Consider the following 72,089-nt stretch of genomic DNA (forward strand, 5'->3'; position numbering starts at 1 on the left):
GAAGAAGGAAATGGTTAAAAGAGGAAAGGACAAGATGGGTTGTTGGAACCTTCTTTTAGACTTACCTAGGATAGTTGAGAGAAGATTCCTTCAAATCTCTGTCCCAAGTTGGTCCAAATGTGCAGAATTCTTGGCTTCATTTATAGAAAACGACAGCCTCCTGGACACGACCCCGTGTTCATTGGGCACGGCCCCGTGTGCAGGTGGAATTCTGACACAGTTTGTCCGTATTCTGACGTGCTGATCAGAAGGGAATCTTTTGGTGAACACGGGGGCGTGTTAGCTGGACACGGCCCCGTGTCGAGGGACTGTTTTATGAAGTTGTCTATTTTTTTAAGGAATTCTCTAGTATCAGGTGGCTCCTGATTGGTTGGAACAACCCCAAAGTGCCTAAGATACCTTAATTGTCCTAGACTAAGGCGAGAACGCAAGAGGTTGTCGGTGAGGGTAATTCCTATTTTCATTCTAGGTGGACAAGTCCAACCCTTTCACGGGCTCTCGTTAAAGAAGGTGTATGCCGAATCGCTCAGGTCTATGTATGCACCGAACGAAGTCGATGGAGAGTCCTTCACGGCACAATCGGCACAGGGACGACTATCGCCCAAGTCTTCGCTAGGAGTGAAGGTATTTTTGGGAGCAACGAGGTTGTCGGAATGCGACCCCAACATTTCTTCATGGTCATTGTCTTGGGGCGGATCAATGAAATCCTTCCTAAGCTCTTTTGACCACTTTAGAATTAGCTCTTCTAGTTGAAATAACTCGTCAAGGAGCATTTCTCCTAGAATATCTGGCTGGGCACATTCGAGGGAGAGATAGTGCTTATTTTTACTTTCGCCCCTCTTAAGGTTATAAGGAATCGGTGGGTCTATGTAGTGGGGCCTATAATTTAGAAAGTAACATTCTAACTCTTTATGTTCGCCTCCACATAATTGACACCACGTACCATAAGAGTGCCGAAAGTAAAAAGAATTACTATCACTCATATTTATGTCAGAAATTACCAACCGCCGGGATCTAACGGTTCTGTTTTCAGTAAGTGAATCTTGGGCACGGGGGCGTGTTGAGTGAGCACGGCCCCGTGTTCAGCTTACTGTCTGACTTAAAACAGGATTGCCAGTTCCAAATATTGAGTACGGGGGCGTGTTCAGCGGGCACGGCCCGTGCTGAGCTCTGCAGAAGCTGAAAAACTAAGAAAAATCCTAAAAATTAAAAAGAAAAATAAAAATATGATTACGCCGTTGATTCCTAACTTCCTTAGAATCCTTGTGTCCCCGGCAGCGGCGCCAAAAACTTGATGTGCGTGTAGTGTAATATATTTTTTATGTATATTTTAAGCCCTTTTTACACTTTTAGCCAAGTTTTAAATTTATAAAACACGATATTTACTAACACTAAACACACATATGGGCAAGTGCACCCATCGTGGACGTAGTATAGTGTTGGTAAGATACCGAGGTCGTCCAAGGACACAAGAGCTTTTAGTACCGGTTTATCCTCAACGTCTAATCAAATCAAAATGTTAGAAAAGGTTTTTTAAACTAAGAAAATAAAAACTAACTAAATGCTGAAAATAAAATAAAAATAAAAACAGATAGACAAGATGAATCACTTGGATCCGACTCGTGTATTAGTATAACTTTTGATTATTTTTGCACTTTTGCACTTGTTTAAGAGATTATCTTAGTTATTGTAGTAGGCCCCTCTTTTGAAGGCGACATTACCCTCAACCCAGTAGTTTGAGTCAGCAAGGATACAATCCTAAAGGGTTGGATTATTGGAAGATAATGAATTAAGTTATTAATGCAAGTTATGGTAGGCCTCGCTTTTGGCGGTGACGTTACCCTCGACTAAGTAGTCTGAGTCAGCAGGGATACAGTCCTAAATAGCCGGGTTATAGTATTAATAGTAGTTAACTTATGAGGGGGTCAAAGAGTTTGGATCCCCGCCATCCAATACCTATGGGCATTGAAGGAGATCCTACTAAATTTGACCCAGGTCCCTTGCAGGACCTCTAAACACTGAACAAGGGCAAGACCCTTACCAAACCGTTCCCTTAACCCCCGACCAGGTAGCCAACATACCTCCATATAGACCGTGGAGATATGAATGGTGAAAATCTTTTATTTTATATAGACAGTAAAATAATGCCAAGACACCACGGACAAACGATAAGGAAAGATCACCTTCAACATAAGCAACTAGCTATTAAAGTCATTAATACAAAACCAAATAAAAAGTGCAAAAGATTAAAAATAAAAAGTATTATACTAAACACTTGTCTTCACCAAGTGATGTAAGAGACTTAGGCAAACATGGCCTTGATTGTCAAGAACTCTTACGATCAATCTTGGATCCCGAGACGACTCACACACTCTATGATGGACAATGGATGATGGTGGTGGATGATGGTGTTATGGTGGTGGTGGGTGGTGGATGAAGTGTGAGAGAGGTGGTGTGCCAAGGGATCAGTTGCAATGAAACCAAGCACTCCTATTTATAGGCTGAACAGAAGGCTGGGCACGGCCCCGTGCCCCGTGCCTGTCTGACACTCTCTCTCTTCATTAATTGTAATTCGCAATTACAATTAATGCGCCTGCTGTACTTTCGCCACGCCCCCGTGTCCGCTGGACACGGCCCCATGGTGGGCAATAGAAGCTTCTATAGATTTGTCTTTTCTGCTGCTTCTTGGGCACGGCACCGTGCTGGCTGAGCACGGGGCGTGTTCAGTCTTCTGTCTTCTCTATTTTGCTTGGGAGGATGCCGTTGAGGGGTTGGGCAATCCACTTGTGTTCCTTTTCTTGTATTTATGTTAGATTTAGCTGTCTTTTTGCTTCTTTTGTGAATTTGAGCTCATTTAATCCTGAAAATACAAAAGGAAGACAAAAGCACTCTTTTTCCAACATTAGTACTTAAAAAGGGTTAGTTTTATGCCTTATTTGATGTATTTTATATGTTGCATTTTACACACATCATATGGACTGTTGGTCCGAAAACTTTCCATTTCATTAGAGAATTTAAATCTGCCATACTTTGCGTCTTTCCATTTTGGCCAATCATTATGTATTTTCATTCATAGGCAGATCTTAAATCTTGATCCTCGTAATTTCATCATTTCAAGCGCTATATTATATATAAAAGTATAACGACGTCGATTTTTTTTCGATTCCATACATATCTTAGGCATGATACAGCTTATCGAGATCTCTTTATTTTCAGGTACCTGAGGTTCTTCTTAAACCATCATCTCTATTGTCTCTTCAGGAGACCTTTTTAATATAACCTCGACTTGACCATCTTAATTAGTTGCTCCAACTTTCGAGGAATTTTATTATTGGAATCGACTGGTCTACCACGCTTCAGACGTGCAATAGACTCATTACAAAAATGTGGTGATTGTCCTTCTGGGACACTCATCTTAATTGGAGCATTAGCAGTTGGTATATGTGACATGGTCACCTTTTTAAGGTCAGTGAATGCGTCTGGTAATATATTCGCTAATATTTGTAAATGAGTTGTTCTTTGAACTTCTAGTTCACACTTTTATTTTTTTTTTTTTTTTTTTTTTTTTGAGGATCAATGATAATTCATACCAACTCTTTTCTTTTCCAACTGCTTTTTATCTCCCCCTGATGTTGGGAATGTTAATCCATTGATACGGATATCAAATAATTGAGCCGTAATTAAATATCTCGTCAATCACTCTATTCATTATCATATATTCCCAACCACTTTTTAAGGTCCCATTTTTGTGCATCGTGGTGGATCAATTTCAACATATGTCGCACAACCAAAATCTTAGAAGGGACATATTTGGTTCCTGACTAAAAACCAACTATAATGGGAGAAACTATTACAACAAGTTGGCTTGATGTGAATTAATGTTATTGCATGTAAAATTACATGTACTCATATATAAACATGAACTTGCTCTCATGATTATTGACTTTGTTATCAATCATAGACATTTAATGATCGTCTTAACAAAAGCAATTTATGCATAAACATAATCTACAAGAAATTCAACACTTATTCCGCCGATCATTAATAGCTAGGGAATTGAATTAACTTTTAGTATTACCAAAATAAATATACCAATCTGGATTAATATGCTTGCTATCACATTAGCTAAGCCACAATCACACAAACTTCACGTTGTGGATTTGATAACCATTTAGACGATGCATCGACTTAAAACACTAAATGGTATCATGTTGGGATATGCATATCCTTTAATAACTTCCAGATATTTAGGGATTCTCACCCTACTTTGGTTGGTAAATAATGAATTTCCCTTGAGAGCAAATATTGCATGCTAATTACCAACTTGAAGAATCTTCTAGTTCTTCAATACGTTTCACATCAGCATTGACACGGTGTGGTCTAACCGGTCATGCCAATTAATTAAATAATTATGATCTATAAACTTCTGGTTTATGATCGTATATGTATAACTTGCACTTATGCTAGTACAAGATGTAAGACACGAGATAATTATGTACATCATTTGAAACTATAATGTTATATCACCGTCATTACTTCCACATATCATCCTTATATTATCACTCTCTTATTTTGCCACTTGTGGGGGTCAATCTCCTTATTAACTTGGTTATCGTTATAATTTCTAATGGTTGATCTCATTATTACAATGACCATCATTGCAATTTTCTCAATTATGTCTATGATCAGGATATTTTCAAAGATCGTTATATAATCACATTCGCTTTAGGGAATAGAGTAAAACCAACCAAGTTTCATGGCTTTTCATTAGTTTTCGGACATACGGATATAAAGTCACTATAAAACATTACATGCACTTATTATGATATTGCTACTTCAGGAGCATATCTAAGATGTGACAAATGAAAATTGTTATATCTCATTTTCAATGTAAACGATCTTCTCTTTACATAACACCAATTAAGAAGTAATTAAATGTCCAAGTCATATAAGATTTGTCAGTCCAACATCCTTCGACCTTTTATAATTTGATAATGAGATTTGTGAAGTATGACACTTTAGGCAGGCGTCGTATCTAAGAGTATTTATAATCATTATTAAACCACAATTTTGGTTTAGTTGTTTTATGCAATATTATCTATAATATCATATAAAATACAACGTATACCATAAAGGCAAATTATTCAAACAAAACATTATAAGATGTCACCATGCAAAACTAGTTATAATAAAACTCAATATTGTGTAATAAGAAATCTTTTCATTACTAATAAGCAAACGCATATATATAATATGTGTAATAACATATATAACCAATCACAAAATAACTACTCAAACGGTCTATAACCCTCTTTTTAAATTAAATAATCACCCTTAATTTATTTAATACATGAAAGTCATAGAAAGCAAACGAAATCAGTAAATTTTCATATGTTGAACAAATATAATTTATTTATATATATAAGTATTATCACAATCCTGACCATACATTTAAATGCAAACAAACATATATCATATCAATACAATAGATATCAAAACAACACAAATTGACACCAATTATCAGTTAAACATAATTCTCTTGGTTTAATTTAATCAGTGTAACATTTATTTGATATTATGTGAGAGAATAAAATTTAACTATTAGTGAAAGTTTATCCTTATCTCTCTAAAATAATTCGTTGATATGTCTATTAAATAAATAATATTTGGATTCAAAATAAATCATGAAGGATATTCAAAATAAGTAGCCTTTCCTATATATTAAAACTAGGTTACAACCCCGTGTATTACACGGGTTGAAAAAAATAAACATAGTTAACATATGATGCAAATTATAACATATAATGCAAAATGGTAATAATACTAACAACAACAATAATAAAAGTATTTTATGCAGTTTGGTAGATAATTTCTAAGAACACATTTATCACACTTCATGATAGTGTTAGGTTATAAGCCGATTATCTTTTATGTAGTTTCATTTGTGTAATATCCTGATTCTAGAACTACATATTACTAATAATACATTTACCACGAAGGTAATAATAATGATAATAATAATAATAATAATAATAATAAAATCATGAATGAATTGAATTTTCTTAAGTACGAATATAAAAGAAAAACATAACTTTAAGAATTTTAATAACATTATGAAATTTGTAAAATAATAAAATGAATTTAGTTAGAAAATATATAAACAATATCTATAATTATGGCTTATCACTTATCAGTTAGAAAATATATAAATAATAATTAGACCTAAAGAATAGGTAAAATAAAAAATAAAACTTATCTATAATTATTGTTTATCACTTATCAGTTAGGAAATATATAAATTATATTTAAACCTAAAGGATATCAACTAAATTAGAGAAAAAAAAAGGAGAATTCGACACGTGTCCTCTCATAGGTTTCTTTTATTATATAGTATAGATATATTAGTAATTACTCAATACAAGTTAAATCCTATCCTATAAATAAATTATTTTTATACCCGAACTTACGCCTCAAATATCTAAATATCTCTTATTATTTTAATTAATGTATTGTTTTAACAATGAAATACAAACAATAATTCATCGTAGAAAAAATAAAACCAAAAATTTCTCCTATCATACAATCAGAATCAGATTAATCAATTGGATGGATATATGATATCATGACTCGTACTTTATCATATCACACTAACATTTAACATTAGATGATAATTAAATATCAATCCAAACCAAAAATTCGGTTTCCAATAAAAGCATTATATGAAAAGTTATAGTCAACTATACAAGTTAATGTAGGAATAATAATTGAAATATATCAATAAATTTTGTTTTGCGACCAGATTTAAAGTTGATAATCGGGAATTTTTTTTCTTTTTTAGAATAGATAGGTTTGTAGATTTTTTTCGTTGATAAAATTAGTTAAAATAATAGGTCGTGAATAAAAAAATAATACCACAAAAAATAATCGTCACCGTGTATATAGAAAAGTTTAATTAAAACTTTAAATAAAACAAAGAACAACACTTTGTTCTTCATTGTATCTATACCCTCATAAGAGATGGTCGGTTAACTTCTTTATCTTATTTAACTAACCACCCGATATTAAGGAGTTCTAGTTTACATCTCCCCCACACATTGACCGAAGTATCGAACGTTTCGTTAATTAATGTTTTAATAGATTCATATAAAAGTTACAATTATTTAAATCATCTTCTTCGTTTATAGATTTTGGTTACGAGCTCGGGTCGCTGGAGATGCTATACACAGTTCCACATTATTTCTAAAACATAAACATGCATGTATATGACAGACAAAGATTTATGGTTCCGTATAGTATGGTACCTGATATCGTAAAAAAATCGTGGTCGCGCGTCGAAATATGGTTGTCAGAATATCTTTTTCGATTGAAACAATTGTGTGAGGCCATGGAAGCACTGCTATATTAATGCTGCTAGTTTGTGATGTCGGTGGACAATGACCCCATGTTTTCTACCATCATGAAACAACAAAACGAGAGAACTCGCGCTGATAACGTGTTATGAAACTAGCCTAATAGCAAAAAGAATATAAAGAACAATATGGAGAAAGATATTGATCTTATTGATTGAGGTGTATATTACAAGAGATACATGAGACTAGTGTAGGGATATGGTAAAAAGTGTCTAAAATGTAAGAAGGGTAAGAAATGTTTTAAACCATTGGATATTTGATCTAATGGTTGAGATCAATAGGGTATAAAAATGTAAATTGTGTTTTAATTAGAGGGACCTTATGTAAAATTGAAGGGCAATAGTGTATTTTTCAATGTTTCAAATATGGTAACCGTATCGTACACAACCAAAAACACCTACATTCACTCCTTTTTCCTTAAAAATCGGAATTAATAATCAATATCTAAATCGGAAGCCTCTGTGTTTTATATAAGATTCAAGGCGTGGTGTTTTACGTTTAGAAGAACTGTAATCAGATTCATGGCGTGGTGTTTTAAAACATCTGGATAAATTGACTATGATTCAAGTCATGGTGTTTTATCTGGAATCCAGAAAACACCATGACTTGAATCATGGTGTTTTATCTGGAGACATTGTTCAATACAAAACATGACTATGATTCAATACAAAACATTCCCAGATTTTAAAACACCATGACTATGATTCAAGTCATGGTGTTTTATTTGGACAATCAATACAAAACATTCCCAGATTTTAAAACACCATGACTATGATTCAAGTCATGGTGTTTTATCTGGAGACATTGTTCATGGCGTGGTGTTTTAAACATCTGGAGACATTGACTATGATTCAAGTCATGGTGTTTTATCTGGAATTCAAGTCAGATAAAACACCATGACTTGAATCATAGTCAATGTCTCCAGATGTTTAAAACACCACGCCATAAACAATGTCTCCAGATGTTTAAAACACCACGCCATGAACAATGTCTCCAGATAAAACACCATGACTTGAATCATAGTCAATGTCTCCAAATTTTTAAAACACCACGCCATGAACAATGTATCCAGATGTTTAAAACACCACGCCATGAACAATGTATGATTAAAAGATGTTGCGTTTAATAGATGATGAAGAATATAAAACAATCAGATGTATAATGTTTCCTAAAATTTCTCCTAATTCAAAATTCGATTCAAACCCTAATAAAACTCATCGCCAGTTTTTTTTTTTTTTTTTTTTTTTGGCAGTTATTCTTGGAAATCAATTAAATGATAAGAATGTCAAATTACAAATATACCCTTTTGAATTAATTAGGATAAAGGACACTTGTCATTCCCAAATTATTTCTCACACTTCTCATAAAAGTCCCACTTTTTACAAGATCCTCTACCCATGAGACTATATATAATATAGGAAAACTTGTGGAACAAGCCTAATCTATTTTAGGTGTTGATAACCACATTAATAATAAATATATTCATAACATAAATCTTTTTAATTTAATAGTTATCTATAAATTATTGATGCCCTCATTGAATGACATGTGTCCCAAATCATGTTTCTTTTATTATATAGTATAGATACATAGAGAGCAATTATAGGGGTATTGTATTTCTATTCTGAATTTTTAATGATAATTAACGTCTTATTAATATGTATTTGAGATCTAATCTGGTTTTGTTTTGTTTTGTTTTTTTTTTTTTTTTTTTTTTTTTTTTTGTCATGTGACCCAACCTAACCAAGTCCAAAAATTTCTTAAACTTTTCAATACATAACCTGACTCTTAACAATTTTCGATCCCCAGTGTGACATTCATGTGTCCGCCAATACACGTTACTTACTGACCATGGAAAACAATATATTAATATATTCATTTTCGGAACGGGTAAAAAGGTATTTAATAATGTAATGGGTTATTGGATTTTAATAATCCTAAATTTCACCTCTTGGCCGATAATAATCTTAACTTTAAAACTTTCCTCTAACGATCCCAACTTGTAATAATTTAGCCCCCATCGATCCTTATCTAGCATATAAAAATTTGATCTCCTCAATAGATTCAAGTGCACCTGCAACCTCCTTAATAGATTCAAGTTCACTGCAGTTAGAAAAGGATCGATGGGGGCCAAATTCTTATAAGTTGGGATCGTTAGAGAGAATTTTTAAAGTTAGGATTATTATCGGCAAATAGATGAAACTTAGTATTATTAAAATCCAATAACTCATTTTTAAAAGCTCTAATGTTTTGTGAATAGTGTAGAAATGTAGGACCAAAAGTATTTATACCAGACACATAAGTCCTCCATGTAGATGACTCCTACGTACGGATGAGTCCTCCGTAAGACTTCTGCACATGGGATGTCTCCTACGTTTGGATGATCCATTGTTCCCTTTTCAAACAATCAACTTTCACAGTCGTCCGTTTAACCAAGTCCAAGTTAATGACATTGGTTTAACGTTTCAGTAGGCAACAATCTAATGATCTTATTTATTGTTATACTATGTCCAAGTTAATGACCTTGGTTTAACATTTCAGACCAAGTTCAAGTTAATGACCTTGGTGAACCATTTCGTGATGAAATTCCAATTCTATCATTTTGTCTGATCCAATTACTTTTTGGCTCTACAAAACCCAAACTTTCAGATAAACCCCTAGCTAGTTGTGCAAAAGCCCATCCACTAGTTTTGGTAAAAGATTAGTATTCCAACATCGGTTGTCGAGAAAAAGTTGAAATGTAAAATCTTTTTGACATATACAAACTTTAAACTAAAACACACTTAAAAGTTTTATGGTTTTGAAATGTAAAGCAATAAAATGAAATGTAAACAATTTGCGGACAATCTTTTTGTGAGAATTATGCTAGAGGATCATATTAGTTTCATTGAGACATATAAGCTGCACTGTTAAGCTTTAATACATACACGATATCAAACAATTCACGTCTCTTATCGGTATTGTTTATCCACTTAAACTTAAACATGTTTGTATCTCAGGAATTGCTTATTATGAAACGAATTAGGTAAATTAAAAACATATTAATCAATGGTTCCCACCACATGACATACTCACGTATCAAGATATACTCGAGAATATCATCTTACAGGTGAATATATTCAGTTACATATGTTGAGAAATGCGAAACTTCAGTGACTCAGGTTAGTACCACCATACAAACAAAGAGTTTGAAGTTCAACTTTAAGTGGTGTACCTCATAGGTATCGTTTGAACACAAAATCTTATCTTTCGATAATCATTTAGCTTTTGAGGGTTTACACTTTTTGCGTTGTAATAAAGCTTTATAGAAGTTCTAGGTTAACACCACCGTGTAGACAAAAGAACTTGTATAATACCCCAGATGTTAACTAATATAAAGACCTAGTATCTCAGTATCTCAACAATTTTGTCAAACGAAATTACGGTACTATGACCATATGCCAATGAGATGTGACACACATTTAGCTAACAGTTTCATTATGTTTGTATCACTTATGCAACCCTTTGATTAACACTGAGCATACCAATACATTGATTAGTGAGACTGTTATCAACATTAAAAATCTTTCTAAATCTTTAGCATGTACTCATAGTCCACTTATGTACTATCATTTTCTCTTTTTGCAACAAAAACTAATTTTGTCCTTTCTTGCTATTTTTGAAGTTTTAAAATTTGACAATGTTTATGGATTTTCCCAAACCAATTCTCCCCATAAAATCAAAAATTTAGTAAAATGCAAGAAAAATTTTAAACAAAGAAAAAATTGACTCCCAATGTGGTATACTATGTGTCAGAATCAATCAGAAATCTCTGTTTCACCCTTTTAGGCCCCCAAATTTAAGTTCTTTTAGAGCATTTACATTCACTCTATCAATTTTTCACTTTGAATTACACTAAAAAACACTATATATTCTCTCTCCTTTTCAATTAAATAATATTTTTTATACCTTTATCATTACATTTTCTCTCTCATCCACTCACAATCACTTTCAAAATATATTAAAAAATTATAGGGGATGAACAGTGTCCCCTCAAATATACAGATGAACAGTAACATTTTCTCTCTCCTCCACTCACAACCACTTTTTATACTCTTTACAGAGTGAATTGCAAATTTTGTCCTTTATCTATATACCCAATTTCAATCGGTGTCCTTTACCTTTAAAATTGATGACTTTTGTACTTAATGTTTCAAAATTTTACATGTTCTGTCTTTTAAACCTAACCCAGTTAATTTTTATAGTTAAATCAAATCATGTGCAAAGCACATGAGGGCATGTTGGTAATTTTACTAATTTAATTAAAATATCTTTAATAACTAAAGAAATAGAAATTAAAAAAAAATAATTAATATATTAAAAATATATATATCACATAACCTACCCACCCACCTCCCTCTAACTTCAGCCGTCTTCTTCATCTTTGTCTCCATGGAACCCTAACTCACTTCCTTTCTCTCTCTCCCCCTCTCTTACAAACAAACCCACACACTCACACATTCTAACTTCATGAAGCAGAGAGAATAATGCCTAGAGAGAGAGATCAGAGAGAGTGCGGCCGGAGGAGGAGGACGCCGGCCATGGCCTCATGATGGTGACATTGGGCTTACTTTGGGTGTTTTTCGCTAATTCATGTATTTTTCTTTAAATTGAAAGGTTTGAATAAACAAAGGGCCTGCAATTATTGGTAGAAGTCAATGCTGCTTCTTCTTGTTGACTTTTAAATGGGTAATGGTGGTTTTAACCACTTAATGATTTCATATTATCACCATATCGTATAGCACAAGCTTTGGGAGTTTAACTGATTACTTGTTGGAACTAGTTAAACAGATCAAGGCAGAGATGATGATAAAAGGTATTGGTGGCGGCATACTTGTTTGCAGCAGAATCTGTTTGCGCACTGAATTTGTTTGGGGTTCTTAAAATTGGTGAAAAATTGGGTAACGTTGGCTGAATCGATTTGGTTAGGGTTCTTAAAATTAGAGTTTTGTATTTCAATTTAGGGTTTTATTGTTTTTAGTATGGTTTTGTTAAGAGTTAAAGATGGTGTTTTAGAGAGAGAGAGAATGAGAATGTGGTGGTGGAAGGCGGTAGTAGAAGGAGGTTGTGGTGGTGGAAACAAGTGGTAGTGGTGGTTGCAAAAAGACAATCATACCCTCATGTGCTTTGCACATGATTTGATTTAACCATAAAAATTAACTGGGTTAGGTTCAAAGGACAAAACATGTAAGATTTTGAAACATTAAGGACAGAAGTCATCAATTTTAAAGATAAAGGACGCCGGTTGAAATTGAGTATATAAATAAAGGACAAAATTTGCAATTCACTCACTCTTTACATTATAAAAACTCCACTCATAGATTTTAGTGGGTTGGATGTGAATGCTCTTATAACGTTGATTTTAAGTAGGTAATTAAACCTTGCTTTATTGAAAGATTTGGTAAAAAGATTAGCTTTTTGCTCATCGGTGTGAATTTTGACTATGCTTATCAATGTTCTTAGTACTAGAGTGGTTTACTGGATTGTTAGTTATTGAAATTGTTGCTTCGTTATCTACGTGAATTGGTGTGGTTAGAAACTGCAAACCGCAATCTCTCATTTGTTGTTGGATCCAAAAGACTTGCGAATAGCAACTGGATGCCGCAACGTATTCCTCTTCGCATGTAAAGAGAGAAACAGTCGTTTGTTTCTTACACTGCCACGTGACTAACCTTTTTACTGAAAAATTGACAACCTGCCGACATAGGTTTAACATTTGCTTTGCAGCTTCTAAAATCTGAATCTGTAAACGTTGTTATGTAACACCCCAACCACGTGGAACTTGTAACAGAAATGTCCGGGAGTGACGTTACAAGATTGTTCACAACACATGGCAATATTAAAATTTAAATATTGTACATCTAGTAGTTAGCATTGTAAACTGCTTCTGCCACGTGACAAACTTTATAAAAATTTAGGGTGGTTTATGTACAGTTTAAAAAGAGTATACAAAACTTGGGTATTGTTGCACATCTTCATGTTGATATGGAGGCTAAGGGGAAGCCGAACAAGATTACCTAAGATACAAAGGTCAAGAGTAGTGCAACAGAAAAGTCGTCGATTGTAGAAGCTAAGGCAAAGAGGAACCACGAGAACGTCTAAGATTGTTAAGGATAAACTCAATGGTAGAAACCATGTAACTTCGATTCGTGGCAAGAGATAATCCATCTCGAAGATGAAGCTAGGAAAGATAGACTCAAACAAGAGGTATAAGTCTATAACATCAAGCTCTCTCAAATTAAACAAGTCAAACTCAAGCGCGACATGACACTATTACACTTCAAATAGTGAGTAAATTCGACTAAAACGTCATCATTTCAAAAAAAAAATATATATGTTTCAGAAGTTGCCTACTACAGCATAGAACAATGGCTACATATATGAACTTGATGGTGAATGTATCTAACCTTTTCCCTATGAAATAACTGCTTGAGATTTTGACTTTGTGTACCCAAGAATGATTAGCTTTTGTATCAGCTTCTTTTCAACATGTGCCTAAAATGCTCATTTAAAATAGAGTTTATTATAAAAACTAAAGAGTATATCAAACCATGATAAAAAGATACAGAGTAGTGTCATTCTATGCTTGTGTGTGTGGGGAGAGAGAGAGAGAGAGAGAGAGAGAGAGAGAGGGAAACCTCAAGCATGGGGCTATCTTTTGGAATATTACACGCTAACGTTACTGGAACACCGGTCTTCAGAACTATTAGAATAAGTTGAATCAGCCCGTAGACAAAAAAAGCAAAAAATTCAAATAATTCTAAAAGTATATAAGGGTGTACCTATTCGACGAGCAATACCAGCCCCCGTATTATCAGAAGTTCCACCAAGCAAGGAAGTTACGCTGACTATGTTATTCTGAAAAAGAAAAATATCTGAGTAACTAACCTATTTACAGGGGGTGAGTTCGAAGAAGAATCATTAATAATTAACTAATTAAGAAACAAAAAAAGTATGAGCGGACGAAAAAAAGAGGTCGTTGGGATTCAACACGGAGTGAGATACAAGGGGGATCTCAGCCATCCATTCATATATGATCTAAGGACCAAAATGTTAGTTTGTATTAAAATGATTCATGGACATAATACATATACACAACTGCATATTCCAAAAATACGAAAAAACAATTAACAAAAAGGTTGAAGAACATCTTCAGTTTACAGTTCATACAGCCAGTTATTCCTTCCAAACTGACGGCTAGACCGTAGGACCGCTGTATATATCAGCCGAATTGCTTCGGTTCGGTCGTTAAAACAGTTTATGAACACTACTTTTTATAATAGTTAAGAAGCTACTGACGTGACGTGACATTTTTACAACATTATTGTTCAAGCTATGTATGTGCATCCATCACAACCCACATGAACGGTGTACGATATAAATCCTTATAGAACACTAACTTGAACCGAAAAGAATAAAACATCAAAAGTAAAACTCACCGGTCTTGTGGATGCAGCAGCATACAAGCATCCAAATCTAGCAGTTTGACAACCGATCCATGCATATATCTACGATCAATATCAGCAATTTAGCAATAACTAAACTCCTCAAGGACACCATATTATAAATAGAAACAGACTGACTTAATCAATTTTAATATAAAACTAGTAACGTTAGAGAAACAAACCTGTTTTGGGAAACAAATGATTTGGAAATGGATGGGAATGTCGTTAAAGACGTCAGAGAAACATGTGATGTTAGTACTAGCTTCTTCTTTAATCCCCAAATTCTGAACGTCATGAACAATATCATCAGCGGAACTTGATTCTATGGTTGATGCATGCGGGTCAAAATCCATTGTTGAGTTGTTAAGATAGCTAGAGTTTCTGACATATTTAAAAAAAAGTTATAAACTCATCAGCTGTACATACAGAAACTTTATATTTGTTGATTTCATTACAAAAAATTGCTTTAAAAAGTTCAATACCATAGTTGTTAATTGAGAATAACGACAAATAGCGATAAGCTACCTATACCCTACATAGCGATACACTAGAATTTTTTTTTTTTATTTTATATGTATATTATATCAAAATACCCTGGTATATATACTATTTTACATCTATATTTAACAAAAACCTAAAATCCAGCTATTTTATATCTATATCTAATTGCTATTTGTATTAATGAAAACTTAAAGTGTCGCTATTCTCGCTATCCATCGCTACAACCCTAATAGCAACACTAGACCTATACGCTACGTAGCGCGCTATAGCGATTGCTACGATCGCTATTGGCAACTATATACAATACATGAAAATGTATCCTCCAAAAACAAAGAACGAAAAAGAAAGCTAAACATACATCTAATTAGTTGCAAAAGCAAGAAAGTGGTAATGATGATCTTCTCACAAGAGTGTCTTACAACTACAACCAAAAGAAATGAAAAAAAAAATACATCAGTATCTAGGTAATCCAGCATTGAACATCAGATCTTGTTACAAATAAACTCATGCAAATTAAAAACTAGACAATCATCACGAATGACTAAGTCACTAAGACAATCAAGCATAATACATAAACATTGCATTTGTTGTAACCAAGGTTTAAAAGAACGGAAACGAGTTTCGAGGCGTTTTCCCTTCGCCTCACGGGGCGTAAGCCTCGAGGCGTAAGGCCGAGGCGGTATTAATAAATAAATATAAATATTATATATATTATAGAAATAATAATACTAACTAATTTCATCATCAGATTCATCAAAAACACACTTCAAAACGACATGAAATGCTTGAAATTGGCACAAAAAGACAAAAACAGCTATCAAAATCCCCTGAGGCGCAGCTTTCTTAGCGCATCAGCCCCTCTGAGGCGCATATACATTAAAAACACCATGAGGCGCGCCTCAGACTTGTTTTTTGGCCGTTTCATCTCGAGGCGAGCCTGCCTCAAAACGTTTTTTAAAACCATGGTTGTAACTAGGCAGGTGATTCCATAAAACGCAGGTGATGATACGATGCAGCTTCATGTGGCGATTATTTAAACAAATTATTTTGTCGTTTACATATAGCTTTTACAATTTTACACAATGTAAATTATTTTAATAATTATATATTGTTTAAAGCACATGACGTTTTAATATTTAAGTACTAACAATACAAATACTGCTATGAATAATTATTTTTTTAGTATTTTTTATAACAAGCACCGCGCACAGGGCTCACGCATCAGGCACAGCGCATCAGTTGTTCGACTAAGGAAGAAGAAAAAAATTTATTCAATAACGTATTAGTTATTACACATGCCTTAGGTTATGTACACAGATAGAGGATTTACAGTAACCTAAGTGTGAAAAAAAATAATAAGCAATAATCAATGTTATACACTGTAAAGATAACTACATACAATATTAATCAGTTAAACCGAATACAATTGTTATATACCTAAATTCCTCAATGCAAATAAAATACACTAAATTCAAAACAAAATGTATCCAGTTCACTCAAAATCAGAGATCAATAGACCGATCGTTGAATATAATGAAACATAGATGCAGATTTAGCATAGAAAACAAAATCAAAGATTGAGAACATCACTGATGTTATAAATCGCATGATAAGATCCGTTACCGGTTTATTTCAAGTCAACGGAGTCGTAAGACTTGCTCCGGCGTTGAAGCAGCAGCGATAGTTTTCGTTTAAGCGTCTGAGGTAGAGAGAGAGAGTTTTTGGGCAAAAGGTGTGAACTTTTCGTGCAGGTGAGAAAACCAAGGGTTCGTTCGGGTCGGGTCGACATACCCGGATCTGAAGATCTGCAGCTTGTTTTTACCTTTTTGGACCCTAATTTGTTTTGGTTTTTTTTTTAAGGCAAATTGGAAATAAATAATCCCAACTCACTGTTATTGGCCAATAATAATCACAACTCATTTAATCACCAATAATAATCCGTACTATTCACTTTTGTTTGTAAAATACTCCAATGTTAAAAAACACTAACTAGGTTAAAATATTGCTGATGTGGCTTAACATGTGTGGACTGACGTGGCAGGTTAACATCTTACCTGTGTATAAAATGATTAGAAGTCTCATTTGCACACACAATCGCACTCTCCTTCAAAACCCTAATTCTACAAATTGGGCAAATTCAGTCGATTGTGTGTGCAAATGAGGCTGATAATCATTTTATACATAGGTACGATGTTAACCAGCCACGTCAATCCACACATGTTAAGCCACATCAACAATATTTTAACCTAGTTAGTGTTTTTTTAACGTGGGAGTATTTTACAAACAAAAGTGAATAGTTCGGATTATTATTGGTGATTAAATGAGTTAAGATTATTATTGGCCAATAACAGTGAGTTGGGATTATTTATTTCCAATTTGCCTTTTTTTAAAGGTGTGAGTTGAGGCCTAGGATATATTGTATTAATTGGGCCCATTGCTTTATAGCCTAGTGGCATCTTGGTGGTGGGATAAGGCTTTAGGACCAATAGGTCCTGGGTTCAATTCCCACAAGGGGGTTTTCTCATGTTTATTGGGTTTCCTCCTGAATTGGTGTGGCATTATGCCTAGTGGAGATGAATATGATCGGGTGGTTCCTCTGGTGGCACGATGATACTCCAGTGGTCCGTCAGTGATTCAAATTTGCCGTTCAAAAAAAAAATTGTATTAATTGGGTTCGTGCTATAGAGCCCCCTCGCACAATAGATTCCAAATTTAAACCTCTCAATGAGAAACCTCTATCACCCAGACTCAAACTTGAGACCTGCAGGGGAAAACTAACCCGGGCTCATCATAGGTGGAACTTAAATACCATTGGCCAGTGGCGAACCTTGAAAAAAAAGTTCGGGTGGTCGGAAGGTAACGGACCTAAAAAAAAATTTATCGCGTAGTTTCGAGGTGTATGTTCGGGTAGGATGTCGGTGATTCGATTCGGGTCGGGTCAAACATTAATATCAAATAAAAACGTTCTAAAAACATTAAAACGTAAACAATGTTTAACAACTTGTTCTTCATTCTTTCTTTTGAAAAAAGAAGTTATGATTGTATTCTTCCCCACAGCATAATCTAATAACACAAGTTAACAAAACAAATCACCCTAAATTTCAACAAGTTTAGGGCAAAAAATGGGACCAATTTTTTACAAGTTTAGGGCAAAAAATCGGACCAATTTCACCCCTAGTTTCAACCTAAATCACATAAATTGAATCCCTAAATTAAACCTAAAAATACAAAACACATACCTTGAAGATTGAAGAAGTCGAACAAGACCACAAGCAGCCGGTTCTTCCTCGTCTCGTCTCCTCGAAGTCTCGAACAACACCAGCACCCTTCGCCCCTTCTGTTTCTGTTCTCAGCATTCAGCAGCGTGGTTTGTTTTTTCTTTTTTTTTTATTGTTCTGTTCGAATAACACAAACCAGCGATTGGGTTTGTTTTGTTTGGATAGAATGTTTGTTGGGCTTTTAATTTGGGCTTCATATAATGATTTATGGGCTATAATAAACATAATAATCTGATTTGGACTTAATAGATAGATCTGATTTCGGTTTTTCTTTATTAACTATTTTATTTGGGCTACATAAATATTTTTTTATAAAACCGGGGGTCGAAAACGTATATACCTAAAAAAAATTTAAACCGGGGGTCGAAAACGTATATCCCTAAAAGATTCTATACGAAAAGTACATATGTAACACTATAGCGCGAAAAGTTCGGGAGGTCGGGACTCGGGCGCCCCCCGAGCCCCTTAAATCCTGCGCCCCTGCCATTGGCCACCACTAGAGTACTAGTGATGGTTAGTTTGTTTTGATTGAAACCAGTTGGGTTGGTACCCAGGCCAGGTTAAAGCATGTTTGACTCAAAAGGTTACGAGAGGAGCTACCGCTATACAAGCTGATGGTGTAGGTCGGGTTGAAACCGGTTTAACTCAAACCAGTTTGATGTGGCACATCGGGTGGAGTTACGAGCTGGTTTGAATATCCAAACCGGTTTTTCTTTTATATTTTATAAATTGAATATTATATTAGTTATATTACTACTAGGTTATAACCCCGTGTAATACACGGGTTAAATAAATATAATTTTATATATCAAATAATAAAAAAAAATATTTTTGAAACCTCGTTTATTACACAGGTTGAATAAATGTAATTTTACATACCAAATAATAAAAAAATATATCTTTAAAAATCTTATTTATTACATGGGTTGAATAAATGTAATTTTATATATTAAATACTAAAAAATTATATCTTTAAGAACTCTGTGTATTGTACGGGTTGAGTAAATTTTATTTTATATATTAATAATGAAAAAAGTTACATTTTTTAAGAACCTCATGTATTGTATGGGTTGAGCACATGTAATTTTATATACCAATCAATAAAAAGTTATATCTTTATAAATCCTGTGTATTATAAAACTTTTTGACTAAACTGACAAAATGATCCAAATCACAGGGACTAAAATGACATTTAACTCTTTACATTATATTAATTCATATTTAGTGTATGTCTTTTGTTAATATCAAAGATAAATAATTTTGAAATCTAATAAATATTTCAAAAGATTATATTATCTCTTTAATCACAGGGACTAAAATGACATTTAACTCTTTACATTATATTAATTCATATTTAGTGTATGTCTTTTGTTAATATCAAAGATAAATAATTTTGAAATCTAATAAATATTTCAAAAGATTATATTATCTCCTATATGAATTGTTTAAATTTAATTTTATAATTATCTTTTAATTAATATTAATTATCTATAATTAAATAGGAGATAAAGATGAGAAAACTAAAAAATAGATGGCTCCAATGAATGACATGTGTCCCAAAGTTGGTTTCTTTTATTATATAGTATAGATATAGATTGGATGAGTGGTAAATAGATTAGGGTTTTTACAATCTTGATGTTGTTAGTAAATCGGTAGAGAGGGAAACAGGTGTTCCGTGTAATAAGTCAAAAGGTATTCATCGAAGCAATGCGAAGGCGAGAGAATGCATGCAGGTTTATAAAAACAAAATTATACTTCAAAACCTTAAATTTACTATTTAAAATACATAAATCGTCCATGTCATCATGACATGGACGATTTATGTATTTTAAATAGTAAATTTAAGGTTTTGAAGTATAATTTTGTCATGTGCTACTAATATATCATATTATAAAGTAATGCTTGAATAGAATAATACTAAATTCGTGTGTTAAATAATTTCAATGATGTATAAAATAATACTAAATTAAAATGGAAAGAATTTGAATATCATGCAAAACTGTTTAAAACATCACAATCACTGTTTTAATATGCTTATGTTTTGCTACAATATTATGTGTGAGCCTCTCTTACTAATCACAGCCCTAGTACGGATTCTTAAGTCTTAACCCTGGGGGGCCTGGGATAACCAACATTAATACAAGACAGATAACACGCCAAATTACTCATTACTAATATATTAGATCACGGGCCGAGTCCTTACAGGCATTCGACAACATTTATAATAATAATAACAATATGAATTATGTATCTTTTATTATTTTCAAGTCATTAACACAACCAACCAACAATACACATACTAAGCAGATGGCCCAGCAACCTGCAGACGGGTTGATTTCCACTCTACAGCTTCACCACACTGCTTGGCAATACCTCCCAAACGGGACCTGCCTACACTGGCCGCTGCCGGGTCAACCCCACTAGCTGCCGAGTCAACCTCACTAACAAAAGTTTCTGTCACAACCGGTGGTCTGGTCGCAATAGCTTTGAGGCGGTACCGCTCAGCTCTAGATCCAATAACCTGTCCCAGAACAGAGGCTGCAATTGTGAATGCCATGGCGTGTTTTGGCATCAAAACCGACTTTCTGAGCATCGCTATAAAAGGAACCGCTGCATGAACGGCTACAAACCAAGACGGTGAGAATTTTTTAGTGTGTTCCCGCCATATCCCTAATGGGACATTAGCCGCCATGCCCAGTACCCCGATCGCCAGTATCTTTGCAGGCAGGGGTTGCGGTCTGAGATTCTTTGCAAAGGCGGTTCGTGCTAGAGCCGCCCGGGCCGCCACGATTGCCGGCGGGCACTGGTATTTAAAGTTTGATGGCGGTTTGAATGCCTTGGTCACAAGCGGTAGAACGTTACTCACTGCTCTATATGACTTGGCAATAGGACAGTTCCCACTTTTCAGCCACTCCTCACCCGTTGCCTCGTGATTCGAGTCTCCTTTCTGTAACATCATTTAAAAATTAAACAAAGTGATCACATGATATAAAATTATAAATTATAAATAATCAGCAACTTTATCATATACCTGAGAAGAGTTTTTCTTGTTCTTCTTTTGATGATTCTTAAACATCTCATTGAACGCGTCGAAACCGAAGGACCCTCCTAAACTCGAAAGACTAATAGTTGCAGCCTTTGCTGCTAACGGGTTAAACTGTTGTGACACTTGTTCGGGCTTCACTTTTTGGGGAAATTGCAATGTTCCCTCGGAAAGCGGGACAACACCATTTTGTCCATGGAAAAGCCTAAATGCCATATCAAAATTGGGACCGTCCTCGAATATAGGACCTTTGGTTCCACGGGCCTAATAAGAAAACAATGACGAAGTTTAGTCCATACGCACTCCAACCCAACCCACACGTTTGGACCCGTTTTTGCCCCTCTGAGTGAAATCAATAAGGAATATAAGAAACTTACGGGCAATGGGAAAGCCATGGATGAAGAAAATGAGAAGTTAGTCGGTTCATTAATATTGCGCAAAAATGGGCATCGAACAATATCATGCTGTGATGGCGCAGACTCGTCAGCCATACTCCTACAGAAAAAATTCATCTTTTGACAGCAGGATGCCCTGCACATATAAGACATGTAAATCAGCATTACACCACACAGAAAGATTAAGGGGCTGTTTGTTTACCTCTTAATGAGGCTCTTAATGGTTCAAACATCTTACTGGTTCAGCACTTAATGGTTCAAACTGTTTGTTTCACGAGCAGATGTCTGAATGGTTCAGACATTTGCTTCTGAATGGTTTAGATTTATACAGAGTCTGAATGGTTAAGACCTCTAATCTGAATTGGTCAGACATTTGCCTCTGAACGGTTAAGCATTATACAGGCTCTTAATGGTTCAGACCTCTTACTGGTTCAGCACTTAACCATTCAGATGTCGCCAAACAGCCCCTAAATATGACAAGGCTTGAATTGAGGATATTCAAACTACAATCAATTACCATGTGCTAAAACCATGAGCATGTAATCTTATTATTAAGTCATGTGAGTAAGACATTACACCATGTTACATTAGAAACATAACAAGTCTAAATATACTTGTGTTGATCATGAGATGGTTGTATAACTAATACCGTTATAAGATCTTTCTATTATGTGACTAAATCCGGTTTTGGATCAATAAATTCCAAACAAAGATTCATGAAAAAAAAACACAAATTAGGTAACAAAACTAGAGTTAAACGCCCCTCATCAAAATCTACCACACAAATAATAACTATAAGTTTAGTAAAAATCTTGTATGAATACAGCACAACACACTAAACATATACACACGGCCACTTGCTCAGCACGAGCTACGTTTTAGCTGGTTAGCCAGCGGGGTATTCGTGCGGGCCCGAGAGTTACTGGTACAGGTTTTCACGGTTATCAAGAAAGTACACTGACATACGCACGGTGAAATATTAATTCATTCTACGCAAACACAAATCCCACCCATGTTATACGATAACCAAAAATATATACAAAAGACAACCATCTATAGATTTAATCTAATTGGGCCGTTAATTGATAAAAACAAGTAGGCCGTTTTACAAAGTACAAAAAACAAATCTTCCAATATCTAGCATCAGAAAGTCATTAAATCATAACTATACTCCCGTTCATCAAACCCCTACACTAACTTAATATAGAGCTCAAAGTCAACATAGTCAAGTTATCAATTCACAAACCTAATCCACAAAAGAAAGAGTACCAGATAGGAAAGAAAGAAATAATTATTTAAAGAGTAAATAGCTTTTTTTTCCCAAATCAAGAAACAACATCATGCCTTAGCATTATAAATCATATAATCAACCTAGATTTCAATTTCGTCAAAACTACATCAAAATTATCTAAAACTCATCTAATCAATTTTGTTTTCAATTTCATCAAAACTCATCAATAAATAATCCATCTAAAAGTTAAAACTCAACGTCATCAAGTCACAAACTTGCATAAAAAAAATATGTCTTCCTTCAAAATTCTGAAAAAAGTGAATAATCTGACTTTTATTGAATCGAGTCAACATGAACTTCAGCATCAAAGCCCCATCCAACACAACCTAGATCTAAATTCAATCAAAATCATCGATCTACACGAAAATGCATGTAGAAATGAACATAAATCATCGAGTATCGTCGATATCATAACCTAATCAAAATTCATGAAACAAACAGCAACCGAAAGAGTAAACAACCCAATCAAACACCAAAAGTCAACCTAGTTCTCAATTTCCTCAAAAAGTTAAAAGTCAACACAATCAAGTTGCATATTCACCTAAAAAAAGATGTAATCCCTTCATAAATTCAGATAAAAAAGCAAAAAAATCTGAGTTTTAGTGAATCAAGTTATCATGAACCTTAGCATAAAAGCCCCATCCAGCACAACCTCGTTCTAAAACTAAATCAAAATCATCCATCAACACAAAAAAACGTGTTGAAATGAACATAAATTGTTGATTACTTGATTACCACCATATATCATATACTAACTGAAATTTATGGAATAAACAGCACCAAAAGTCAACCTACTTCTCAAGTTCATCAAAAAAAACTCATCACCGATCCCATCCAAAAGTTAACTCAACAATATCAAGTCACAAATTCAATTTAAAAAGTATATATAATTGAAGAAACACGGGTTCTAATTAAGGTATTAATTAGAGGGGTTTATGTTCCTATCATAGTGGTTAATCTTCTTTGAGGTATTTGAGCTCCGACTGGTTAATCAACCTGCAAAACAGAACACCGTTACTCGTTAAGAGGGGAATGTGGGGGTTTCCCTCTTAACCGGGCTCCGGCGTGAGAATAAGCGATTGCTTTGAGAGTAATTAAGTAGTTAAGAGTAAGAGCCGAGAGAATAGATTGAGTCACCTGAGGAATGAAGGTCTCTATTTATAGCCGGAGAGGTGTAAGAGGTTGTGGGCTGATGGGCCTTGGGCCAGAAACGGACAACAACGAATATACTTTTTGCCTCGCTGGCCTCGACTGCTTAGTGGCTTCTAGATGCTCGTCGGTGCTGGCGCACCTTGATTGGAGCCACGTGTCATTGTTGTCGGCCTTGTTGTCCCTTCTGTCATCAGCAGACAAGTGGAGATCGTGGGACAGTTGTCCCCGTCTCTTGATTGGTGCCATGTAGGCGTCCTTGTGTACTTATCGTCAGAAGATCGTGGCGCACGATTGAACAGAGCCTGCTGGACGCTCATTGGCTCTTTTTACTGCCACTTGTACCCTGTGTACCTCTGTAGGTAACAGCGCGTCTTCCTATGGAGAGGATTTTGTTTGGTGGCAACTAACCCGCGCGGGGTTAGTGTGCTCACTTATACCATTGTTTTTATACTAAGTGTTGCTATCTGAGTTTATTATGTGCTCTTCCTCGCGCGGGGGTAAGTCACAATGTGATGTGAGCTGCGCGAGGTTGTTATTATCAAGTTGTTATGCTAAGGAGTATGGTCTCACGTGCAACCTGTTATGAGGTTTGCGCGACTTTTTGGGACCATACCCCTTCAAGTCCCCCCAGTCCAGTGCTGCACCATGCGCAACGCAAGTGGTTGGAGCTCTGGACTTAATAAAAATAAGAGAAGGGAAATTGTCCTTTTGGTCCTGACTTGTAAGGCGCATGTAGAAAACTGTTGTTTTCGATGCGCAGGTACTAGGCAGGTGTCGAGTGATTTCTTGTTTGTCCTTTTAAGCGCGCGGGGTTATAGTGGTTTACGTATATCTGGCGCGACTCATATGACTTCTGCATGAAGTTACTTGCATGTTTTATGGCGGGAAACTTCGAAATTTGAACTTCTGACAGGTTGGTGAGATAAGTCGCTGAGGGCGACGTTTGAGTTGACCCCTGGCACGGGTGTCATCATGCCGCCTGCGGCGGTTGCACTTCATGTCAGGAGAGTGAGGCCCACGCGCGCGTGGTAACCGTCACTCCTGGTTTCCCGCTTGACGTGGCAACCTTCTGTTGGTTAGCCTAGCGGCTAGTGCGGCACGGTTACCCATCGCATTAAATGCGATGGGTATAAATATCCGAAGAGAAAGGTGAGAGATTCACTTTCTCTTTGTTTCTTCTCCGATTTCCTCTCAAAACTCTTTGAATCTTCAAAGTGTTCTTCCTTTTCTTCAAGATTTCTTCAAATCTTCAAGCCTTCTTCGAGCCTTTTTTCCAGATCATCTTAAAAACATGAGTGAAGAGCATCAAGAGGTTGCTGCTAGTGAGGAAGGACCGGTTCCAGTCCTTAGATGGGACTTAGGTCTGTTCGAACAGATCGTTCGAAGTTTTAGGTTTCCACCGGAGTGGGATGCCCGGTACCCTGCTCAGGGTCAGACCGCGGCTGATGCCCCACCCGGTTACATTACTTTGTTCGAAGACTTCTTCCTTCAAGGAAACTTCCGGCTGCCGGCGACTAACTTCTTTGGTAGCATCTTGTCCTACTACAAGTTTCATATCTCACAGTTAAGCCCACCTGGGATGGTGAGGGTGAGGCACTTTGAGTTCTTGTGTCAATCCCACGGCATTGAGCCGACGGTGAATAAGTTTCGTGTCTTCTATCAACTGCAAAGAACAATGGGGTTCTTTTCTTTTGCTAGCCGTGGTACGGCTAAGAAGATTTTGTTGAATCCTCCCAAGAGTTTCCATGACTGGAAACCCAAGTTCTTCTTCATCCGGGAGGAAGTCTTGCCAATAGCTATGCCGTTTAGGGAATGGACCGAGGTTATACCAAAGGAGGACCTTCCTATACCGAAGTCTGCTCAGTGGTATCAGCGGCTTACCGCAACCCCTAACCGGGTATTTGGGGAGAATGTTCTGGTTGCTGCCAAGATGAGTGACCAGTGGTCACCTAGTAGCAGGGAACTCCCGGTCTTGAAGATCGGGGATCAAGGTTAGATACTTTCCCCCTTTTTGTTTTGTTTCCGAGTACATTCACTTAACTGGTTTCTTATACTTTGTTTTTGTTGTGTAGAGACGCAACTCTATCAGGCTGCCTTCCCAGCCTTTGGTGGCTCCATGGGCGTTCGCCCTCTGCGCGATGATGAGGAAGGCTGGTATGACCAGATAAAGGGGAACTTCATGCTTCCTGCTGCTGACGCCTTCGCCTCGCCGCCGGATGCAACTGAAGGTGCGCACTATCCTAAACCTCGTCCATTGCGCTCTGTGACTTCTGCTGGGAAAGAGACTTTCTATCTTTCCAGCGAGGAGTCAGTAGGGTCTTCGAATGGCGAGTTAAGTTCGTTGCCTAAAATCTTTGCAGGTGTGTTGCGCGATCTGGGGGTTGACCCAGAGGAGAAGAAGAAGAAACCTTCGAAGAAGAAAAAGAAGGCGGATGTTGAAGTGACCAGCAAGGGTCCTGGCGCCAGTCGCGCAACTACTGCTGCTGTCAAAGGTACGCTTCGCCTCCGGCAACGTGACTTAGACGATTACGTGATAATCAGTGACTCTTATGAAGGTTTATCATATGCAGCTATGGGAAAGACTGGCGCTGGTGGGTCAAAGGGCTCTGGGAGCGCGGGTTCTCGTAACCCGGATGCTGACGCAACTCCATCTCATCCTGAGGATGAAGAAGAAGAGGAAGAAGAGACTGCCCCGTTGATTGGAAGAAAGAGGGGTAGAAGCGAGGCGACAACTGGTATGGCCTCTGCGCCTGTTTCAGTTGTTATTCCCGTTGTTGGGAAGAAGAGCAAGTTGCGCTCGTTATACCAGTTTTCTCCTGGTATGCTCTTATCTCCCTTCTTTATAATTTAACCTCTTTTTTGCTCAAGTGCGTTTGCTTTATTCTTGTAGAGATCAAGAAGAAGACCCCTGAAAAGGGGGTTAAGTTTGTTGAACCCAGCACGAAAAGACCTAAGGTTGCCACTGAACCTTCCGATTCTGCTGCGCGTGATGCTGCGAAAACTGCTGAAGCGCAGCAAAAGGCAGAAGAGGATCGGAGGAAAGAAGAGAGTAGGATTGCTGCGCAGAAGAAGGCTGAAGAGTTAAAGCGCAAAGAAGAGGAAGAGAAAAAGAGGAAGGAGGAGGAGGAGAGAAAGCTGGAGGCGGAGAGGAAGAGAAAAGCGGAAGAGGAGAGAAAGCTGAGGGAGGAGGCGGATAGGCAGAGGAAGGCGGAAGAGGCGAGGAAAGAAAGAGCTGCCGATCAGTCTTCTGTTCAAGGGCAGTCTGGTGTCCCAAAACCTCCCCCCGCTGCGCCGATTGTTACTTCTAAGGGGTTAGGGCGCTATGTGTCTAGTGGTGCAAGCTCTGGAGGAGCTGGGGGCTATAACCCCAATGTGATAGGTGCGAAGGATACCGTCGGGGATATATATTATAAAACTTATACTGAAGAGGAACGTGGTGATGCTCCTCATCAAGCCCCTTGGAGCTTAAGGCAGAAGGATACGTTTGTTGAATTTGGTCCTTCTCGCGATTGGTACTTGAACCAATTCACTCCTGGCGAAGTTAACCGTCAAAAGGCGAAGCCGCATGAAATGTTGTACCGCACTTACATTCTTGCCGAGGCCAACGCTCGATCTGCTAACCATCAGATAGTTCGTGAATGGCGAACAATGGTCAGAGAGCGCGCCGACTGGGAGGCTTACCGAGAACGTGTGCTAAAACGTGTTGGTGAATTTGAGAAGGCTAAGGCCACATTTGATGAGGAGAAAGCCAAGTTTGAGGCTGATAGGAAAGCTGAAGAGTGGGGTCGCGAGGGCCTGCAAAAGAAACTTCATAATGTGGAAGAGCAACTGGCCAAGGAGAAGGCCGAGTTCAAGCGCATCTGCGCCCAGGACAACGAGCGCGCCTATGCGGCTCGACAAAAAATTGTTGGTCTTGAGGCTAAGATAGCGGAGCTGACATCGAAGGTGGAGGAAGCGCAGGTTGAGACAGCCGCTAAACAACAGATGGAGGTTAGTTGATTTTCCTTTCGTTTTCTCCTTTGTTGTTTATAAAATTTCTAAGTCATTTGCCAACTTCCAGGTTGAGTTGTCTGAAGCTAAGGTTCAGCTGTCCACCAAGGACAAAGATCTCCAGGCCAAGGACGTTGAGATTGCGGAGCTCAAACGTCGCTTGGATGAACAAATCGACAGATGTGAGTCCCTGGAGATCGACCTTGAGGCAGAGAAGGTCAAGGCCATCGATGCTGAGGAGGCGCGTGCTGTCAGCACTGCGGCGCTTAACGTGGCTCAGACAAATTATTCTGAGGCCCAAGGCATTGTGGACACGCTTGTTTCTGAAGCAGAATGGATGCGCACTCGGGGAATAGTGCTGGTAAGTCCTTTTTGCCTTACCTTTTTCTTTAACATGTTGAAGAGTTTATTCTTAATGCTCCTCTTTTGATGAAGGTTGCCAATTCCATCTTGAACGCCGGCGAGCTAGATCGCGCTGTTGCTGCTCTTACGGATGCGGCGCGTGCAGTTGGTCATCGAGGAGGTTACCTGGAGTGTGCTGATCATGTTGAGCGAATGCTGGGACAAGAATTCGATACAAGTCATTGCTCAGTGACGGAACAAGCTGATGCTGCGCTGGCCAGTGCTGAGAACTCATATGACAACCTCTCCTTGCCCATCATGGACTTGGTTGTTAGTGCCTTAAAAAAGGATGATTGGTGTCAGCGCCTCAAGGCGATCCTTGATCCACCGATTACTGTTGAATCATCTGATGAGGAAGCAGCTGGTGATGATGGCGGAGGTGATGACGATGGCGACGATGGTGAGGGGAACGAAGATGATGATGGTGAGAAGAACGAAGACAAATAGAGTAGGTTGTTAGTTTGTTGATAGGCGTTTGTGCCTTTGTTTCTGACTTGATTGTAAGTGATGCGCTTTTGCGCAGTTTTAATGACAATGAAATGACTTCGTTTTTTCTGTTGCAATTATTGCATTGCTGTAAAAACTTAGGTTAAATTAGCTCGAATAAATGGAAGCGTTTTCTAAGCATAAGGTGGCCACCCGGTCTCGCGCTTTGTTTGCGGAGGACCTTGGAGGTGGTTTTGAACCATCTCAAAATGCTGGAGTGTTTTCGCGCTAATCAGAAGTTTAACATGCATTTGTAACGAAAAAACAATGTAATAGAACATGTCGTATGTTTTCATTCAAATCAGAAGTTGGCTCTTAGGCCTTCATGCCAATGGCTCGTAGCCGGCGTGGCGAAATTGAAAAATGGCGCGAGGCCGAAAAGGTTACATATAGCATTTGCGCAATTGTTGCGCATTCCAAGTTCTTGGTAAGATGTGGCCATCTAAGGTGCGCAATTTGTAGGCCCCTTTGCCTAGGACCTCATGAATCAGATATGGGCCTTCCCATTTAGGTGCCAATTTCCCTGGGCGTTCCGCATTTGACGCTTCGTTGTCGCGAAAGACGTACTCCCCTGGATTGAAGGTACAAATGCGAACCCTTGTGTTGTAGTACCTTTCCAGCTGGGTTTTGTATTTGGCCTCTCTGATTTTTGCGATTTCACGCCGTTCTTCTAATAAGTCTAAGTCTAGACGCCTTTCTGCTTCATTGTCAACCGTGTTGACCGTGGTCATTCGCGGCGAGGGCAAGCCAATCTCTGCCGGGATTACCGCCTCTGAGCCATAGACTAGGCTGAAAGGGGTTTCGCCGGTACTTGTCTTTGGCATGGTCCGATGAGCCCATAAAATGCTTGGGAGCTCATCGACCCATCCGCGCCGCCTTGTTCCTAATCTGGCCTTTATCCCTTCGACGATGCTTTTGTTCACACTTTCCACTTGTCCGTTGCCTTGTGGGTGCGCAACGGAGGTGAAAGTGTGCTCAATGTTCATCTCCTTCATCCAGTTCTTAAGATCGTCTGACGCGAAGTTGGTGCCGTTGTCTGTCACGATCTTGAGCGGGAGGCCGAATCTGCATATGATGTGCTCCCATATGAACTTGCGCACAATCATGGCTGTGGTGGATGCAAGGGCTTTGGCTTCTACCCACTTCGTGAAGTAGTCGACAGCTACTATGATGAACTTTACGGCGCCGGGGGCATCCGGGAAGGGTCCTACCATGTCAATTCCCCATTGCTGAAAGGGCCATGCGGTGGACACGGGGATAAGATCATTTTTAGGCCGCAACGTTTTTGGAGCGTGCCTCTGGCAAGAGTCACACTTGCGGATCTCCTTCATTGCGTCAACATGCATACCCGGCCAGTAGTAACCGGCGCTCATGATCTTCGCGACGACCATCCTTGGTCCGGAGTGGATGCCGCAAATCCCTTCGTGGATTTCCCTTATCAAATAATTCGCGTCCTGGGGGTCCACACAGCGCAGTAGTGGTCCCAAGAAGGATTTTCGGTACAAGATACCGTTGTGCATTTCGTACTGTAGGGCTTTGTTTTGGATCTTTCTTGCTTCCGCTTTGTTCTCAGGAAGCACCCCCTCTCCCAAGTATTGGATGATAGGGGTCATCCATGATGTCTGCCCTGTTTCGATTACGTTAACTTGGCGCAGTAAAACCGATGGGTTTTTGAGTACCTCTATCCTTACATCCTTGGCTAGATGTTGAAAGGAGGTCGAGGCGAGCTTGCTCAGGGCATCTGCGGGCTTGTTTTCTGAGCGATTGATATGTATGACTTCGTGGGTTTTGAATTGTTGGAGCAATTCTTTCGCTTGTTCCAGATATAAAGCCATGACTTCACCCTTCGCGTCGTATATGCCATTTACTTGACTGGCTATCAGGAGTGAATCCACATGTGCGCGCAAGTTTTTTGCTCCCATCTTGATGGCGAGGCGTAAGCCTGCCAGAAAAGCCTCATACTCAGCTTCATTGTTGGTGTTCTTGAAGTCGAGCTTAATGGCGTAAGTAAACTCGTGCTTTTCTGGGCTCACTAGACGTAAACCTGCTCCCGCGCCATCTTCATTTGATGCCCCGTCAGTGTAAAGCATCCAAATCTCCTCTGCTGTGTTTTCCTTGGGCGTCTCTACCATCTCACACTCCTTGATTTTATCAGCCGGTACTTCTGTGATGAAGTCGGCGAGGACCTGCCCCTTAATGGCTGGGCGCGGCCTATACAAGATGTTATGGCCGCCCAGTTCAATGGCCCATTTTGCCAATCTGCCTGATGTCTCAGGCTTCTGAAGTATAGTGCCAATGTGGAAATTGGTAAGCACAGTTATCACATGGCCTGTGAAGTATCGGCGCAATCTTCGGGAGGCGTGTAGTAGCGCAAGAACCAGCTTTTCCATTGTGGAATATCTTGTTTCTGGGTCTGTGAGTATCCTGCTGACGTAATAGATCGGGGTTTGCACGCCGTTCCTGTCTACCAACAATACTGACCCTACTGCCTTATCCGAGGAGGACAAGTACAGCACAAGGGGCTCTTTTTCAAACGGTGCCGTCAGCGTAGGGAGTTCGATCAGACACGCTTTCATTTGTTGAAAAGCTGTTTCGGCTTCCGGGGTCCATTTGAACTCTTGCTTCTTCACACAGTTGCGCAACGTGCTAATGAAGGGATACGACTTTGCGGCGTGATTGGAAAGAAATCGATTTAGCGCGGCCAGCCGGCCGGCTAGTCGTTGCATTTCCTTGATGTTCCTTGGCGAGGGCATTCGTTCTATAGCTTGTACCTTCTCTGGGTTCACCTTGAAACCGCCGTTTGTGACAATGAAGCCCAGAAACTTCCCTTCTTCCATGCCAAAGGAACACTTGGCTGGGTTTAGTTTCATATTTACGCTGCGCAATGAGTTGAACGTTTTTTCGATGTCTTTTAACATTTGGTCCTCTTCGGGACTTTTCACCACTAGATCATCGATGTAAACCTCAATGTGCTTTCCGATGTCACCTGCGAAGGTTTTGTCCATCAAGCGTTGATAGGTCGCGCCTGCATTCTTTAAACCAAAAGGCATTTTGGTGTAGCAGAATATTCCAAGATCAGTCCTGAAGGCTGTCTTGTCTTCATCTTCTAGCTTCATCTGCACTTGATGGTATCCTTTATAGCAATCCAGAAAGCACTTCCATCGGTATGGCGCGAGAGAATCAATTTTTTTATCGATCTCAGGCAAGGAATAGCAATCCTTTGGGCACGCCTTGTTGAGATCAGTGTAATCAACGCACATGCGCCATCCGCCATTTGATTTTTCTACCATCACAGGGTTCGCGACCCAGCTTTGGTATCTTACCTCTCTCAGGATTCCAGCCTTGAGCAACTCACATACTTGCTCATTCATCGCTTTTGTCTTATCCGCGCCTAGGCTGCGCCTTCGCTGGACTTTTGGTTCTACAGAAGGGTACGTGTTTAAGCAATGCTCAGTTATGTTGCGCGGGACGCCGGTCATGTCTGACGGGGTCCAGGCAAATATATCCATGTTGCGGAACAGCAGTTGCTTTAAATGTTTTCTGATGTCTGACGAAATGGCGTGGCCAATTGTCACTGTCTGCTCTGGGTACTTGCGGTTTAAGACCCATTTTTCTGGCTCGGTCGTAGAGACCTTCGCCGCTTTTGTTGGGCGCAGCTCTTCAGTTGACATCACTTCTTTCTTGGCGTATATGATTGCGACGCCTGTCTTGGTAGGAAAACCTATGGCAGAATGAGGTGTTGAAGTCACCATGTTTAGTTCGCCTTGTGTTTCCCTTCCAAGAAGCACATCATGCCTTGATTTCACTGGCATTACCATAAAGTTCACATTTGTTGTTCTTGAATGTTTCCCGTCAGAGAGCGTGACAGGGAAACTGATTTGGCCGAGAGGGAAGACCATTTCATTGCAAAAGCCGGACAAAGGATAATCGACTGGCTCGAGTCTCGCTTTGTCTTCTTCATCGAATTGATTGAAACATTGTTCGTAGATGATGTCGGCTGTGCTTCCTGGGTCGATGAAGATGTACTCTGTTTCATAGTGACCAATTATACCAGTAATGACGACGGGTCGTGTAGCGCGAGGACCGCCGCGCACTACTGGGAATATGACTTGCTGTTCTTGCCAAGAAGGCTCGTAGGGCCGTTTGCCTTTTTCTCTCGCGGTGTATCTTGGTCCGTTGACCATGTGAGTCTCTAGCCGTCTCACTTTTTTGTGGCTGCCTTCATCGTGACGCTGGAGCTGACGGGTGTCCTTGCGCACATTCTTCACTAAATGGCTTAGCTTGCCGCTTTTGAGCGCTCTTTCGATTTCCTGGCGCAAACTGTAGCAGTCATCGGTCAAATGCCCCGAGTCTTTGTGAAAATCGCAGTACAAGTTAGGGTCTTGCCCTTTCTTGTTTGTCATTGGCCTTGGCGCCTTGAAATCGACATTCTCCGTCATTAATACCTCCTTTGGAGTTTTTGTGAGCGGAGTCCAGTGTTTGTCACGGTTGTCGTCTCTGATTGCTTTCTTGTAACCGATTCGGTCAATCGTATCTCGCGCATCTTCTCTGTAACGTGGCCTGTCGTCACGGCCTCTGGGTCTCTCAGACTTCCAGTCATGACTCTTGTACTTGTTGCGCTTGTTGTTGTTGTTGTCGCGCGGCCTCTCGTTTGCTCTTGAAAATCGATCTTCGGAGTAATAACCCTTTCCACCAGCAAGGGACTCCTCGGTTTGCGCGACGATCTTTGCTGCTTCCATCAGTTTATCCCACTCTTTTGGCATCCCATCTTTGCCTGTGATGGTTCTAATGAGGCTATCACAGCGTATAGCCTTCTTGAAGTGGCAGCGCATGAGTTGCTCACTGACGCCGCCAATCTCTAAACATTCTTTGTTGAAACGCGTGATGAAGTCCTCCAGACCTTCACCATCCCTTCGCCATATGTCTTCTACTTCCGCCGTATCACGCTGATAGCGACGTTGTTGGCTAAAATAGCTTAAGAATTGTGTCTTGAAGTCTGTCCATGACTTAATTTTTCCGGGCGGAAGGCTGTCAAACCAGGCGCGAGCCGCTCCGGTCAGCGTTTGAATGAACAGGTGGCACCACATGGGCATGTTCCAACCTCCCATGCAGCCCACACTCGTGAATGTTCTGACGTGGTCGTCTGGGTCAGTCAACCCATTGAATTTCCCAACGGTTGGGGGTAGCTTCTCTCGTGAGAGTGGTGCGAGTGCGATTTTCGGGATAAACTTGGAGTGTTCCGCAGCTTCCGCTGGCCTGTAAGCCAGGCGGAAATCTCTTTCAGCCTCTTCTGTGTAGCCAATGTGTTGTCTTGGCTTATAGTACTCGTGGTTTTTTGGTAAACGATTGAAGACTGACGACTCTTCATCACCTTCCCATGTAGGATCATATGGGTCGGTTTCTTCCCATTCATTGTTCATGTTGCGCGGCGTGAGCCGGCTGTGAACAGGGCCTCGTTGAAGGTTCGACGGATATTCATAGTGACTATCCGTTTCCCCTCTTGTATCGCGCGTGTCTTGTACGCTTACACGTCTTGTAGGGGGAGGCCTGTTGGTTCTGCCTTGAAGATTGGCTGGTGGTGGCATTTGGCGCACCCCCTGACTAGGAGGAGTGACCAAGGACGGTTCTGCCGTCAACACTGCTTGCTGCGCGATGAGCGATTGGTATGCTGCATTGATAGTGGCGATGTTCTTGGCATACCACGAGGCTGGGGTTTCGCCCTCTGGTAAGCCAAGTAATGCAGATACATTTTGAGGTGGCACCGGGTTGGACGGTCCTTCGCCGTTGTTACCTGGGGTGGCCATTTGTGTGATACGGGTAACGCTCCCGCGCTGACCCCCCGTGTTGGTGATCTCAACTTCACCTATCTCTTCGATTTGGGCTTGGAGGTTTTGGACTCCTTCACCCAAGGCCGTGTTGGAGTTGGCTCCGAAGCCGAACTCTGGAAAGATTCCTTGACCGGTCATAGTCGAAGGATGAAAAGATGTCAAAGGCTCAAATAAAGAAGATGAGGGTGGTTATAGAAAAAATCGGTGGGCGCCAATGAAGAAACACGGGTTCTAATTAAGGTATTAATTAGAGGGGTTTATGTTCCTATCATAGTGGTTAATCTTCTTTGAGGTATTTGAGCTCCGACTGGTTAATCAACCTGCAAAACAGAACACCGTTACTCGTTAAGAGGGGAATGTGGGGGTTTCCCTCTTAACCGGGCTCCGGCGTGAGAATAAGCGATTGCTTTGAGAGTAATTAAGTAGTTAAGAGTAAGAGCCGAGAGAATAGATTGAGTCACCTGAGGAATGAAGGTCTCTATTTATAGCCGGAGAGGTGTAAGAGGTTGTGGGCTGATGGGCCTTGGGCCAGAAACGGACAACAACGAATATACTTTTTGCCTCGCTGGCCTCGACTGCTTAGTGGCTTCTAGATGCTCGTCGGTGCTGGCGCACCTTGATTGGAGCCACGTGTCATTGTTGTCGGCCTTGTTGTCCCTTCTGTCATCAGCAGACAAGTGGAGATCGTGGGACAGTTGTCCCCGTCTCTTGATTGGTGCCATGTAGGCGTCCTTGTGTACTTATCGTCAGAAGATCGTGGCGCACGATTGAACAGAGCCTGCTGGACGCTCATTGGCTCTTTTTACTGCCACTTGTACCCTGTGTACCTCTGTAGGTAACAGCGCGTCTTCCTATGGAGAGGATTTTGTTTGGTGGCAACTAACCCGCGCGGGGTTAGTGTGCTCACTTATACCATTGTTTTTATACTAAGTGTTGCTATCTGAGTTTATTATGTGCTCTTCCTCGCGCGGGGGTAAGTCACAATGTGATGTGAGCTGCGCGAGGTTGTTATTATCAAGTTGTTATGCTAAGGAGTATGGTCTCACGTGCAACCTGTTATGAGGTTTGCGCGACTTTTTGGGACCATACCCCTTCAATAATTCCTCCATAAATTTCAGAAAAAAAAAAAAAAAAAAACATGAGTTTTACAAAATCAACTCTTCATAAACTTTAGCATCAAAGCCTCATCCAACACAACCTGGTTCTAAATTCAATCAAAATCATTGATCCATGCGAAAAGACACATCAAAATGAACATAAATCACCGATTATCGTCGTATGCCATAACCAAATCAAATTTTATGAAATAAACAGCAAACCGAAGAGTAAACAATCCCAATCAAACACCAAAAGTCAACCTACTTCTCAATTTCATCAAAAAGTTAAACGTCAACACAATCAAGTTACAAATTCACACAAAAAAGATGCAATTCCTTCACAAATTCCAAAAAATAAAGCAAAAAACCTGAGTATTACACTATTACTAAATCAACTCTTCGTAAACTATAGCATCTAATCCCAATCCAACAAAACCTAGTTCTAAATTCAATCAAAATCACCGATCCACACAAAAACGCATGTAGAAATGAACATAATTACACAAATCTTCATACATCATAACCTAATCAAAACATATCATATAAACAGCAAATCGAAGAGTAAACAATCTCAATCAAACGCCAAAAGTCAACCTACTTCTCATTTTCACCAAAAATTCATCAAAAACCGATCAATAATTGAATAAAAACGCCAAATTATGCAATTAACAACATGAACAGATCTAATCGTACCTTAGAACACGTATGAGATCTAATGTTATTAGATAAGAAGAAAAGTGATGAAAGAATCAAAGGGGGATTGAAGAGTAGTTGGGATAAATGAAGAAAGGGGTAATGGTAATATGCTGTCCACACTCCCGAGTTGTGGAACGACGTCGTGTTAGCCACAAGCCAGGTTTGACAATTGTGGCTTGGGCCGATCAATTGGTGAGGATTTGGTGGCTGCCACAATTAATGTGTTAGATATATGTGGACACAAATCTTACTTCTAGAAAAACAAAAATATTTTGACAGTACCTGATTCATGATAATGCCAATCACATTATTGTTTTTTTTTTAACGGTTAACAGAGTTAATCTCGAACACTTTCGAGGCACCCATTGAATCAAACGGAGTACTTCAAGAGTAACCCGAGTCAATCACCAATTCCGGGGAAAACTCGGTAACCCACACGCCTTTAAGCACGACGGTGAAATTACCGTTAAAACCCGTTTAGTTCAAGGAACGAACCCAGATTTCCCTAGATCTTCTATCATTGCCCACCAATGACTCACTCTGCACCAAGTGGGAGTTGAACTTGCATCTCTCAAAAGAATGCAAGTCTTCCACCACTTGATATAGAGATCATTGGCATTAACATTCCTAAACTAGAGATTATAGGTTTGAGTCTCGTCTAAACAAAAATGATCTGGGTTAAGTCATGACTCATTCCTTCTGAAATGATGATAGATCGGATCAAGCTTTTGTTGGTCGTTGAAAAAAAGTTGTTATGATAACACTTTATAGCATGTTTATTGTAAATTAATAACTTAGCAAAGTAAACTATAACAATATCATGAAAATAGTATTTTTGTGATATGAAATGCTCTTGTAGTAATATGTAATCTCAATTTTGACACAATTTATATATGATAACTGATGAATTATGTAAATTAATAACTGATGAATTATGTCTATATATGATAGTTACAAGACACAATTTTGACACATAATATGTACAGAGAGATAGAGGGATCTTCCTTATCATTTTTTTTTTGGTGTCTGAGCATTATTTTACTTTATATATAAAATAAAAGATTTACATCATTCATATCTCTACGGTCTATATAAAGATATGTTGGCTACCTGGTCGGGGGTTAAGGGAATGGTTTAGTAAGGTTCTTGCCTTCTTCAGTAAGGACCTGGGTCAACGCTTACTAGGACTTCCTTTAATACTCACTGGTATTGGATGGCGGGGGTGCGAATGGCTTGATCCCCTCAGATGTAAACTACTATTAATACATTAACCCGGCTACTTGGGATTGTATCCCTGCTGACTCAAACCACTAAGCCTAGGGTAACATCACCTTCAAAAGAGGGGCCTACCACATTACGCATTAATAACTTAATTAATTATCTTTTAATTATCCAACCCTTTAGGATTGCATCCTTGCTGACTCAAACTACTGGGTTGAGGGTAACGTCACCTTCAAAAGAGGGGGGCCTACTACTATAACTAAGATAATCTCTTAAAAAGTGCAAAAGTGCGGAAAATATCAAAGGTTACACTAAATGCGAGTCGGATCCAAATGATTCATCTTGTCTATCTGTTTTTATTTTTATTTTTATTTTCAGCATTTTTAGTTTTTATTTTCATGTTAAAACCTTTTTCTTAAATTTTGATTTGATTAGACGTTGAGGATAAACCGGTACTAAAATCTCTTGTGTCCTTGGACGACCTCGGTATCTTAACAACGCTATACTACACTCACGATGGGTGCACTTGCCCATATGTGTATATGTATTTAAACTTCATTTATGTTTTATATGTATTTAATCGAATTTATAAGTAGGTAAGATATGTATGATATGCACTCGAATAGTAGATGATAAGCTTATGTAATTGCCCGTATGATAAGCGGGTGAATATTTCGAATAACCGCCGGAGGCAGTTACCCGCCAAAATTCAACCGCCAAAACACTATGTATTTATTCATTATTGCCAGCAACTTTGTCGGACATCAAGACATTCAAGTTCTGCTAGAATTGTCCATTATTCATTCGATATTCATTGTCTTTCATTCATCGTTTGCACCATGGAAATCCAATTCGAATCACTCTCAAACAATAACCCAAACCCAACTCATGAATCCGCTGCATATGTTACTTCTGATCCCCAACATAGGGGTATCAGAGCGTCAATGGGGAAGAAGAAGACTGAAATTAAAACCACTTCCACTTTGTTGCCATGCCAACATTGCACAGATGAGATGAACGACAAGAACAAGCGAATTCCTCGTGAGAAAACATGCTATTACTGTCACCAACCAGGGCACCAAATTTACTCATGTCAAAAGAAGGAAACGGACGAGGCAACCCAATTGATTCGACAAGCGATGAATACGGGAATACAGAAACAAGAAGGAGAAATCAGTAATCATCAGAAGATGATTGTCGTCGGTACCGAAGGAGGGCTATGGAGCGATATTTGGTACGTTAGTTCTGTAGTTACACATCACATTACCGGATCTAAATGTGTTTAAACGCATTAAACATATTGTTGGGGTTGATACACGGTCTGGGGGAAACAACTTCCTGTTCACACGAGGGGTTGGATCGGTTGAAATTAAAACATGCAATGAAACGATGAGAATACAAAGCGTTTTTTATTCTCCGGAGTTAGACCGGAACGTTTTAAGCATGGATCAATTGACATTGCAAGGCTACACCGTCAATAAGGCCGGTGATACTTTGCAGAATTTTTCCTATGTTTTCAACTCCGGTGAATAACTCCGTGAATGAAGTAAGTGGTCTGATAAAGGAAGATGAAATTGGGTTAAATGAAAAATAGGGTATACTCGATGAGAGTGTGTACGATGATGAATTCAAGGAGCGATACTTAAACTCTTATTTCGAAGAACTAAATCTGTCTTCACAAGAGACGGATTGGAGTTTGATGATTGTTAAAGCAATGGAATTCCACGAATTTGCCGACTGTAAGGCATTTCTGGACTTAATCGATGATAGAGAGTTTGTTTTTAAATATAAACACACATTGGAGTCAAAATTTGAGGAGATGGTTAAGTGGTTTATGATCGATTATATGGGAATAACTACAAGACCAATCCCACCATTTACTCCAAATAAGAGAAAAATAGACTTGTTAAGTCTGTATATATTGGTGGCAAGAGATGGTGGTTACCGGGAAGTCACAACAGAAAATCTATGGCCTGCAATAGCAAAAGATATAGGATTTGGATACGAAGACGGAGATTACATGAGGGTCATTTATGCCATGTATCTCGATATCCTAGAGTATTATTATAAGTTTAAAACGGTTCAAGGAAAAGTGCATGACAAGGAGATGGTGTTTGAAGAAGAAGGGTCCTCTAATGGCTGCCATAGGAGACCGAAAAGTGCAAATGACATTCAACAGGAACCTGCTGCATCGGCACAGTTTGCACTCTTTGCTGGAAACGATGAAGATGACTGGAACCAAATGAAGAAGAGGAAGCGTTTCAACTTCAATCACGCAAGATGGGCTGTCGAAGAAGCCAACCGGAGTGTCATGGAGCAAGCTAGGAAACATAACTAAAGTTTAAGGGGGGTTATGTTAGAATTATTAAACTTCATTTATGTTTTATATGTATTTAATCGAATTTATAAGTAGGTAAGATATGTATGATATGCACTCGAATAGTAGATGATAAGCTTATGTAATTGTCGGTATGATAAGCGGGTGAATATTTCAAATAACTGCCGGAGGCAGTTACCCGCCAAAACACTATGTATTTATTCATTATTGCCGGCAACTTTGTCGGACATCAAGACATTCAAGTTCTGCTAGAATTGTCCATTATTCATTCGATATTCATTGTCTTTCATTCATTGTTTGCACCATGGAAATCCAATTCGGATCACTCTCAAACAATAACCCAACCCCAACTCATGAATCCGCTGCATATGTTACTTCTAATCCCCAACAATATGTTGTCCACACTCCGAGTTGTGGAACGACGTCGTGTTGGCCACAAGCCAGGTTTGACAATTGTGGCTTGGGCCGATCAATTGGTGAGGATTTTGTCACACCCTGGCTTTGCGGAAGCGTGGTTAATTTGGTGTGACTTCTTAATACCATAGCTTAATCATAACAAAGCTATATGAATTAAAAATATGCAAGATCATCCATTAAAATAAAAATACCGTAATATTGTCTTAACGGGATAACACCCTAACAACCATAAACTTGTTCATCAAACATTACAAATTCAAACATAACATAGACATGATTCAAGGACTGTGACTTGTCCAGGAAAGAGTCACATTCCCCAAACCCTGGATGACCTCGGTGACTAATGCAGCGGAAAACATGCCATACCGTGCCAGATCTTTTAATTCCCTGAAATACATGTAAGTTGAAAAATCAACAATAATGTTGAGCGAGTTCATGCGAAAGTGAGTAAATAAACCTTTGTATTTATCAAAAACCCTGGTATGTAGCAAATAAGGAAAAAGAGATCACCAATGGTTTGCAAGGCCATTGATATGTGTGAAGTGCAAGTAGGAAGACTCAAACCTAGCGGATTTATGTGTCGGGCACTAAGTCACCCCGAGGTCCGTTATGCTGGACCTGGGACTGGGCTCGCTACACCCAGATAGATCTACCGCTCCTGTCCCTCGGTCCTACCATGAGGATTAATGGCCTCAAGTTTCCGCCTACCCACTCACATGATCTAAGTAACAAACCTCCTTACCCTAACCATACCATGTAAAAAGTATTCATAATCAATGTAACATGTATTTCACCCCCGCAGTCTAGAAAACTGAAAACAGTTAAGAGAAAAGGGGGACATGAACTCACAGTCAGTGCGTCGCTATACCAAGTACTCCGAATGTCAGGCAGCTGTGCAACGACCTACATGTGCTAATTCTATTAGACGGATGGCCGTGCCTTAGCTTTATTGTTTAGGTTTTTGGGAAATAGTTAGACAACTATTTCGTGTTTATATTTTGCATGTACTTGGTAGTTAATCTCCTTCCCAAGGATGGGGGATTTAATACATGTGTATTTGTATTATATCATTAAGTCCCACTTAATATATTTTTACTTCTACTTCCAAAATATAAATATTTTTCTCAAAAATATTATATTTTCACTTCACATAATACTTCCAAAATAATGCGTCGACAAGATACGCGTTCATGAATATTTCCGTAATGCGTAAGTTACGTTTTAACGATTAAGTGGTAATAATAATTACCGGTGTAACTTATATGTTTGTCGTGTAAGCGTTTGTATTATTTTGGAGCTGTTATCGTTCGAAATATTATTTTTACTCTAAAAATAATATTTATATATTTTCACAAAATAATCATAAACAGTGTGGTGAAAATATATTTACTAAGTATATATTTATCACGTTTAGCTTTGTGAAAATCCCACCTCCGAATATTTGTAAATAAAGTCGTGGCGAAATATATTTTGAAAACATGTCGAAAATAATTCTAACACTTGTAAATAATTCTAAGTGTTAGGTTTTAGAAAAATTTTGCCAGAGTTTCCTCTGTAACTGGAGGTGGCCACGCTTTCAAGCGTATCATTTTCTTTTACAAAATCATTTCAACATTTCTTTAAATCAACCAATCAATTTCCGACACATCAAACTAGTCGACAAGTATGTAAATCGCATGTTCACATGAACTTGTAGTTTTTCTGAAAACTATAGTGTAGATCCCGTTATATTTGGTGGATCTTTGTATAAAATAGTTTAATCTCGTAAAAACCTCATTTTTAGAATAAATCTATTTTTACATCTTCCCGTCATCTTTTACAAAAATTGTTATTTTGTCGAATCTTTCATTTCACAAGTGTTTATACACTTGTGGTTTGTAAAAATCACACTTGTTAGTGTGTTATCCGTCTTTTAGAAAACATGATTTTCTCGACACTTGGTTCTACGAAAATACCACTTGTACATACGTAGATCCGCTAGTTTTAAACACTATTTTACCAGTAAAAATACTTTTACACAAGTTCATGTTTCTCGTGTGGTAGAGTTTCACCTTTTAACCCTTGTACCGATAGAAACAAGCTTATGTCAAGATCTATGATCTTAACAAGGTCGGGTTAAACGATGATCCGAGCTACCACAACGTAGATCGGGCCTCAATAATCACCACTTTCAAATACTACAACTTTTACACAAGTATTAAGCTTTTAACCATCAATCTTCATGTTTTAGTAAACTTTAAAGATTCAAAAGATAAGTTTCCGCATTTTAACCGTTACAAATCTTATTAACCACTTTAGATATGTTCGAGAATGAGTTTTAAGTGTTATACCTCTAGCTCGGGGCTAGGGAAGATTCTAGGCGAAAATGTGGTGGATAAAAGCAAGATAACGAGGTCCTTCCACTTCCATTTGCTCCAAGACTCCTTATGCGTGACCCGAAAGGCTTGTGTATGCTTGGAATGAAGAGATCAAAACTCGTAAATGGGTGGGTGCCAAGGGGGGTGTTCGGCCGTAGCTATGGAGGCAAGAGGGAGAGAGTTTTGTGGTTGGTTTGTGAAGTGTATAATCTCATATGTAATCACAAGTATTTATAGACAAAATCAAGATTATCGACCATTGGATTCAATGTCCTCTTGATATCCAACATATGTGATTATAATAATCAAATTGGTACTACACTTGGTCACAATGTGACCGATCGGCCCAAGGGGGGGGGGTCCCTAGTTCGATTTTAACCATATAGTTAGTGTCTAGTTACTTTAAACCAAGTTAGATTAGGGGTTAACTCGGTTAGTGGTGTGATGCGTTATAATGCGGGTGTTAGGGTAATCAGGGACCCTAACTGGCTCAGAAAAAAAGACCAATAGTATTTTTGTCAATATTTTCATATTCCGGGTATAGTCCGGTTGTTCGTTTGGATAGAAATCCGTTAAGGTGCTTAAATAAACTTTTAAGCGTCGTTAATAATATTTTTAGTGACACATCTTATTTCCCAAAGTGTCAGGAATATTTTCTCATGTTTTGGCACTTTATTAGTTAGCCAGAAGCTAGTATGTAAATAAAAGTGCTGTGTTTCGTGCTTAGAGTACGTTTTAGGCACATCCAGTCATTATATCTTATTCCTAGAGACGCAATTTTACAACCCTTGTATCCCTACACTCACTATGGGTGTAGTAAAATATTTCTGGCTCATACAGGCCCTTAGAGGCAGTGTCTGCCTGATGCTGGCTTTATCAGCATGTTCAATAGGTTATCCGTTCTAATGCTACTGTGCTTTAGTGCATCATGTTTGTCACTAAGGTTCGACGTGTAAATAATGTAGTGACGGAAATCAAAGTATGATGCAGGAATATACAAGTGCTAGAAATCAAGTAGCAGTTCATTGGCAATTTCAGTTAAGCACAGTAATTAAGCAGCAATTATTTATTAATTAAATCGTACGGATACCTGGTTTAGTGAGGGTTGTCACAGATTTGGTGGCTGCCACAATTAATGTGTTAGATATATGTGGACACAAATCTTACTTCTAGAAAAACAAAAATATTTTGACACTACCTGATTCATGATAATGCCAATCACATTATTGTTTTTTTAACGGTTAACAGAGTCAATCTCGAGCACTTTCGGGGCACCCATTGAATCAAACGGAGTACTTCAAGAGTAACCCGAGTCAACCACCAATTCCGAGGAAAACCCGGTAACCCACACGCCCGTAGGCACGACGGTGAAATTACCGGTAAAACCCGTTTAGTTTAAGGAACGAACCCAGATTTCCCTGGGTCTTCTATCATTGCCCACCAATGACTCACTCTACACCAAGTGGGAGTTGAACTTGCATCTCTCAAAAGAAATGCAAGCCTTCCACCACTTGAACTAGAGATCATTGGCATTAACATTCCTAAACTAGATATTATAGGTTTGAGTTTCGTCTAAACAAAAATGACCTGGGTTAAGTCATGACTCATGAATTTTATCATTGTGGGCCTTCGAACAGTAGATTCCTTCTGAAATGGTGATAGATCGGATCAAGCTTTTGTTGGTCGTTGAAAAAAAGTTGTTATGATAACACTTTATAGCATGTTTATTGTAAATTAATAACTTAGCAAAGTAAACTATAACAATATCATGAAAATGGTATTTTTGTGATATGAAATGCTCATGTAGTAATATGTAATCTGACTGGTGAATTATGTCTATATATGATAGTTACTAGACACAATTTTGACACATAATATGTACAGAGAGATAGAGGGATCTTCCTTATCATTTGTCTGTGGTGTCTGGGCAATATTTTACTGTATATATAAAATAAAAGATTTACACCATTCATATCTCTACGGTCTATATAAAGATATGTTGGCTACCTGGTCGGGGGTTAAGGGAATGGTTTTGTAAGGTTCTTGCCGTGTTCAGTGTATAGATCCTGCAAGGACCTGGGTCAAGCTTACTAGGACTTCCTTCAATACCCACTGGTATTGGATGGCGGGGGTGCGAATGACTTGATCCCCTCATATGTAAACTACTATTAATACATTAACCCGGCTACTTGGGATTGTATCCCTGCTGACTCAAACCACTTAGCCGAGGGTAACGTCACCTTCAAAAGAGGGGCCTACCACATTACGCATTAATAACTTAATTAATTATCTTTCAATAATCCAACCCTTTAGGATTGCATCCTTCCTGACTCAAACTACTGGGTTGAGGGTAACGTCACCTTCAAAAGAGGGGCCTACTACTATAACTAAGATAATCTCTTAAAAAGTGCAAAAGTGCGGAAAACATCAAAGGTTACACTAAATGCGAGTCGGATCCAAATGATTCATCTTGTCTATCTGTTTTTATTTTTATTTTTATTTTCAACAATTTTAGTTTTTATTTTCATGTTAAAACCTTTTTCTTAAATTTTGATTTGATTAGACGTTGAGGATAAACCGGTACTAAAATCTCTTGTGTCCTTGGACGACCTCGGTATCTTACCAACGCTATACTACATTCACGATGGGTGCACTTGCCCATATGTGTGTTTAGTGTTAGTAGAATATCGTGTTTTATAAATTTAAAACTTGACTAAAGTGTTAAAAAGGGCTAAAAATATAGTTAAAATCATATAACGCTACACACGCATCAAGTTTTTTGGCGCCATTGCCGGGGACACAAGGATTTAAGAAAGCTTAAATGTAACAACCCGCACATTCGTGCGTTGTTACTACTCGTTACACTCGTTATGCCTAGCACCAGAGATTCGGATCATAATGTGGCTATATCGCATATATCGCTAAATCGCAGTATTTTTCGCATATTTCGCATACTTTATCACTATCACACCACATTGCGCTTGCTGACAACCACGAAGATGTCGAGTGAGGACCAATTCTACCCTCCTTGACAGCCGTGATGTGTCGTCGTGCAACTCATCACTAAAAAACACACATTAACGTTCACGATGACATTGAGAGAGGACCTATTCTACCGTCCTCGATGACCGTGAAGCGTCGCGAAGTAATCGCATATTCGAAACGAAACCCGGTTATTGTATCGCAACTTTGAAATATGGATATGTATATACGACCCAACGTGGCTAATTATAATAAATATATGAAATGTGGATGAGAATGTGTAACCAAACTATCGCAACGCTTAACAATCGAAACAAAACATCGAAACGCAATTCACCGGAGACCACCGATCGAATGACTGGTCGATCGGACAACCAACCGATCGGACAGCCAACCGATCGGACAACCATCCGATCCATGGCACTCCATTCCCCTTTTCTCCTCATCACCTATAAATAGCCCTTGTCACATCACTTGAACAGTGACGTGACAGCTCTCACTTGACCAGCACGCTTTGGGGCCATTTTCTCTCGATTTCTCGCAATTCTTGTAAGTTTCTACCTCAAGTCTTGTACTTCTATGATCTACACGCACTCCTTCATCTTTTTTCACCATCAAATCCCAATTTTTCACCGTTAAATCTTCGGATTTGAGCTGTTCTAAGGTGATGTCATCATGGAGTTCTTAGGAACAATGAAGTGTGACCTCATCTCATCATGAACAGTCCGGATCTAATAGATTCAATGGTGTATAAACACTAATTTCACCTAGATCTAAGCCGAATCTAAGTTTGCTAAGTTTTTCTTCAAGCTTTCTTAACTTTTCACTCAAAACCGGTAGCAACAGAGCTAGTACAGACCTTCTACTCTTCCTATAGTGAAGTGTCGGTTTAAGAACTGGTTCCTATCGACGAGATGACCGGCTTGTCATGTTAAACACGAATAACTGTCGAGAACAGTTAACTGATTGGACAAGGTGATTCCCATCTGATCCGGTGACTCGGACTTGGTGGAGTTCCATTTGTTGGCTCGTAGTCGTACCGTCTCGATCAAATCGCAAAAGCTTAATGAAATAGCCAAGTTGTAAAACGATCAGATTGCGGGACGGGTGACCGTCCGATCGGATTGCCATCCGATCGGGCTGCCACCCGATCGACCTTCAATCCGGTCGGGTTGCACTTAGGGTCAAGACTTAAACTGTGACAACTCGTAATTCGAACCTACCTTGTGTAACGATACGTGCTTATGTGAACTTTTATGATCATTGAATGATATGTTAATACGTGCTTGTGAGTGAATGTATGATAAACACACAACCTAAACCGATCACACAACAACCATCAATTGCACGCACAAGCCCACTTTGGGCCTTACCTTTGTACACGGACCAAGGGCGGCCCATTGAGGGGTCCGGCCCACTCCTCTTAAACGTGTAACACCCATCATTGGGGTTTGTTCTTTCACTTGTTACAATTACCTCACACACACACGACCCTAGCTCTCCTTTTCCTCTCTCAAACCCGACGGCGAGAAACCCTTAGGATCGAAGATCTTGCTTTTCATTCGGCTCACTTCCTCTTGGTTTGATTCTAACCGGTTAGTGTTTTGTATTGTTTTTCTTGTTGAACGATTATATGATCCCATGCTTAGACTATATCAGTAATAATGTTGTTAAATGATGCTTGTTAAATCATTAATAATGTTCATGAAAAATTGGATTGTTCATGTTATATGAAAACCGAATGGATACATGTAATCGGCTTGTATGTGTGTTTTGGAATATGCTCATGTAATCGGATGTTATGCCATAGATTCGAGTCTTAGAATTGATCGGCTATGAGGTTGTTATACTTTAAAGTTTAATCCGATTGAATGTTAATAAGATGTGTTTATGAAATATGATTAGGGTTTGTGTGAATTACATGTTACAAAGCTGTTTGATCGATGATTGCTTGAATAAGAAACTGTTGATTGATAGGATAAGTTTGGAAACCTTGTAACTGATTGACTATAGTAACAATATTGCTTGAATTATGGAAACAAGATAACTGTTTGGCATAAACTCGGAGTCACACAAGTCCAGTCGCACAAGGCATCTTGGTAGCACAAGATGTCCACTCGCACAAGCTGGCATAGTCGCACAAGAGGCCCTGATCGCACAAGGGGGTCTCCAGTCGCACAAGGATGTTTGTGTTTGATAATTGGTTGGGCCGCATGATTACATGTTGGGCCAGGTACGACCGCACAACCCAATAGGATCGCACAAGGGTACAACCAACTGATTCGGGCTGCACAAGATTTGGGCTTATGCACATGTTGGGCCGGGGTATTTAGTGGGATAGATTAGTGATCACACAAGGGTAACCGGACCGCACAAGTTACTTATGGACTATTCAGTTGGGCGGTTATGTTTTTGGACTACTTATGCTATTGGGCCGGACAAGCCCAAACCCAGTCGCACAACCCAAGGAGATCGCACAAGTCTGCTTGGATCGCACAAGATATTATATGTTCTTATTTGGGCCGTGTATATCTGTTGGACTATTTTTGGGTTATTATTTGGGCCGGGGATCATTGGGCCTCAACGAGTGACTCGCACAAGACTGTTAGACTTGTGCGAGCCCATTCTTATGAATCGTATAAATTGGTGATGTTATATACTTGACAGTCGTGTATTTGCCATGAACTATACTTGCTCATAACTTGTTAGATTATGTGTAAACATACGTGCTTTACTTGAACCAAACCTGACTCGTATGATAAACATGCTAGGACGTGGTTGATCACATTGTAGCTTAACTGAACCTTTTCGTGTATCATACCGAGCAACCCCAGGTGAGTTCATTGCATTTTCTCAAGCATGCGTCCCGGTGGTTTGGGACAACTGGTAAACATTTGGAAGGGAAACATTGGGTAAACAACTTAATCGGTTTTGGTTATTGCCTGGAGGGCAATGGGGTAATTAGTTGATAGCGCTATTAGGTGGGAAACCTCACACCGGGCCGTAAGGACGGGCGTGAACTAATTATCTGGGTAGGGCTATGGTTGTTAGAGGCACACTCCTCGGATACATATGGGCACACTCCCTAGGGTATCTAACGAAGGCAACATAGCATCGGTTGTTAAGAGGCACACTCCTCGGTTACGTTAGGGCGTAGTCCCTAGGGTAACTAACATGAGCAACATCGTAACGCAACATTGAATCGCATTAACATACATCTGGTAACTCAACACGTTAACAAAACCTTGAACTCACCAGCGTAGTCTGACACACTTGTTTGCATGCTTGTAGGTCATTAACGTTTGGAACATGGACTTGCTATCTGGGAGTGCGGGAGTGGTCATGGATCGAGACTCTTGGATTGACTTATAAACGATACATGGATTTTGATTATTATCATGAAACTATTGCTAAACGATTTATTACATGCTTCCGCTACACAACATTGTGGGAATTAATATCATGTTTGACATTTTCAATTGGTAATTAATGGTATGTTTTATTAAGTATTTATCACTGGTTCAATGTGATTGGTGGCTCGAACTCTGATGCGTAACATGCCTCGCGGGTTTCCGCAGGTGGATTTTTGGGTGGGGGTGTTACAGTTGGTATCAAAGCCATTGGTTATAGTGAACTAGGTTTTAAAACGTTTTTGTAAAACCAGACTATAACCGAACACCTTCGAAAATCGATCATGACACTCAGCTCCAGATTGCAAGGTTCGTCTTTCGTATACTCATTGTACTATGTAACTAGTGGACACTTACATATGATATTGCATGCTGGTGCACGTTAAACACGATAGTATGAACTTACGTATCCCTTGCACATGATTATATGACTGATAGGGTGGTAATTCCCTAAACAATTGTGACTTATGTCATGTGATGCTCTCTGTTTGCTAATCGAGTTGGGGGAACCATTCGACATGAGTTAGGAGGAGCTGAGATGAGCATGCAAATCACAATATTGTTGTGGGTGCACACATAATAATAATGTGGGGTGCATGCGAGTCCCAGTGAGGCTTAACAAGTGAAGGAGGGGTTCCGCTCTGTTAATTGATCAGTGCGAAACGTAACAAACTAATAGGAGTCATAACAGTGATCGTCTCCTACTCAAATGTGACTTTCTCACCTCTCTTTGAATCCTTTTGAAATCGCAATGCTATCGAGTATTACTTGAACGTCCCTTTGAACGTCTAGCGAACTAAGTAGAATGCTAGGTGCTTGTACGAACGTCCCTGAGTGGATGTTGCAGCGTCCATGATTGGTTTATACCCCTTTTCTTTCCCCCTCACTCCTCTTTGTTGTTGGAACTCAATATACTCACATCTCAGACCCTGAAGGGCGGTCACACCTGCAACACTCTGGAAACCTACCGTGTTTTACCCAGTCACCTTGAAAGAACGATGGGCATAAGGGTAAATTTAGTACTCTACTGATTTCAGCGTTTGAACGACCCCAATTATTGACAATGAACATCAACGATTTGACTCCAAACGAATCCTTAATTCTAGTCAGCAACTTATGGGGGCCGACTTTCACGAATCAATCGAAACGTAAACGATGACGATCGACCAGGATGTGGACTGTGTAACTTCCAACACAACGAGTAGCACCCTAGAACTTAGCCCGAAATATGAAGAGATGGACACCGTTGGTGAAGGATCGAAGAGTCCTGTTTCGAGCAACAACATTAGAAGCAACAACTATCGTGACATCAAGGTACTTGTAACAGTAGCTTACAGTATGGAAATGAAGGTGCCTGCGGCATGTAATGGCAGTTGATAATTCAAGACGACAACCACCAAGGGAGCGATGACAGTATGGTAGAAATCCGTGTGATTGTAACAATAACACCAGCAGTGGTGCTTGCGAAAGGGTATTTAGGATTGATGTGGGCGACGACAGGACAATAACAACATGGTAGTTTGGATGGATAGCAAATCGCTTCGGCTCGATTCCGTTTAACCCTGATGCTTCTTGAAACCAAACCTGTTATGTTAGTTGGGATGCAAACTCGACATTGCGGGGGACAGACATTCGACACCGGTGTTACCTCTACTATCCTTGGTAGTTACGGCGCAATAGTTAGTGTTGGTGGGTTATTAGGACATATCGCCCGGACGTACCCTGTGAGAAGAAATTTAGCGTCACTATATGCTCTAAAGTACCAGAGTGTTGAAAAGGTTAGCATCATGCCAGTAATGACAGCCTCGAAAGCGCCTATGAAAGGAGGACCTCACTGTATTAGCAACTATATCTAATGATCAGGCTAAGTAAGATAGGATCGAGGACCCACCGATTGTTGTGACTCATCTTGAAGTGCAATTGGAGGAGCTTTCAGGTCTACTACCACAACTATTAGTCAGAAACTCAGTGATCTCACGATTAGAGGGAGCTCCAAATACTCATACTCTTACCGTCTTACACCAGGAGGGTTGCAAAAACTGTGTAATCTACTACGAGAATTGTTGCACAAGAGTTTTGTTGGACCTGATTCTCACTCTGGGAAGCCCCAGTTATATCCGTGAAGATAAGCCTTTTTGTGTGTACGTACCAATTATCGAGCACCCATCGAGACGACAGTTGAGAACCGTTTGCCGCAGCCATGTATCAAAAACCGATCGACTAGTTACAAGAGACGAGCTTTCATTCAAGGATTAACTTACGAGCGCATTATTATCAGATGGAAACCCAAGGGGAGAAAGTTCTTAAAGAAGCTTACCAGACGCAATTCGGCAATACAACTTTGCACTCCAAGACCTTTAGAGCGATCATCGCACCGGCAGCCTCATAGATCATGTGAACCGACCGTGCTATTGGGTGACATTTTGAACCCTTTTCGGGGGGAAAGCAACAACATGGACAACTTTTTATCCTATTTGGGAGGTCCTGATGGAGGAGCCACATCACGCGAAGTCTTGATAAACGAAGCTTCTGAATTCGAGAAGTACCTTTTGGGTAATGTAATCAACAAAGTGGGAATGCACGTGAATCCCGCTAAGACCCGTTTTCTTTGGAAACTGATCGACACTACAAGTCCTTCGAGGATACAACGATTTCTTGGTTCCGCTTGATTTATCACAGGAATCTCGAAGGCTGCATAGCTTAGATCCCTTTAGCACAGCGGGGTGCCGCGTTCGCGAAGGACAGAACATGAGGACGTCTCTTCAGCTTTCGAATCCTAATTCAGTAAGGTACTGAGCCTCATTTTTACCCAAGGGCATGGGTAATACAGTGGTATATCATTATGTTTTGAATCGGAGTCCCAGATACACGTCGACGCAACACGAGAGAGTAACGACTTACGTACTGAAATTACAAAGAAGAACTGCATGACACACAGCTGGTGGTGGAAACCGTGGTCTTTGGAGTTACACGGAGGCATTACTTGGACGGTACCAAATGCGTTACTTAGACCGATCACAAGGGTCTTCCGTGTACTCTGGTTTCGAAAGAGCTAAATCAGTAAATGGCATCGCAGGATGGAACTTCTGGGTGGATTACGACTGTGGAACCTGAACGTGCATGGACTTTGCAGCTCGCCATCGACTCTAACCCACCTGACCCAACTCGTTCTATACAAACTAGGGAACTAACGGGAGAGAATTTTCAAGTTGAGTCCATGCGGGGCATGGAAGAGCAACCTTGGTGAAACGAACGATATTCATTAACTCATAGAACGACTATAAATCTCATTTCACAACAACGGTAGGGAAGTTGTGGTTAGCAAAACACACCGGCTTCGAAAATTCTATTCAACTGGATTTTAAAGAAAGACGTTTGGACATGTAAATCTTGTACTGATGATTGGGCATGAAAACCCATCTAACAATGTATGGGTATGACTTTTGACTTTGGGAAAAGTCAAGGTGAAGTATAAGAAACTGGCAACACCTATGTGGAAGATGGGAGCAGACTGCTACGAATGCTGCCACTAGTCTATTTACAACTCGAAATGGAAACACAAACAGTAACAATCGTTGATCGCTGAATGTGACCAGCACACCTCCTTGCAGTCAAGGGAACTGATGAGTCTTCTCAGCTTGTGAAAATTTCTCTGGAAGAGACGGATTATAGGCATGAGGTGCCAACTCCTATTACCTATTGGACTATACCTAATTTAAGGCGGGCATGGCGTACACCTTTGACTCACGTCTTGACATGAACATTGCTTATTACTGTAGGACAATCGAGCAAAGTGACGAACCATCTGAGCACACGAAGGCATGTTGTAAGTATGTGCATAACTGACTTTAGTAAACGTTTGGGAAGGACACTTATCTTGGGGAGAAGCTCTAATGCAGCTGCATCATGATAGTATGCATACAGCCCATGCTGAGGCATAACCTGGACAGTAACTCTAATCTCCTTGCTGGGCTAATGTAGTTGACAACGTAATCGCAGGTCCAGGACTTGAGCTCAAAACTCTCGAACATTGCTTAGAGCGGAAATTTTTTGATGGCAGTGCTTGAGCGCTAGGAAAGCTGATTAGCTTAGGAAACACTGGGAGTTTGTTGTAGGCAAACGTGTCATAATCGAAAGCATCACCCTGGGGGGGGTGCGGTATGCTATAGAAAACATGGCAAGCTTACTTTACGACGCGTGAGACATTCGGATTACTGGAACAAATGGTGACTTGGCTCACAAACTCAGGCTAATTGATGAAACGGGATAACTATCGTAATGGTATGTATGCCCTAGGTTTAAGGCAGTGGTTGCCCGATGAAACCCTGGTGATACCCTTACCGGAATTTGAGGTCACCGGATCAGTTGTATATATCAGGGAATCTATCGAAAACATGGGCTAAGAAGTCAAGGTTCGCTAGCATGAATCATATGACAATCGTGAGGGCTTGTTAAACTTCAATACGTGGACTGAAGTTCACATAGGAACGGAAGGATATGTTGAAGCTTCAATGTTCTCAATTGTTCAAGGGATTGAACCAACTCTTGATATCACTGGTGAATTTCGGGACGAAATTCCCATTCAAGTTGGGGAGGATGTGACACCCCAGGAAAACCAGCAAACGATATAACTTACCTAGCTTTAACTTATCTAGCTGCTTTAACTTACCTAGCTTTCTCAGTGAGTGCGTACTAAATTTCGGGACGAAATTTCTTTTTAGTTGGGGATACTGTGACAACTCGTAATTCGAACCTACCTTGTGTAACGATACGTGCTTATGTGAACTTTTATGATCATTGAATGATATGTTAATACGTGCTTGTGAGTGAATGTATGATAAACACACAACCTAAACCGATCGCACAACAACCATCAATTGCACGCACAAGCCCACTTTGGGCCTTACCTTTGTACACGGACCAAGGGCGGCCCATTGAGGGGTCCGGCCCACTCCTCTTAAACGTGTAACACCCATCATTGGGGTTTGTTCTTTCACTTGTTACAATTACCTCACACACACACGGCCCTAGCTCTCCTTTTCCTCTCTCAAACCCGACGGCGAGAAACCCTTAGGATCGAAGATCTTGCTTTTCATTCGGCTCACTTCCTCTTGGTTTGATTCTAACCGGTTAGTGTTTTGTATTGTTTTTCTTGTTGAACGATTATATGATCCCATGCTTAGACTATATCAGTAATAATGTTGTTAAATGATGCTTGTTAAATCATTAATAATGTTCATGAAAAATTGGATTGTTCATGTTATATGAAAACCGAATGGATACATGTAATCGGCTTGTATGTGTGTTTTGGAATATGCTCATGTAATCGGATGTTATGCCATAGATTCGAGTCTTAGAATTGATCGACTATGAAGTTGTTATACTTTAAAGTTTAATCCGATTGAATGTTAATAAGATGTGTTTATGAAATATGATTAGGGTTTGTGTGAATTACATGTTACAAAGCTGTTTGATCGATGATTGCTTGAATAAGAAACTGTTGATTGATAGGATAAGTTTGGAAACCTTGTAACTGATTGACTATAGTAACAATATTGCTTGAATTATGGAAACAAGATAACTGTTTGGCATAAACTCGGAGTCACACAAGTCCAGTCGCACAAGGAATCTTGGTAGCACAAGATGTCCACTCGCACAAGCTGGCATAGTTGCACAAGAGGCCCTGATCGCACAAGGGGGTCTCCAGTCGCACAAGGATGTTTGTGTTTGATAATTGGTTGGGCCGCATGATTACATGTTGGGCCAGGTACGACCGCACAACCCAATAGGATCGCACAAGGGTACAACCAACTGATTCGGGCTGCACAAGATTTGGGCTTATGCACATGTTGGGCCGGGGTATTTAGTGGGATAGATTAGTGATCGCACAAGGGTAACCGGACCGCACAAGTTACTTATGGACTATTCAGTTGGGCGGTTATGTTTTTGGACTACTTATGCTATTGGGCCGGACAAGCCCAAACCCAGTCGCACAACCCAAGCAGATCGCACAAGTCTGCTTGGATCGCACAAGATATTATATGTTCTTATTTGGGCCGTGTATATCTGTTGGACTATTTTTGGGTTATTATTTGGGCCGGGGATCATTGGGCCTCAACGAGTGACTCGCACAAGACTGTTAGACTTGTGCGAGCCCATTCTTATGAATCGTATAAATTGGTGATGTTATATACTTGACAGTCGTGTATTTGCCATGAACTATACTTGCTCATAACTTGTTAGATTATGTGTAAACATACGTGCTTTACTTGAACCAAACCTGACTCGTATGATAAACATGCTAGGACGTGGTTGATCACATTGTAGCTTAACTGAACCTTTTCGTGTATCATACCGAGCAACCCCAGGTGAGTTCATTGCATTTTCTCAAGCATGCGTCCCGGTGGTTTGGGACAACTGGTAAACATTTGGAAGGGAAACATTGGGTAAACAACTTAATCGGTTTTGGTTATTGCCTGGAGGGCAATGGGGTAATTAGTTGATAGCGCTATTAGGTGGGAAACCTCACACCGGGCCGTAAGGACGGGCGTGAACTAATTATCTGGGTAGGGCTATGGTTGTTAGAGGCACACTCCTCGGATACATATGGGCACACTCCCTAGGGTATCTAACAAAGGCAACATAACATCGGTTGTTAAGAGGCACACTCCTCGGTTACGTAAGGGCGTAGTCCCTAGGGTAACTAACATGAGCAACATCGTAACGCAACATTGAATCGCATTAACATACATCTGGTAACTCAACACATTAACAAAACCTTGAACTCACCAGCGTAGTCTGACACACTTGTTTGCATGCTTGTAGGTCATTAACGTTTGGAACATGGACTTGCTATCTGGGAGTGCGGGAGTGGTCATGGATCGAGACTCTTGGATTGACTTATAAACGATACATGGATTTTGATTATTATCATGAAACTATTGCTAAACGATTTATTACATGCTTCCGCTACACAACATTGTGGGAATTGATATCATGTTTGACATTTTCAATTGGTAATTAATGGTATGTTTTATTAAGTATTTATCATTGGTTCAATGTGATTGGTGGCTCGAACTCTGATGCGTAACATGCCTCGCGGGGTTTCCGCAGGTGGATTTTCTTGGGGGGGGGGGGGGTGTTACATAAACAAATTTTCAAACATTCAAGGATCTAAACAATGAACGGATTACCATCCGATCGGATTGCCATCCGATCGAACGACCATCCGATCGGCTGACTTTTGGATTCTCAACACTTAAACGTTTTACAAATCCTCATCACACATCAGTTCCGACGGATTGTCACTTTTAACTATTTTACGCTACTATATCAAATCTTATCGCATGTATGTTGAGGTATCCTGTTTATGTATTTGGTAATTCGCAGCACTTTTAACTATTTTACGCTACTATATCAAATCTTGTATACTCGCCAATACTTTTGTATTGACGTTGTTTTAACGTATGTTGTAGGTTTAGTAGCAGTCTACATCAAATCAAGCTAGAAAGTCTAGAAATTCACCTAAAAAATCTATGTTCTCGGATTGTATTGTTCGAGAGGACAAGAAATCTGTGATACCTTATGTGATTGTATGGTTTATTAGTATGGGATAATGAACACATTAAATATTGTCGCAATATAGTTGTTATGGATTCTCTTGAGCAATCTGATTCACATAGTGCCGCGCCCCGATGATTCAGCCATCGGTTGGGGTGTGACATTAAAATCGACGGCCTAATCAGTTTTTCAAAATCTTTTTAAAACGCGCGCACATTTTTTTCATTTAGTTAGATTTTCCATTTACAGTAGACTGAACACGGGGCCGTGCTGCACATTTTAAAAAAAAAACTCCCAGATACAGAGTCTGAACACGGGGTCGTGCTCGCTGAACACGCCCCTGTGCTGCACAAAACCAGTCACTTTTATTAAAACGCCCAGATACAGGATTTGAACACGGGCCGTGCTCACTGAACACGGGGTCGTGTCCAGCCTCTGTTTCCGTTTTTATTTTTGTTTTCTGGTCCCGAGACTCTATTGTGGTCTGCTGAGTGATTCTTATGGATCAATACTCAGGAGATTACTACACCTATGAGGAGGATGATTATAGGGAAGACTATTGCACCATTTGTGGTAACCCTCATTCGGTACAATATTGTGACCTCTTTGAACCATCCACTTCATACAACTACTATGAGCAGCCCAGGTACGAGCCGTCCACTTCATATACACCCTATAAAGACCAAAGGTATGAACCTTCTCCCTCATACTCATATTTTGATGAACCAAGGTATGAGCCTTCATACTCATACTTTGAGGAACCAAGGTATGAGCCTTCACCTTCATATACTTACTATGAGGAACCATGGCGTGAACAACCCACCTCATATGAGTATTATGAAGAACAAAATTACTACCCTTATCCATCATATACTTACAATGAGGAACCAAGGATCGAACATCCGGATGCAAGCTTTGAGGATCCAGATCCTTACTCTATCACCCACATAGCCGATAAGATAATAGAACACATTAAAACTATCGAACGTTGCATAAAAGAATCCCGCACAAGGGAAGAGGAATCCCGTGCAAGGGAAGAATTAACTTGTAATAAATAAGAGATAGTTGAAAATGTGAAAATGGAAGAACAAGTAAGTGAAAAGCCGACATATGAGTTAAACAACGAAAAAGGTGAGTCCGACAATGTTAAAATTCAAGAAGAGTCTAATTTTAAAGAAATTAATCTCTTGTCACCTTTTTTAGAAAATCATTGTTTAGTACCCACTCATGCTAAGTTTTTAAATGAGTTAAACACTAACACTAAAATTGACGAAACAGTAAGCATTAAGTTAACAAATGATCAAACTACGCTAATAAAAGAAGATCCATTTGAAATTAACATCACACCGGTTCCATGTTTTTTTCAAAACTCCTTTATTAGTAATATTACAATTGATAAAGATTTTTGTGTTAATATAATGCCGAATTACATTTTCGAAAAATTAAGTATTGGTGATTTTTCTCCACTTCAAATACCCATTTTTCTATCTAATTGGAAAATAATAAAATCAATAGGGGTAGTTGAGGATGTCTTGGTCCAAACAAATCAAATGGTAGTCCCAACCGACTTTGTTATCCTTGAAGACGCTCTATTAGTGTTGGGACGACCCTTTGTAAAAACCCACGAAGCCTTGAAAAATCGGAAGTACAACGATCTATCTATTCAATTAGGGGCATTTAAAAAGAGTGTCGATCTTGAGCGTTCAATGAAATATCCATTCGGCAATAATGACCCCCTAATTGAAGATGAAGATGAACCACCCGATACAAGAGAAGAATTTGACCACTTTGTTGAAGAAGAGGTCGCCATAGAACAAACCTTTATGGTTCTTGATCAAAATGAGCAACCAAATAAGGAGTCTCCTAAAGAACCACCTCTTGAGCTCAAAGAACTTCCAAATTGGAATATGCTTTTCTAGACAAAGATGGTAAATTACCTGTAATTATTTCATCTAAATTATCTAGTTTAGAAAAAGAAAAATTAATTACACTTTTGAAAAAACACAAAAATGTGATCGCTTGGAAGCTTGTAGATATTAAAGGAATAAGTCCTTCCATGTGCACGCACAAAATTTTAATGAATGATGACTATAAATCGGTAATACAACCACAACGTAGAGTAAATCCAAATGTCCAAGAAGTGGTTAAAAACGAAGTCATCAAATTACTTGACGCCGGACTCATTTACCCAATTTCCGATAGTCCTTGCGTAAGTCCCGTCCAAGTAGTTCCAAAGAAAGGAGGTATGACGGTAATAACTAATGAGAAAAATGAATTAATACCAACGAGAACCGTCACAGGATGGAGAGTATGTATAGATTATCGTCGATTAAATGAAGCAACAAGGAAAGATCACTTTCCTTTACCCTTCATTGATCAAATGTTAGAAAGATTATCTGGTCATAAATTTTATTGTTTCTTGGATGTTTTTTCAGGTTACTTCCAAATACCGATAGCACCTGAAGACCAAGAAAAGACAACATTCACATGTCCCTATGGAACTTTTGCTTATCGACGCATGCCCTTTGGTCTATGTAATGCCCCCGCAACCTTCCAACGTTGCATGGTGGCCATCTTCCATGACATGATAGAAAAGACAATGGAAGTCTTCATGGACGACTTTTCTATCTTTGGAGATTCATACGACCAATGCCTCGATAACTTTGAACGAATGCTATCCCGATGTGAGGAAACTTGTCACACCCTAACCGATGGCGGAATCATCGGGGCGCGGCACTGAGCGAAACAGATTGTCCAGAAGTTTCCACAACAACTATTATATAAATTCAGTTTAAATGACACGTCCCGTACAGTGTCCCAAATAAATAACAAGTTATCACAGAAAGCAACTAGGCAAATAATTCCGTTCCGACAACTCAGATTCAATTATTATTACAGACAATTGTTTATTATTTCTAGACTCCCTAGCCTTGATTTCATCAGCATGCGCCTAAGCATCCTAGCAACTTAAACACCTGTCACATACGTTAAAATAAAGTCAATACATATAATGTAAAGGTGAGCATACAAGTTTGATAATAGCATATAGAGTTCGAATAGTTTACGCATAACCAGCACGTACACAGAGGGCAATGATGCATGTATATTATCGACATGGACCTATCAATACCAATGACTGCGGGTTGACTGTCCGAGACAGTTCGCAATACATGATCACCACCGTAAATCATGCAAGTAGATTGTCCTTAACAACCCCCGTGTGAACGGGTGCTGAGTCCAAACTATAGTACTACGTTGCTAAGGCAGGTAGACAGCTTTCCACGTGTAAACATAATAACAAGCATACATTTAATCACGTAATACATGCAAACGATTAGCGTTCAAATAGTTTGAATAGTGTGTTCGGTTGTGATTTTGATAAGTAACGTATGAAACACCCAAAAGTGCTAAAGCAAAAAGGGTTCGAGTATACTCACAGTGATTGATTATGGATTGAAGGGAGCGCTGAGAGTAAGATTAGCCTGAATAGTTCGATAGCACAACAATGAGTAACGTGGAAAGTAAACAAGTGTGAATGGATCGAATAGGCTGGTCGATCGAACGGCAGGTTCGATCGAACGGCCCGTTCGATCAGCTGGTATATCCGATTGGACAATCCCGTTCGATCGGCCGGTAGGCTCGATCGGCTGGACCATTCGAGTGGATTGTTTCTTCCTCTGGTGTGTTTGTGTTTGAGGATTTGAACTTTTGAAGTTTTCGTTGCAGCATTTGAGAACACTGAAGTGTTCCTACCTTTCAAGTCGATCGATCGAGCGGTTCGCTCGATCGGCTAGCTCACTCGATCGGCTAGGAATTTCAGAAGTAGTCCTCAACTGAATGTCACTCGATCGAACAGTCTGTTCGATCGGCTGGCATTCCTACTACGAACGAGTTGTGAAAACGATTAAGTGTTGAAGCATAGTATCTCATGATCCGAACAGTAATGTTTACCAATCGAGTGACCTGTTCGATCGATCATCACTTCGTCAATACTATGCTTCAAAAGTTTGGAAAAGTGGGACGCCATGTGCTAGCCGATCGGCTGGCCCGGTCGATCGGCTGGTGTGTCCGATCGGCTGGGCTGTTCGATCAGCCTAGCCGTTTGGCCAGCAAGTCTGACTTGGTCGGCCTTTCTTCTAACACTTGGTCGTCTGGTTACTTGTCATTATATCGAGGTAGTTTGATAGCGAGTCGAACTATGATACCTTCGTTCTTACCCGTCTCTCCGGCTTGAACAGGAATCACCCAAGTCCGGCCGGTGAACGGTTCGGAATGTCGGTTTAGAGTTTAACCCGAAATCGGTGAACCTTGTTCGTAGAACCTGAATCTTGAACCTTTTAACTGTCTGAATGATTAATTAGCCGGTTCAAGCTCCGTTTCTATCGGTTTGAAGGCATTGAGTGTAAAAGAGTTGAAAGAAAGTTGGAAATCCTTCTTTCAATCCTTCACATCATGAAAATGTTTAGATCTATGATAGATCTTAACTTGTTTATGTGGAAATCAGTTAGATCTAAGCTATTCATGGTTGAATGATGCCAAAATTTGATGTTCTTCAAGAACACCATGATGACATCACCTAAGAACACTTAGATCTTGGTGATTTCACGGTTAGAATCCAAGTTTTGAAAGATAGAAAGGTGTAGAATCAAGTAATGATCAAAATCGTACAAGATTTAGAGTGAAAACTTACCGGGATTGAGAGAAATCTGAGAAAAGATGAAGAACAAGAGCTGGACGGTCAGAACTTTCCAAAAGTGGAAATGAAGACAAGGACATCCCTATTTATAGGCTTCCAAAAGAGGAAAGTGGCAGCCGATCGGCCAGGAGCTCCGATCGAGTGGGCTGCTCGATCGGCTGGCAAGATGCTAGCCGATCGGCTGGCCTGTTCGATCCGGATGCTTCCTGTTCGATCCGCCACACACTTTGAGTATTTTGCGACGAATTTCGACGTTTCGATTTCGATGGACAATGATACGAATACGATAGAGTTCCTAGTCAAATTACTTTTAATCCCAACCACTATATCTAACATACAATCTTCTATAAGTCACGTTTCGATGTCGGTTTCGATTGAGTTCGATTGCTTTTCGAGTTTCGATTCGATTTTCGATTGATTTGCTTGAATACCATACCAAACATAAAGTAAACAAGCACAAGTAACACATAAGGCACACACACACGTATAATAATACCACAATTCGCATAATTCGAGTCTCGAGTTCGATTGATTGTTAGATCGGTTTGATTACTGATTAGTTAACTTTATCGCATTGTTACTTCCTATTATTCACAGTCGTAGATCGGTTTGCGTTAAAACATTCGATTACTTCGATTCTTGCTGATTACAATACTTACTCCACATAATACAACTAAAACATAAAATCGACTATCTACAGTCAAAGAAAGTCAAAGTTGGCTTGGACTTTGACTTTGACTTTGACATTCGAAAACACGGGGTGTTACAGCCTCCCCTTGTTTAGGGAATTTCGTCCCGAAATTAGGCTCGAAGGCTACACAACACCGTGATTTACCAATTTGATGCTTCAGATCTATTTATTTAAACAACTGCGGGTACTTGGCCTTCATGTCGCTTTCGAGTTCCCAAGTGAACTCCGCGCCTCGTTTGCCTTCCCATCGGACCATCACGATCGGGATGCGAGAGCGCCTGAGTTGCTTGGTTTGGCGATCCATGATTTCGATAGGCTTTTCCACGAAGTGTAACGTTTCGTTGACCTGAAGATCGTCGAGTGGTACGATTAGATCATGATCAGCAAGGCATTTTCGGAGGTTAGAGACGTGGAAAGTTGGGTGGACGTTACTGAGTTCCTCCGGTAATTTGAGTCTGTAGGCGACTTTTCCGATTCTTTCCAGAATCCTGAAAGGTCCAACATATCGAGGCGTGAGTTTCCCTTTCTTGCCGAATCGGACTACACCCTTCCAAGGTGATACCTTTAGGAGTAAGTAGTCACCAACTTCAAATTCAAGGGGCTTGCGTCTTTTATCGGCGTAACTTTTCTGTCTGTTCCGAGCTTTCACCAAGTTGTCTCGAATCTGGTGGATTTTGTCAGTCGTTTCTTGTAGAATCTCGGGACCGGTTAGTTGTGAGTGACCGATCTCGTGCCACACAATAGGCGATCGACATCTTCTACCATACAAAGCCTCGAAAGGTGCCATTTGAATGCTGGCATGATAGTTGTTATTGTACGAGAATTCGACCAATGGCAGGTGTTTGTTCCAACTACCGCCAAAATCTATGACACACGCTCGGAGCATGTCTTCAAGAGTACGGATCGTCCTTTCAGTCTGTCCGTCGGTTTGAGGATGGAATGCAATACTCAGATTAAGCGACGTACCAAGGTCCGCTTGAAACGTTTCCCACAATCGCGAAGTGAACCGAGCGTCATGATCTGAAATGATGTCACGAGGCGTACCATGATTGCGAATGATCTCGTCGGTGTAGATTTGGGCTAGTCGTTCCACCTTGTAGTCTTCTCGTATCGGCAAAAAGTGGGCTGATTTCGTTAGACGATCGACTATGACCCAAATACTGTCGTGACCTGATGGCGTGGGCGGGAGTTTTGTTATGAAATCCATAGCTATGCTCTCCCACTTCCATATAGGTATCGGCGGTTGTTCGAGTAAGCCAGAAGGTCTTTGATGTTCAGCCTTGACTCTTGCGCAAGTTAAACAGCTTCCAACGTAGAGAGCGATATCCCGTTTCATACCCGGCCACCAGTACTTATAACGCAGGTCCTGGTACATCTTGTCCGCACCGGGATGAATAGAATACCGGGATTTGTGGGCTTCATTCATGATAATCTTTCGCAAATCGGTCCGCTTAGGGATCCAGATTCGGTCCAGATAATAGAATATCCCATTTGATTTGCTTACTAACTGAGCTCCATCGTGATAGATCCTTTCTTTCTTCAATGTATGCTCGTTAAAACAAGCATGTTGGGCTTCGCGGATAAGGGTTTCGAGATTGTGCTGGGCTTGGATGTTTCGGGTACTGAGCACGTAAATCTTTCTGCTGAGCGCATCAGCAACCACATTCGCCTTGCCTGGGTGATAACGAATCTCACAGTCGTAATCGTTGAGAAGTTCTACCCATCGGCGTTGACGCATATTAAGCTCTCTCTGATTAAAGATGTGTTGTAAACTCCTGTGATCAGTGTAGATCGTACACTTGGTGCCATACAGGTAGTGTCGCCAAATCTTCAATGCAAAGACAACTGCGCCTAGCTCGAGGTCATGGGTTGTATAGTTCTTCTCGTGGATCTTGAGCTGACGAGATGCGTAGGCTATAACCTTGTCTCGCTGCATGAGAACACAGCCGAGACCAAGGTTAGAAGCATCACAGTAGACAATGAAGCTGTCGCTTCCGTCGGGCAGCGTAAGAATTGGAGCGTTGCACAGCATATGCTTGAGGGTTTGAAAGGCAGTCTCTTGTGCGTTTCCCCACACAAAAGGCGTGTCCTTATGAGTAAGAGCGGTAAGTGGCACAACGATCTTGGAGAATCCCTCAATGAATCGTCGATAATAGCCCGCTAGTCCGAGAAAAGAACGAACTTCTGACGGGTTCTTAGGCGTAATCCAGCTTTTGACAGCTTCAATCTTCGCAGGATCGACATGGATACCCCGACTATTCACTATGTGACCCAGAAATTGAACCTCCTCCAACCAGAATTCGCACTTGGAGAACTTGGCATAGAGTTGGTTCCCCTGGAGTAACTCGAGAACCAAACGTAGATGTTGCGCGTGTTCGGCTTTCGATTTGGAATAAATCAAGACATCGTCGATGAATACGATAACGAAACGGTCAAGGTATGGCTTACACACGTGATTCATCAGATCCATGAAAACCGCGGGTGCGTTGGTTAGACCAAAGGGCATAACAACAAATTCGTAATGGCCATAACGGGTTCGAAAAGCAGTTTTAGGAATGTCTTCCTCTTGAATCCGTAGCTGATGATATCCTGAACGGGTTCGAAAAGCAGTTATGGCTCTGATACCAATCTGTCACACCCCAACCGATGGCGGAATCATCAGGGCGCGACACTGAGCGAAACAGATTGTCCAGAAGTTTCCACAACAACTATTATATAAATTCAGTTTAAATGACACGTCCCATACCGTGTCCCAAATAAATAACAAGTTATCACAGAAAGCAACTAGGCAAATAATTCCGTTCCGACAACTCAGATTCAATTATTATTACAGACAACTGTTTATTATTTCTAGACTCCCTAGCCTTGATTTCATCAGCATGCGCCTAAGCATCCTAGCAACTTAAACACCTGTCACATACGTTAAAATAAAGTCAATACATATAATGTAAAGGTGAGCATACAAGTTTGATAATAGCATATAGAGTTCGAATAGTTTACGCATAACCAGCACGTACACAGAGGGCAATGATGCATGTATATTATCGACATGGACCTATCAATACCAATGACTGCGGGTTGACTGTCCGAGACAGTTCGCAATACATGATCACCACCGTAAATCATGCAAGTAGATTGTCCTTAACAACCCCCGTGTGAACGGGTGCTGAGTCCAAACTATAGTACTACGTTGCTAAGGCAGGTAGACAGCTTTCCACGTGTAAACATAATAACAAGTAGTTTGATAGCGAGTCGAACTATGATACCTTCGTTCTTACCCGTCTCTCCGGCTTGGACAGGAATCACCCAAGTCCGGCCGGTGAACGGTTCGGAATGTCGGTTTAGAGTTTAACCCGAAATCGGTGAACCTTATTCGTAGAACCTGAATCTTGAACCTTTTAACTGTTTGAATGATTAGTTAGCCGGTTCAAGCTCCGTTTCTATCGGTTTGAAGGCATTGAGTGTAAAAGAGTTGAAAGAAAGTTGGAAATCCTTCTTTCAATCCTTCACATCATGAAAATGTTTAGATCTATGATAGATCTTAACTTGTTTATGTGGAAATCGGTTAGATCTAAGCTATTCATGGTTGAATGATGCCAAAATTTGATGTTCTTCAAGAACACCATGATGACATCACCTAAGAACACTCAGATCTTGGTGATTTCACGGTTAGAATCCAAGTTTTGAAAGATAGAAAGGTGTAGAATCAAGTAATGATCAAAATCGTACAAGATTTAGAGTGAAAACTTACCGGGATTGAGAGAAATCTGAGAAAAGATGAAGAACAAGAGCTGGCCGGTCAGAACTTTCCAAAAGTGGAAATGAAGACAAGGACAACCCTATTTATAGGCTTCCAAAAGAGGAAAGTGGCAGCCGATCGGCCAGGAGCTCCGATCGAGTGGGCTACTCGATCGGCTGGCAAGATGCTAGCCGATCGGCTGGCCTGTTCGATCCGCCACACACTTTGAGTATTTTGCGACGAATTTCGACGTTTCGATTTCGATGGACGATGATATGAATACGATAGAGTTCCTAGTCAAATTACTTTTAATCCCAACCACTATATCTAACATACAATCTTCTATAAGTCACGTTTCGATGTCGGTTTCGATTAAGTTCGATTGCTTTTTGAGTTTTGATTCGATTTTCGATTGATTTGCTTGAATACCATACCAAACATAAAGTAAACACGCACAAGTAACACATAAGGCACACACACACGTATAATAATACCACAATTCGCATAATTCGAGTCTCGAGTTCGATTGATTGTTAGATCGGTTTGATTACTGATTAGTTAACTTTATCGCATTGTTACTTCCTATTATTCACAGTCGTAGATCGGTTTGCGTTAAAACATTCGATTACTTCGATTCTTGCTGATTACAACACTTACTCCACATAATACAACTAAAACATAAAATCGACTATCTACAGTCAAAGAAAGTCAAAGTTGGCTTGGACTTTGACTTTGACTTTGACATTCGAAAACACGGGGTGTTACAAAACTAACCTCGCCCTTAACTGGGAAAAATGCCATTTCATGGTAACGGAGGAAATAGTACTCGGTCACAAAATCTCAAGCGAAGGAATGGAGGTTGATCGAAAACAACACACGCATAGATTACACATAGATTTCACATAGATTACCCAAGTAGTTTAGAGTTCAACAATCCCATCACCGGTTTGCAAAACACCAAGTTTCGCATGGCACTTGGTATGATAGTTGGTAACATGTCGGAAACACTTATATATAGGAAGTAACTACGGCGTATCCACCATGTTTCAGACACGTCACTTCTGTCTCGTATTCCATGCAATGTTACATTTAGAGTTTCACAACCACAACAACACATAGATTTATCAGATAGATTCATATAGTATCATAGTCGATCAAGATTCCCACATAGATTGAATAAAGCTTCGTAAATTTGGTTTGATCCTAAGATTAGAGTTGACGTCTTAGATTGCGGACATACGTGCGATTTATGTAATAAGTCTCAAAGTAAATGAAGAATCAAGAAAAACGAAGAATCAAGATAAAACCACATGTAAAATCGAGGTAGCATAAAAGATAGGCTCATAAAACGTAGAGTGTTCCGGGTAGAGGAACGGTGACTAACCAAAGTGATTCGAACCCCTTTCGAACTGAGGTAACATGTCTTGACTTACTTAGACAAATTCGTCATCGATGTTAGGCCTACGATATACGTCCTTGTTGGGATTGAACCCTACCAGAGGAACAGATAATGAAAGCCAAAACCGGCTCACAACAGTGGATTCATCATAAGCAGCTGCTTGCATTAAGCTTTCCCCTTGACAGTGGTTATCTGGCAACTAACAGACTTCAAAGCACTGCCCAATAGAACAATTGTTACTAAAGTACTGATGAAGATTAAAAAATGAAGCTCAGTCTACTGATGGAATCCAAGCACTGTTGAAGAGTTAAAGTACTGCCCATTCAAGGTCTGATCACCCTTTGAAGAAAGCACTGATGCTCAACATCAGTGGTTGACTACAACAGTGGAATGAAGAATCAGTGTTTATGCATCAGTGCTTAGAATGTAATCAATGTCTGTATGGTCAGTAGTTATAGACCAGTATATAGAGTTTGTTAGGTTGTTAGATGTCACTTTCATGGTGATGTCAGCTGAGATGCTTCAGTGGTTTGGTTTGCCTATAAATGTAACAGTACCCTGTACTGTTACATTTGATTGATTGAGTGAGTTCTTCTCCTCTAATCAATCCTTTCATCTTGTGCAATCAACCTTGGGGTATCAGGCCGAGGGGGAGTTTAGTTTGTAAGCATGCTTTGTAATCTTTTGATTTGCTTTGTAACCTTTCGATTAATGGAAAGCATGTGTTTATCAAAACTATTTTCTTCCTGAATTGTGTTTACAAAGTTTGTGTTTATTTTCGCTGCACTTAGTCTCGATTCATACTTATTGATTTGTTCAAATTATATAAACAAACATAATTATGAGAGCCTCAGATCCTAACAGTCCTTTTGGTCATTTCACGTTCCTAATTGATTGGAAGTTTCGAGACTTTGGCGAGACATAAAAATCAAAGAGTGGGACTAGTCATCAAGGTCTGAGTTTCACCTCTAACTTGACAACAATGTACCCTAATAGTGTTGGTACTTATCCGCAGACAAGACCCACTAGGATAATACGGAGATTTCCCATCAAGGTTCGGATGTCACTCCTGACTTGAGGGCAATCTCGTGCAAAATACAAACACTGATTTACAGTGTCTTCAAAGTATTAAGTGTATATTGTATCAGCCTTAGGAAAGGCATGTAAGTTTAACATGAGAATGTGCGTAGGGAATAATGATGTCATCCAGGTTTAGGAGGTGTGACCCTTGCCTGGAGGGGTTACACGTCTTTAAACCATGTTTTCATTCAATTATTTTGTTGCGTCGTATGAACATGTTTTATTTATGTCGTGGTTGTATTTTGTTTTATGTGTCGACTTTTAAAACAATGATGTTGTGGTAACTTTTAAAACTTAATGAATGGATGACTATCATGTGTTTTATTTTTATATAGCATTGTTGTGATTGTTGCTATGGTATTAAGAAGTCACACCAAATAAACCCACGCTTCCGCAAAAGCCAGGGTGTGACAATAAAACCCTGATCAAAACCCCAAACAGGGTCACATACTGTCGAATTAAATTCCAAAATTCTATTCTCAAAGCAGTTTTCAACCTTTCTTCTCAAATCATTCTTCGATTATTCTTCATCAAAATGACGAAATCAAAATCAAAATCTAGATCAAAATCATCCTCATCTTCCAAAGAGGTCACTCAAATGGCCAAAGAACCCATTGAAATCCCATACAAAGCCCCCCACAATTATTTGGGTCTACTCACAAAACCCACTACCACCAACACCTTTGATTCCATCATCGCCATCATGTCTGCGTCAAAGTATAAAACTTTGCTAACAGCAGATGCTCCAATTTACCAACAAACCCAGACAGAGTTTTCGAAAAAAGCTACCTTTGAAAAACAAGGCGAGAATGTCATAGCCATCAACTCTTCCATACAGGGTAAATCAATTCAAATCACTCCACAATCCATTTCAGAAGTCTTTAAACTCGATGATCAGCAAGGTAAAACTTCTTTTCTTAAAAACGAGTTGAAAACTGATTTTCTGGGAAGGGGGTATGCAGAACAGACAAAAAGGGATACCTTACAAAAAGGTTTCTTCCCTTCTGCACCTAGGTTTCTATTTCACACACTCTTAATGTGTGTTTCAAATAAAACAACTGTTTTTTAACGAAATACCATTAAAGATCCAATGTCTGGGTTATGCCATTTTACAAAAATTATAACTATTCCCAGGAGATCTTTGATGATTTGGTGAAAAATGTTGATAGCAAAGCATTTCTACTTTCTCCAAGGTTTCTAAGTTACTATTTTGAACAAAAATTTGGAAAAGAAAATGAAATTTTGCTCAAACTGTTTATTTTCAAATAAATGGTTTAACACCTGAAACATTCACTAGAATGTTAACACCTACAAAAACAAAAGCAGAGGTGCTTGAGCAGAATTTAGCAGCTACCACTGCTCCTTAGGTATCTGCTGCTGAGCCCACTGCTCCAGGTGATCATAGCAGCACAACCACTGCTTTGAAACCCACACCTGCCATTACCAAAAAGACCAAAAAGAAATCCTTCAAAAAGCCCCCCAAACCCAAATCAAAGGCAACTCTGGAAGATGAGATCCCAGAGCCACTGCCAGTGACAACACAAATGTCACCAATAACCACTGCTGCTACTTCCTCACAGCAGATGGTAGACAGATCTCCACCATTGCCTCAAACTCCTCCTGCATCCTCACAAAAGGATCAGCTTGTAAGCACAGGGACCCCACATTATGAAGCTCTGGATTCAATTGGATCCATCTTCCTCAGTCCTGATCCCAAGGACATGTCTCTTTCAACACCTTTATCTTCACCCCTCACATTACCACAATCCATAATACCTTTGTTGCATGCAGTCGATATAGCTCAGACACAAACCAGTTCCTCTCAATCACCTATCACTGAGAGTAACAGTTTTTTTTCGGAGCTACTTTAGCTCTTGCTCAAAAAGACATTAAGAGAGGTTTAGCCTATTCCACAATGTCTCAATTGGGTTATATGATGTTAGCTCTAGGTATGGGTTCTTATCGTAGTGCTTTATTTCATTTGATTACTCATGCTTATTCCAAGGCATTATTTTTTTAGGGTCGGGATCCATTATTCACTCCCACAAGTGACTGGGTCTAATGCTTATACCCATGTTATTCCAGCAACAATTGAGGAGGTTACATTGCAGGAGTTACAAGTAACTCCTGTCAGTAATTCAAGTGGAGCAACAACTACAAGTGTTGGATCAATAGATCTACATTTGGCCAGTTGTTTCATCAATAAGACTCCCTTGAAGGCAATTCCTTCAATAGCACCTATGATAACCACCAGTGAGTATGTATTACCCTCTGGTACCATCAAAAGGTTATCAAGTGTTGAAGGAAGAAGACCCCGGTACCGAGAACAAGGGGCATCAATGAATGATTTTTGGGATTCAGTTCCTAAGTCACACATTGATACAACCACTGCTGGTGGGGAATCAGATGATCCCATTAAATTGGGTGATGATTTACAAGATCAGGAATTGACGGGGAGAATTGACAACCTTGAAACATCTGTTGCTGAAATAAAGGATATGGTGCAACAGCTGTTAAAAGGTCAAAATGAACAATCCACTGATGTTCCAGCTCAAGCACCTGAACAGCCTGCACCTGCTGCAAATGAGCTATGGAATCTATTTCAACCCTTGCTTGAAAAACAAAGACAAATGGCAGATCAGCAACACGCATTATATGTGCAAGAACTGAGAAACATGACCGAGTCAATGTTTAGAAACACACAAGCAGACATCAAGGCTATAAAAGCCCAAATGTTGAATACCACTGGCACTGCTCCATCCAATGTTCTTTTCATTGATCAATTTCCTCCAGATAATGCCAAAAAGGGGGAGAAAATTAAGGAATTAAAGAAAAAGGGTATAGATGATGGCCTTTATGTTGAACCAGAAAAGGAAAAGCAGACTTCTAAACCATCTACCCAAACAACTGATGTAACCTCTACCGTCTCAACAACTGTTGGTACATCAGTAGTTACAGCAGTTGTCAAAACCATCACTCCAACACACACCACAACCACTGCTTTACCTTTACCTAAAATCAAAATCACCTCACCACCAAAAGCCATCACTTCAACTACATCACCACCCATCAATCCACCACCTGCTCAAAAGCAGAAGACATCTACTGACACATCAGTAGTTGTTATGACAACAGAGGTTGAAGCAT

At 39.7% G+C, this 72,089-nt stretch overlaps 3 protein-coding genes across 6 annotated transcripts; 1 reads left to right on the top strand and 2 right to left on the bottom strand.

The window, feature by feature from the left end:
• Positions 1–13,658: 13,658 nt before the first annotated feature.
• LOC110877662 (proteasome assembly chaperone 4) lies at positions 13,659–18,772 on the bottom strand. Of its 4 annotated transcripts, none has more exons than XM_022125824.2 (7): positions 18,635–18,772; positions 15,753–15,817; positions 15,076–15,274; positions 14,888–14,956; positions 14,231–14,306; positions 14,087–14,151; positions 13,659–13,943 (listed from the first exon to the last, which is right to left on the bottom strand). In XM_022125824.2, the coding sequence occupies exons 3-7, from the start codon at positions 15,244–15,246 to the stop codon at positions 13,863–13,865; spliced, it is 462 nt and encodes a 153-aa protein (XP_021981516.1). In that variant the 5' UTR covers positions 15,247–15,274; positions 15,753–15,817; positions 18,635–18,772; the 3' UTR covers positions 13,659–13,862. The 4 variants fall into 4 exon arrangements, with proteins under 4 accessions (XP_021981516.1, XP_021981515.1, XP_035832750.1 ...); XM_022125823.2 differs by lacking the exon at positions 18,635–18,772 and adding an exon at positions 17,018–17,152 and having other exon boundaries at positions 15,753–15,815; XM_035976857.1 differs by lacking the exon at positions 15,753–15,817 and having other exon boundaries at positions 15,076–15,276.
• Positions 18,773–20,810: 2,038 nt separating this feature from the next.
• On the bottom strand, positions 20,811–37,251 carry LOC110877665. The gene is made up of 4 exons (XM_022125829.2): positions 37,050–37,251; positions 22,093–22,246; positions 21,704–21,979; positions 20,811–21,619 (listed from the first exon to the last, which is right to left on the bottom strand). Exons 2-4 carry the CDS (start codon positions 22,225–22,227, stop codon positions 20,972–20,974), a joined length of 1,059 nt encoding a protein of 352 aa, XP_021981521.1. The 5' UTR covers positions 22,228–22,246; positions 37,050–37,251; the 3' UTR covers positions 20,811–20,971.
• On the top strand, positions 25,845–29,696 carry LOC110877664. The gene is made up of 7 exons (XM_035976983.1): positions 25,845–26,544; positions 26,626–26,781; positions 26,914–27,045; positions 27,124–27,372; positions 27,444–28,543; positions 28,614–28,904; positions 28,979–29,696. Exons 1-7 carry the CDS (start codon positions 25,845–25,847, stop codon positions 29,390–29,392), a joined length of 3,042 nt encoding a protein of 1,013 aa, XP_035832876.1. The 3' UTR covers positions 29,393–29,696.
• Positions 37,252–72,089: the final 34,838 nt, after the last annotated feature.

Source organism: Helianthus annuus, chromosome 9 (assembly GCF_002127325.2).
Source record: "Helianthus annuus cultivar XRQ/B chromosome 9, HanXRQr2.0-SUNRISE, whole genome shotgun sequence".
Taxonomy (NCBI): domain Eukaryota; kingdom Viridiplantae; phylum Streptophyta; class Magnoliopsida; order Asterales; family Asteraceae; genus Helianthus; species Helianthus annuus.

Coding starts and splice junctions, on each gene's coding strand:
- LOC110877662 (XM_035976857.1), bottom strand. CDS start 15,246: ATGGATTTTGACCCGCATGCATCAACCATAGAATCAAGTTCCGCTGAT. Junction 14,307..14,887: donor CTGCTGCATCCACAAGACCG/GTGAGTTTTACT, acceptor TTTCTTTTTCAG/AATAACATAGTCAGCGTAAC. Junction 13,944..14,086: donor AAGATAGCCCCATGCTTGAG/GTTTCCCTCTCT, acceptor TGAGCATTTTAG/GCACATGTTGAAAAGAAGCT.
- LOC110877665 (XM_022125829.2), bottom strand. CDS start 22,227: ATGAATTTTTTCTGTAGGAGTATGGCTGACGAGTCTGCGCCATCACAG. Junction 21,980..22,092: donor CCATGGCTTTCCCATTGCCC/GTAAGTTTCTTA, acceptor TTTTCTTATTAG/GCCCGTGGAACCAAAGGTCC. Junction 21,620..21,703: donor ACAAGAAAAACTCTTCTCAG/GTATATGATAAA, acceptor ATGATGTTACAG/AAAGGAGACTCGAATCACGA.
- LOC110877664 (XM_035976983.1), top strand. CDS start 25,845: ATGAGTGAAGAGCATCAAGAGGTTGCTGCTAGTGAGGAAGGACCGGTT. Junction 26,545..26,625: donor CTTGAAGATCGGGGATCAAG/GTTAGATACTTT, acceptor TTTGTTGTGTAG/AGACGCAACTCTATCAGGCT. Junction 28,544..28,613: donor CCGCTAAACAACAGATGGAG/GTTAGTTGATTT, acceptor GCCAACTTCCAG/GTTGAGTTGTCTGAAGCTAA.